Source organism: Spermophilus citellus (genome assembly GCF_964194105.1).
Source record: "Spermophilus citellus genome assembly, chromosome: 1".
Lineage (NCBI taxonomy): Eukaryota > Metazoa > Chordata > Mammalia > Rodentia > Sciuridae > Spermophilus > Spermophilus citellus.
Genome location: NC_138182.1, coordinates 145,696,729 through 145,768,817, shown reverse-complemented (window position 1 = coordinate 145,768,817; position 72,089 = coordinate 145,696,729). Strand labels below are relative to the sequence as shown.

General features: G+C 38.0%; 1 protein-coding gene across 4 annotated transcripts; it reads left to right on the top strand.

The window, feature by feature from the left end:
* The first annotated feature begins 39,145 nt into the window (after nt 1-39,145).
* PPP2CA (protein phosphatase 2 catalytic subunit alpha) lies at nt 39,146-64,761 on the top strand. 4 transcript variants are annotated; one of them, XM_081303466.1, is made up of 8 exons: nt 39,148-39,696; nt 40,117-40,429; nt 55,528-55,737; nt 58,897-59,070; nt 59,655-59,744; nt 60,543-60,704; nt 62,213-62,331; nt 63,218-64,761. In XM_081303466.1, the coding sequence occupies exons 2-8, from the start codon at nt 40,328-40,330 to the stop codon at nt 63,288-63,290; spliced, it is 930 nt and encodes a 309-aa protein (XP_081159592.1). In that variant the 5' UTR covers nt 39,148-39,696; nt 40,117-40,327; the 3' UTR covers nt 63,291-64,761. The 4 variants fall into 4 exon arrangements, with proteins under 4 accessions (XP_081159593.1, XP_081159592.1, XP_081159591.1 ...); XM_081303465.1 differs by having other exon boundaries at nt 40,101-40,429; XM_081303464.1 differs by having other exon boundaries at nt 39,975-40,429.
* Nucleotides 64,762-72,089: the final 7,328 nt, after the last annotated feature.

The window sequence follows — 72,089 nt, the reverse complement described above, 5'->3', positions numbered from 1 at the left end:
ATGGACTAAGGATTGCCTGTTAATATTTTAAAGAGGTACTGCTTTAAGAACTCACAACCTGGGTTAATTTAAGATAATGTGTTGCAAGGAGTTATCACTTACAGGATAGAGAGATAGGTACTAAAGCCAAGTACTCTTAATACAAGGCTGTTAACTTATTTGCTAGATGTTTAAGATTAAGTTTTAAAATTAAAAATTTGGCTCTTGCCCTCTGAGTCAGTCTGAATCAGGGAATAGGGGACTTCTTCAAAGGGCTCTGCAACTCTAGGCCACATAACCTCCCGATCAGGGAGATTAATGAGACCAGTGGAGGACAGGAAGCCAGTCAGTGCATTTGCTGTGAAGAGGAGGGTCATCAGAAAAGGGAGACATCCCTGATGCTTCCGAAGGAAGCCACATGGTCAAGCAAGGCCTGGACCCATCCTAGCGCAAATGGCACTAGCAGAACTGAGAGGCTGCTGTGAAGTTCCTGAGGACTCCCAGCGTAACTCAACTGACTGTTAACAATAAATTGAAACAAAAGTCAGTTTGACTTGCTTCATCTTAAACACTTAGCAAAGACAGTCTAAGCCAAAACACAGCTATTCCTAGACATTTCAATAATAATGATAGTTAAATATAACTTCCATAAATAAGTAAACTGGAGGCTACAAAAGAGATTCTCAGACAGGAATGCCTGATAACTATCAAAAGAAACTGCCAGAGTAGTTTTTAGTTTAAGGCCCACAGATATTCCTAACCTACACAGGTAGGCTTGGTGTTTGCTAGCATGAGTATCCAGCCCTAGGTAACAGAATTAAAGATTTCTATTAGACACAGGTCATACTAGTAAAAGGATTTTGCAGGATCAGATGGCATTAGATTACTAGACTATATCTTAAGCAAAAGGACATCTGTAACCCTAAATGTTAGTTGTTGTGTTGACATCCCTGACATTTCTGACAATGTGACAAATATCCTTAAAGATTTACATGCTCAGATGGAAGCCATGTCCTCAACAATTTTGTCGTGAAAACAATATCTTAGCTCCTAGTTCTTGGTACTGCCTGAGGGAAAACATTGTTAATCTTTGTCTTGGTCATTATACTCATTGGCATATTCCTGTGCTGTGACATTTATTACTGCATCAATATGGTTCCAGTACTAATGAGTTCTTGTTTCTCTTATAGACCACCTATCATTTGAATGGCCCTCCAGCCTATTGCTTCTCAATTGGACTTTTATCATGGACCACTCGATAGACCCGATATTTTTAAGGGGGACTCCAAACTGCTTGCCCCACGCCGTCCCTTTTCAGCCTGAAGAAGCCAGAAAGATTCTCTTCGTCCCCCTTCCTCACAGCAGTAAGGAGTTCCCAAATTAGGGGGGTTATATACCAACTTTGGTGACACTAATGTTAATAAGTAGAAAAGGAGGTCTTTGTGTGGTTTTAAAAGAACAATGTTGCTTCTATGCAGACCATACAGGGGTGGTCCGCGAAACCATGAAAAAGGTTACTGAAAGGTTGGCAAAAAGGCAGAAAGAATTTGAAGCACAGCAAGGATGGTTTGAACGATGGTTTAATAAGTCCCCATGGCTGACTACTTTGCTATCCACCCTAGTGGGTCCTTTAGTTATTTTACTGTTAATCTTGACACTCGGGCCCTGCATACTTAACAGACTAGTACAGTTCATGAAAGAAAGGCTTTCTATAATTCAAACTATGGTCCTCACTCAACAATATCATCTACACCAACAGCAGACAGGGTCACCCACAAACTTAGTCCAAGAATCTGAACAGGCAGAACAATGGATATAAGATTATATCCATGAAACAGAAAAAGGGGGGAATGAAAGACCCCAGCCCCATAACCTAAGGCCGGATTATGAAAAGTAGAAAGTATGTAGTAAACAGGTGAGCTCACCACATGACCTGTTAGAAAGGGCACCCTGACCACATCACAGGACATGCTTGAGCAAACTGGGATCATAAGCGGGAACAGGGAGGAAACACAATGTAAACCTGTGAGATTTATGAGTTTTTCGGGAACCTATAGTGAAAAACATGTTTATCATAGTGAAAAACAAGTTTATCATAGTGAAAAACAAGTTTACCCTTTAAGTGACGTGTATGCTGGATTCAAAAACACCTGTTACTGTGCTAGGTGGAAAACAACTCCTTTTTCCCTATAAAAGATCTGTACCCCAAAGCCCGGTGTGCCAGTTCACCAAAGCTTCGGCTGAGGTTTTGCTGTGCACCCGCAGGCGCCTGTGTATTAATAAACTTGCCTCTTGCTTTTGCAGCCAGTGTGACGCTAGTTCTTTTGGACGGGGGATTTGAGGGTCCGGGGGGGTCTTTCATTTGTTGATCATTTGTATTTCTTCTTTTGAGAAGTGTCTGTTTAGTTCATTTGTTTATTTATTAATTGTGTTTTTTGATGTAAAGTTTTTTGAGTTCTTTATATATTCTGGATATTAAACCTCTGTCAGAAGACTATCTAGCAAAGATTTTCTACCAGTCTATCAGTTCTCTCTTCACACTCCTAATTGTTTCCTTTGCCGAGACAGCTTTTTAATTTGATGTTGTCCCATTTGTTATCTCTTGGCATTATCTCTTGAGCTTTAGGGGTTCTATTGAGAAAGTCATGGTTTGTGCCTAAAAGCTGAGGTGTTGACCCTGTTTGTTGACCCTGTTTGCTTCTAGGAGTTGCATAGTTTCTGGTCTAATTCCTAGATCTTTAATCCATTTTAAGTTGATTTTTGTGCTGGGTGAGAGATAAGGGTCTAGTTTCATTCTTCTATATATGGATAATTAGTTTTTCCATCACTTTTTGTTTAAAAGACTGTCTTTTCTCCAATGTATGTTTTTTGCACCTCTGTCAAGGATCAGATGACTGTAGATGTGAAGTTAAAGCTTTTTTAAACAGAATTAAAATAGTTGAAAGTGTCCGTGAGAAAGTGAGCAAGAGAGAGATTATCGGTATTTGAAATAAAAGTGGATGTGACTACAGATTCTACAGACATTAAAAGTTAAAGGGATACCATAAATAACTGTGTGATGAATAAATTTGACTGAAATATGAACAAATTCTTTGAAGAAAACAAAATTGACATAAAATTAGAAAATCTGGTGAAGCCAATATCTAAATTATATAAATTCATTCTATTATTAAAAACTTTGCCATGCTTTTTACATATTGTCATATCTCCAAAGTGAATTTGTTAATATTTTGTCTAGAACATTTAGATCTGTGTCATGAATGAAACTGAAGTGTAATAATTTTCCTGTTGTAAAGCCTTTGTCAGATTTTGGATTAAATTTATGCTGACCTACTAAAACTGGTTGGGTAGTGTGCTATGTATTGCTATTCACAAATACTCACTTCTTTTCCCTCTAAAAAGATTATATATACTTGCCTGCTACCATGAGATTTGCAGTGATGCCTGTGAAAGAGGTAATCTACCCACGTTCCACTGATCTGAAATTTGTCTATGTGACTTGCTTTGGCCAGTGATAGGCAAATGGAGGTGATATGTACCATATCTGAGCAGAAAGCACTAAGAGCCATTATACTTTTCTGCCAAATTCTTGTTCTTTATCAAAATGATATTAGAACATGAGAACAGTAAGTCCCAAATAGAAGTGGCTCCTTCAGCTTGGATCCTGAAAAAAGAAGATACATGGAGAAGAGCTATAATAGCATACTCCCAGCCTGGAGAAGAGCTGCAGCTAATTCTCAACCGACCTATGATGATGAAGAAATCTCTGTTGTTTTGAGTCACCAAGATTTGGGGATTATTTGTTTCCACAGCACAATATAGCAAAGTTTAACTAATATTGAAATTATTTCATTTTCCTCTATTTTTTAAAATTCCTTTTACTCAGTTTTGGGCTATTTATTTTCTAACTTAAATCATTGATTAATAGATGTTAATTTATAAGAAATTTTTTAAAAGATATTTTTATTAGTTATTGATGAACTTTTTGATTTATTTGTTTTATAAGTGGTGCTAAGAATCGAACCCAGTACCTCACACATGCTAGGCAAGTGCTCTACCACTGATCTACAATCCTAGCCCACTAAGAAATGTTTTAAAGCTATAAATTTACATCTAAGTACATTGTCTCATACAAATTTTTATGAATAGTATTTTAATTATTATTCAGTGGAAAATATTTCCTAATTTCCACTGTGCTGATTGTCTTAATCCATGATTTATTTAAAAATGTAATTCCCAGGTTCCAAGCACATGGGAATTTTTGAAATTGATAGCATAGAGTATGGTCAGAGAATACACTCTGTAATTTTTCAGTTTTTTTTTATTGACTTGTTTTAAGTACCGTGTAGTGAATTTTTTAATCTTGAAAATAACATTTTTTCCTGTAGTTGTTGGGTACAGTTTCTATAGGTGTCAATTCCAAGAGTATTAATTTTCTTGTTCAAATATTTATGTCATAGACATGTGCCTATACTAACATCTTTGAATTGTTTGTGTTAAAACCTTCAAGTATGATTGTGGATTTGTCTATTTTTCTTTTTAATTCTATTGAATTTTCTTTATATACATTTAAAGCTATATTGTTAGGTGCATAAAATTTAAATGTGTTACATTTTCTTGGTGAATCATATTTCTTTTCATTATAAAATATCTCTCTAGTAATATTTGTTGCCATGAAATCTACTTCACTTGTTGTTGATCTGCTATATTCTTTTTATATGGCGTATGCCTTTACTTTCTTTTATTTTCAGTATTCCTATATATTTATATTCGCAAAATGGCTCTTTTATTAGCACGATTCGGCTGGATTTTAAATTTTCAATTCAGTCTGATCATGTGTGTCTTTTATTTGAAGCCATTTATATATTTTTTAAATTTTTAAAATTTATTTGTTCTAATCAGTTATACATGACATCAGAATGCTCTTTGATTTGTTGTACACAAATGGAGCACAATTTCTCACTTCTCTGGTTGTACACAAAGTACCCTTCATGCAATCATACATGTACCTAGGGTAATGATGTCCATCTCATTCAACTATCTTTCCTATCCCCACGCCCCTTTCCCTCTCCTCCCTCCCATTTGGCCAATCCAAAGCTCCTCCACTCATTCCATGTCCCTCGCCATTATGGATTAGCATCCACTTATCAGAGAAAACATTTGGCCTTTGGTTTTCTGGGATTGGAAGCCATTTATATTTAATGTAGTTTACTATGTTTGCTTTGAAATCTTCAATCTATTTCCTATTTGTTCTGTGTATTCTGTTTTCCTCTCTACTTTAGTGCTTTTTTTGATTAATTGAGCATTTTATGCTTCAATATTTATATTTTAGGGCTGGGGTTGTTGCTCGGCGGTAGAGCACTTGCCTACCACGTGTGAGGCCCTGGGTTCAATCCTTAGCTACAACTTAAAAATAAATATTTTTAAAAATTTATCTTATCAATTTGTTAATTATATATTCTTTTATGATTGTCTGCAGATTTTTATCACATATACCTTTAACTTACCAGAATTTAATAAAGTTTGTATTTTTACCTAAAAGAAAAGGACCTTAGAATAATTTAATCCCATTCATTTTTCTCCTTACTTATGTGCTAGTGATGTCATGTACATTAATTATATCAGTTTTATATGTATTTAACCATACAATGCATTATTATTATTTTAGACAGTTAGTATTTACTCTTTGTTAATATTTATTCTTCCCTTCATCTCCAAGCTTGCATCTCAGGTCATTTTTCTCTGCCTGAAAAATATTCTTTAGTATTTCCTATAGTGCAGACTGTATGGTGATAAAGCTACTCATTTGTGTTTTTCTGAAAATCTTTTTCATATTAAGGAATTTAAAAAAAATTTTGACACATAATAATTGTACATATTTATGGGGTACAGCATGATCATTTAATACATTTTACAATATGTAATGATTAAATGAAGGTAATTAGTATTTTATCTCCTTGAACATTTATCATTTCTTTGTGTTAGGAGCCTTTAAACTCCTCTCTGCCAGTTCTTTATAAAATATATAATGAATTGTATTAAATTATAGATACTCTAGTGTGCTGTAGAGCACTAGAAGTTATTTCTCTCATTTAACTATATGTTGGTACTTATTACCCAGTTCTCCCTCTATCTCCCCTACCCTCTACTCTTCCTAGCTTTAAGTAATCACTATTCTATTCTCTTATTCTGTGAAGGTATTTGTCTTTCTATACCTAGTATATTTCACTTCACATAACATCTTTCAGTTCTCTCCAGTTTGTTGCAAATTGCCGCAGTCTGGCTGGGCACAGAATCACGAGCCACTCAAGCAGGAACAAAACTTTATTTTTGAAAATGCCGCCAATACCCCGTACACGTCTGGGAAGAAGCCGGTCCACCCACGCGGTGGTGTTCTACCGGAACCCCAGAAGAAGTTCCTGCCCTGGAATTCCCTCCTACTGTACTTCCCCAACCAATGGGAACTCTCCAGGAGTCCCGCAGCAGGCCAAGGTGAACAGCAGGAGTCCAATATCCATATGAATGCAAATCTTAACATAATCATATCATCTCAATGGCTAGCTGGCATCACCTTACAACCAAAAGTGCCATGCATCATATTACTTGGCTGTGGCTCTTAGCAGCAAATGACAGGATTTCATTCTTTTTCTTGCTGAGTAATATTCTATTGTGTATATATACACCAGATTTTCGTTATCCCTTCATCTGGCAATGGACACCTTGGTTGTTTCTATCATAGCTGTTGTGAATAAAGCTGTGATACACATAGGAGTTGTCCAGCACCAAACAAAATCATACCCGAAAACCATGAGTTTCCAGGTATCACTTCGATATGCTGTTTTTATTCCTTTTGGATATGCACCCAGAAGTGGTATAATTGAATCATATGGTAGGTCTCCTTTTAGTTTTTTATTTTTTAGTTGTAGTTGGTCAATTATTTTATGTGGTGCTGAGGATGAACACAGTGCCTTGCACATGCTAAATGAGCACTCTACTGCTGAGCCACAACCCCAGCCCTTCCTTTTAGTTTTTAAAGGAACCTCTGTAATGTTTTCCACAGTGTATACATAGGTGGGAAATGATGTAGGCATGTCAGAAGGTCACAGAAATCAACCTGAAGGAGCTTTTCTAATGGCCAAATTTGGGACAATAAAAGCAATAAAACAAATAATGATAGTAATGGAATGTAACCCATAAGTATCTATGAATCCATTTACATACAAATGAATAACTGAAAAAAATAGCAAGCAAATGAGAACACACAGATCTCCTTTATAGTAGAATTCCATTTAATAAATATAGAAGGAATTATGGGAAGAAAGTCATCATTTGCCAAAAACCACACTCATAATTGATACAGACAAGAATTGTTGATGGCAAGTACTCTACTGCTGAGTTACTTCCCCCACCCTAAAAAAAATATTTAAAACCTTTGGGTAGAGACCTATTTCTCAAACAAGACAAAAAAGAAAAAGTGATAGTATTCTTCATCATAGAAGAGTAAACAAATGAAAAAGCGAGTCAAAACTGAGAATTTATATAACATACATAACTATACCTAGAATACAGTAAATTCCTAAAATATCAGTTAGAAAAGAGACAGCATACTCAAAAGAAAACTGAACAAAAGATAGAATCAAGCTGGTGCTGTAGCACTGCCTGTAATTCCAGTGACGGGGGAGGCTGAGGCAGGATGATCACAAATTCAAGGCCAGCCTCAGCAACTTAGTGAGGCCCTGTGTCAAAATAAAACATAAAAATGTCTGGGGATATAGCTCAGTGGTAGAGTGTATACATACACACACACACACACACACACACACACACACACACACACAGATTTGCAAAAGCAAAATGAATGGCCAAGAACATGAAAGGATTTTATTAGCAAGCAGGAAAATGGAAATTAAGTCCACAGGTTCCACTTTTCATTCTCACCCACTGGCAAAAACTGTCAACATCAAGTGTTGGTAAGGGCATGGAACAATGGAAACTCTCATACACTGCAGGTTAGAGTGTAACTCAAGACGACCACTCTGAAAAACAATCAGGCATTATGTAGCAAAGATTGGAATTTACCCCAGAGAAAGTCTTGCACATGGACTTTAGGACATAAATATAAGGATACCCCCACCAGTATTTTTGTTATACTAACATATGGAAATAGTTCAAAAGTCCACCAATGACAGACAATATAAATAAATTATCATGTATTATTTAAAGATATACAGTGAAAATGAATGAACAATAATTCTATGAATCAACAAATCTCACAAACATTTTTTCATTAAAAAGCAAGTCACATTAGGATTCTACTTATGTAAGTTAAATATGTGCAAAACTGAATATATTTTATTTTAATTCATTTAAATTTTTTGAGCTGAGGTTTTGCTATGTTGCTCTAGTTGGACTCAAACTCCTGGGCTCAAGTGATCCTTCTATCTCAGCCTCCCAAGTAGCTGGGACTACAGGTGTGTACCACTGTACCCAGTTACTAAATATATTTTTTTTAAAAAAGCACACAATAATTAAATTATAAAGAAAGGCAAGGAAAAACAACCACATAATTTGGGATAACAGCTTTTCTGCTGGAAATGTGATCAGAGAGCACACCTGGAATTTTAAGGTCCTAGTAATGTTACCTTTCTTGAGTTAAGGTCTCAAGGAATTTTGTTTTATTATGATTCTCTAAATATGTTAATTATATTTCTGTCAGTATAGTATTTTTCATAATAAATTTTGGGAGGTACCAGGGATTGAACCCAGGGGCCACTGAGGCCACTGAGCCACATCCCCAGTCCTATTTTGTATTTTATTTAAAGACAGGGTCTCACTGAGTTGCCTGCCTCTCTTTTGCTGAGACTGGTTTTGAACTCGAGATCCTCCTGTCTCAGCCTCTCGAGCCGCTGGGATTACAGGTGTGGGCCACCATGCCTAGCTCATAATAAAATATTTTAACAAAAAACCAAGCTGAGAAGGAGTGGGAAAGATGGACGTAGTTCTTATAAGTCAGTGCAAGAAATGCAGGACTCTTCTAGCACATCTCTACAGATGATTGTCCTCATTTTTTAAATTTGATATTTTTGTAGTGCTGGGGATTGAATCCAGGGCCTTGGACATACTAGGCAAGTGCTCTATTGCTGAGCTATACCCCTAAACCCAAATTTTTAGTTTTTATGCATATTTTTACGCAATATTTCTGAAATACAAAAAGAAAAAAAGAAAGAAAGAAAAGAAAGTGGAGCATGTGCTTAGCACATGTGAGGACTTGGGTTCTATCCCCAGCACTGAAGAAAAAAAGAAAGGAAAAGAAATGGAAAGAAAAACAAAAATGTATAGAGGGTAATACAACAATTACCTATATGTCCACCACCGAATTTAAGATGTAAAACTACAAAAATGTGGAAACTCCTTGTACAGCCCTCTTCAATTTCATTTCCCTTCCTGCATGCCCAGTAACCACAGTCCTGAAATTTGAAGCTGTCATTTCTATGCTGTGTTCCTAATTTTGCCTACATATATCTGTACCCTTATAAGTTAGTATAAGTTTTTTTTGGTTGTAGTTGGACATTTATTTATTTATTTTATGTGGTGCTGAGCCTCAGCACCACATAAAATAAATAAATAAATGTCAGTATGATTAGCTTCTAAGTACAGGGTTATAATTTGTTACATTTATCTCTTTTCTCTCAATATTTTTGGTATGTGTTTATTCACTTGATGTAACAGAAGTCTTTGAATCCAGTTTTAATTTAGGCTCCCAATCCTCTAAGATTTTGAGATTATTTTTTATAGGAAATTTCAAACATACTCGAGAGTAAACAGAATCTCATAACAATTTCCCACGTACTCATCAACCAACATAATGATTATGATCAATTTTGTTTCCTCTATTCTCTCCCCGACCCTACCCTCCACCTTGTATTATTTTGAAGCAAATTCTAGATCTCATATAATTTGTCCCTAAATATTTCAATATGTATGTCTAAAAGCTAAGGGCTCCTTGTTTTCAAAGGTATAATTAATTACTTATCACACTTACAAATTGTTAACCAGTCAGCATTCCTAGTCTCAAATTTCTTATGTATTACTTTTTACATGCTGTTTGAATCAAGTCTCTGCTTTAATTTTTTTTTTAATTACTACCATGCAAGACACTGAGTGAAGTGCTGTCGAGCATACATGAGAGTGAAGCTCTCTGAATGAAGGACAGCTTGCTTATCCAGTTGTTGCAGTGAGAATCAAGGCTCCAGGTTGCTTATGGAAGCCAACAGACATTTCCTCAGATGCCTGGTTTGTATATCATGGATACCCATTAACTCTGTGAGATTGGTTTTTAAATTATTTATTTATTTAACTTTCTGTGGTCCTGTGTAAAGAGATCCTTTGTCTTTTTTTCCTAACATCTCATTAGAGGGTTATCCAGCTACTTAGTACTTACCATACAAAGTAAGATAAATAATACTGTTCACTAATTAGTTCATGCTAAGTAAACACTGATTTCCATAAGCTCCCATCCTTGTTCTTTCTTGTGACTAAAGAAGGGTGTGAGACGAGATGAAAGAGTTAGGCAATGACCAAATGAGATCATGTAGATATAAGTAAATTATAACACATAAAATGCTATACAGAGTTTAGTTTTAATAGAACGTGCAGACCTCTTCTCTCACCTAGTTTTGTTTTGTTTGGGTAGCATGAGCAGCTGCTTTTTGCTGTTCTATCTTCAGGCTTTTATCCATCATTTGGGCTGTTGCAGTGTGACATCCTCTGCCAGGCCCCTGGTACAGCCTTGCTAGAGTTGATCTCACTGTTGGCATGGTGGTATTTTCATGACAATTTGAATTCTTTTTTTCTTTTCTTTCTTTTCTTTGGTAAAAATTAAAATGGAAAAATGAGGCTGCTGCTGATACTAGTGATTAGAAGCATCACTCTCACACATGTGATACCATTAAGTCAAAGATGAACTCCTTACAGGTTCTGAGAGCAATGAATCTTTAACCTCATCTGAACTCTTAGTCACATAGCAGTGTACATGTATTCAGGATAAAAAAGATGAAAGAATATCTACAAATGCTAAAAATACATTGTTTGATATTGTGACTAAAATGTGAGATGTAATCAGGGATTTTAAAATGCTTTTAGCTTTCTGAGAACAAACTGTCATTAACACACATTCATTTTTCGACTTTTGTGCAGTTGACGTTTGAATATGTTTCAGAACACATTATATTCAGAACTATGAAACTGCCAATAATTGAATAAAGTTTCTTCTCCCAGCATTACCCACAGAGCTGGAACTCTGGAGCCAGAGTGAGGAAGCCAGCCTAGTCGTGTCACAAGGTCAAAGTGCTTAGCCAGCCTAGAGTGGAGGGCAGCAGGAGAGAGGGGATGGACAGCTGAGCTCAGAAGTGCAAGCCACTTCTCTTTCTTTCTCTGGCATCCCAGGATAATCAATTCATGAGAAGCCACCTTGATGACATGAATCCTGTTCACATGATCAAAAAATGCTGTCCAGCTGCATTGTTCCCTCTTGTGGTTGTAGGTGCATTTTCTGGTATTTGGGTGAGGTAGGAGCCTGAATAGCTTCACTTGAAGTCTCAGTGACATTGAGATCCTGGCAGTGACTTAACATATCATTTAGTACAAGACAAATGACTCCTTTAGCAGTTAGGATTGCTGGCTTTCTGCAGCTGAAGCCCAAGGTAGTCCTTTACCTCCTGGCCTTGACTGTAGATTAGAGGAGGCAGCACAGGTGTGAAGCCTTCACCATTCTGCTTTGAATCATGAATATGCCAACAATGCACATCATAACTGCATCATTAGGAAGAGAAACATAGGAGAGATTTTAGCCTTCTGTCATATTTTAGGTTCAACACTCTGTGTATTTATTTTGGCAAAAATTTTGGGAGTAGAGAAAGTCAGAGTTTGATTTTTTTTTCCCAGTACTGGGATTGAACCCAGGGAAGCTCTTCTGCTGAACATCATTACCAGCCCTTTTTATTTTTTTATTTTGAGTCATGTCCTTGCTAAGTTACTGAGATTGGACTTGAACTTGCAATCCTCCTGCCTCAGCCTCCCAAGTTGCTGGGATTACAGGCATGTGCCACTGCACCTGGCTGATGGTGTCATTTGAATCTGACATCAACAACATTATTTTGCCATTAATAGCCCACTAAATTCAGTGATGTTCGATTGTCTTTCACTGTATTTGCTCTCAAGAGGTAAATTCTGCTTGATAGTAGGGTTAAAATCTATCTTATACTTTCAGATTCTACTATAAAAGAGAAGTCCAGGGAAACATGGGCTTGATGATGATGAACCATAACTTTATTAAAAAAATACAGGTGAATTGTTTGAGTTGCCAACATCTGTTTGCCAACCAGATTGTGTATGGCAGAGAACCAAGTTTCTTCATCTTTTATTCCAAATAGGACATAGTACATGACAGAAATTCAGTAAAGTTGTGTATGTAAATAGTTATAATGCAATGCAGAAAGTAGTTAGGCTGAGAAAGAAATATGAATGAGCCATGAGATCCTGGAGGATGGTGGAACTGGGGAGGCTTGATGGAGTGGATCTTGACAGGTAGATTGACCTTACCTGACTGAGATGTAGGAGATAAGAGTTATCATAGATTAGATGTGGGCTGGGGTTGTGCCTCAAAAGTAGAGTACTCGCCTACCATGCATGAGGCACTGGGTTCTATCCTTAGCACCACATAAAAATAAAATATAACTAAAAAATAAATATAAAAAATAAAGAAAAATTTAAAAATAGATGAGATGTTTATTAAGTACTGTGCCAGACACTGCTGAGCATTTTGTATGCCTAATCCAAATCCTCCAAGCAACTCAATGAGAACATACTTTCATCATCCCATTTTAGAACTGAGGAATTTGTGGTGGATTAAGTGATTTTCCCAAAGTAACACACCAGGTAGGTGACAGAGGCAAGATTCAGCCCAGTCTCACATAAAGAGTAGCTTTTAAACTCTGCCTATCCTGTTCCTTAAGCAAGAAGTGATTCAGAGTTTGGGAAGACGTAAACTATGTTCTAAAAACATGTTCTATTGATTGGCTGGAGTACAGAATATGTGGAGGGTAGAGCAGTGGGAAATGAGGTGGTTCCAATTGCTTAGGGACAGGTTATAAAGAAGTTTGAATACTGTGCCAAGAAACTGGGAGGTTTTGGGAAGGTGATGGAAGCATGAAATATGCCTATTAATGAAGTGGCAGGGCCAGATATGTGCTTTAGGAAGACAGCTCAGTGTAAAGGGGCGGGATAAGAGGTATAAAAACCAGTTAGGTGGCTATTGCAGTAATGGCGCTGGAGAGGAAAGGAATGCATAGCTCCAAGAATATGTGATTTCCTCCTGTAAGCCTACTTGAGATTGTTTCATTTTAAGAAAAAAAAATCTAGGCTCCATAAGTTAGGGAATAATTATGAAATTTGAAAAATGTGCCCTATTTTAAGGTTTTTAAAACAGGATTTGGTTAACAGAATTTTTTGCATGAGGATGTTTAACAACTTTCTAAACCTATGTTTATATGACATTCCTTAAAGGCGCATTCACAAACCAATCATTATAAAAGATTATGGAGAATATGTATACAACCTGATAACTAACCCACTTTTTCATGTGACTTCATTTTTTTCTCTAACTCTTGTGAATGACACTAGATATATTATTTATTACATGTCAAATTCCTAAAAGAGGTCTAAAGACCCAGAAACCAATAGATTTAGACATTGGCAAACTCTCATAGACTGTTGCTTCTGGGCTGTGCTCTGGAGCTAAGAATAATTCTCTTACCCACTGTGCTCTCTCTCACACATTCCTGAGCTGTGTGTATCACTCTGAGGCAAAGTTGACACCATGACATTGGCTCATTACATTTGTCCAAAGAGAATTGCTCCTGAGTGTGTAGGTTCTCTGGTGTTCCTTTCATGGGGAGTTTATTTCCATGTTTTCCCACGCTGAAATGTAGAATAAATAGTAACAGTTAGATTTGCTGTGAGACTTTGTCACCACCTCTGAGATCTTTTTTTTTTTAATATTTATTTTTTAGTATTTGGCGGACACAACATCTTTGTATGTGGTGCTGAGGATCGAACCCGGGCCTCACGCATGCCAGGCAAGCGCGCTACCACTTGAGCCACATCCCCAGCCCCCTCTGAGATCTTAATAGCCACATGGGATTGGCAGAACATGTTGAACAACCCTAATCCAAAAAACTCCCAAATTTAAAATGCTCCAAAGTCTGAAATAAAATTAGAGCTGTTTGAATTTGGGATTTTCAGATTAGGAATGCAAGTCTATGCAAATATTCCATAATCTGAGAACGATGATATCTGAAATGCTTCTGGTTCCATGAATTTCAGATAAGAGATATTTGACCTGTTTTACAGGTCTACATTGGTCAAAATTTCTCATTTGCTGCCTAAAACACGATCACCTGGATATTATGAAGTTATTAACTTTTAAGAATAGGAATGAAATGTTGAAATGAGTTTTTATCTTTTAGAGATACACATTAAACATTTACAATTGAAATTATGATGCCTGGGATTTCCTTCAAAATAGCACAGGATAAAGGAAGTCCGTGAAGCTGCAGATGAAATAATAATGGCCTTGAGCTGATGATGCTGGAGCCAGATAATGAGGATGCGGAAGGTGGGGAGAGTCATTACACTAATCACTATAAATTAGTGAATAATTATTAGCTTTACAGGAGATTTACTTTTGTGTATGTTTGAAATTATATATATTACACATGTATAATTATATAGTATACATATATACATGTTATATATGTTTGAAAATATACATAATTCAAAAATGATAACCCTTTAGGCAGAGAGCAGAGTGGGGAACATTTGGATTTTGGATTGAGTAGTGCTATGAAAAAAGGCAGAAATATTGATGGAATTTTCTAGAAAAATGTGAATGCCTTGTAATTCCTCTTGTTAATGTATAATATACTACTCTGCCCAGCAAATATCTGCAGGCTATGTCTGTAAAGCTGTGATTAGCAGTGTATGAATTTGCCTGTCTTATGTGTTCTTAGAATTTTTTACCTCTGGTTTGTCTCTGCCACTAACTTAGTAAACTCATCTTGGCAGAACTTTCCGTTTAACCAGCCTTCACCCCATGACTCTGAATACTACAATGTCTCAGGAATTATGAAATAAAAAGTTAAGAGCAAAATATGAGATCAAACAGTGTGAGTTGATATTTTCCAAAAGGCTGGCAAGGCATGACGGTTATCTACAAGTTGGTTTAGGTGTCAGAACATCTGAGGTCTATTAGTCACTGACATTAATTCCCTCTGGCACTGGGGGAACACAGCATAGTTTTTTTTTCCTTAAAAGAAAAATAATCTAGTTTCAGAGTGGAGAAGGGAGAGGAGGGGAATAGGAGGGAAATAGGGATAAAGATGGCAGCTGTGTTCTCCAGTGACCCAGTTATTCCCAAGTGGTGAGGACTACTATGTATGGATGCTCAGTTGGCTATGCCCATAACCCTGGGTCTGGGCCTTATTGGTGTGGCTCCTACACAACTCTAAATCTTCTGAGTGGATTAACTTGCTGCCATAAGTCTTCTGTACCAGTTGCAGCCCCCTTTCCTCTTTAAGCAAAAACTTATAAAAATTTTTATTGCTGAAAAAGATCATAGCATTATTTTAAAGATTCAAAGACTCTTAATATTCAGGGACTTGCTTATGATCATCTAGTTATGCAGCAAGGCCCACACTAGAAGCCAATCTCCTCAATAGTTCAGTACTGTCAGCCAACTCTACACCCCAAGTCCTAAAGATAAATTTTGGGGGTTTTTTGAAGAATTTTTTGGCTGATGGGACTCAAAACATAGATTAATAAAGTGCCCCATTTGAGAACTATAATTTCTAGTTTTGGCTTTCGAAAGGAAGATTAGGGCGGGTGACTTATCTCTTAAGGAAGCTGCTAAGGTGACCAAGTGAATTGCTGTGCAGAATGGCTGATGTTGTCACTGTTTCTGGGTTCACACCGAAACTGAACTGTGCTGGTAATAAGGAAGTAGGAAGTGAAGCAGAATCATCATTGCTTAAGGAGTCTGGTATGCGGAGCTAGGATTCCTTACCTATTGGCTGAGGCTTCAGAGAAAAACTTTCTCATTCAAGGGCTGGGCCCCAGCAGAGAAGGGGGAGAACTGAGGGGCGTTGGGATGGACCTGTTCACCTGTGTGCTCTGAGAAGCTCATGGGAACTGTAGAGACGTCAGGTTTTCTTTGTCTGGCTTTGTTCAATACCTCCAGGAAGTTTCCATTAGGAAATGGACATTAACACTTAAGATTTCTGCTTCCCTGACTCCTGAAAGTAGTTAAGAAAATTAGCAGTGAACAGAGCCACATTCTAGGAGGCACAGACATGTCAGATTACTTGAGCTCTTGGAATCCTAGGCTCTCGGCCCTTCTTGTTCCAGTAGGAATAGGTACTTTTTCACTTGTTAAGAGAAAAAAAATTATAGCTTGCCAATACAATTTTATCCATCCCTCTAAAGTGTCACGGGGTCTAAAAGGAGCCCTGGCTTCTCCCTGCCTATAGACAGATAAGTGTCCAGTCTAGACTATGTGATTTCCTGCTCTGCCCACCCCTTGAAGGACTCCAGAAATGAGATGAAGTTCTCACCCTTGTGTCCATGGCCTAATCCAACCTGCGTTTTCTATTTTGTCACATACTTCCTCAGTACCCAACTCTAATCTCTTATGCCTTAATTTGGAACCATTCCTTCTTGATTACTCATTCAGTGACAATAACTTCTTGATTGTTATTAGGTAATAATAAGCTGCTCCTTAAATTTTTATATGAGCTTTGAGTCTCTCAGAAGAAAGATACTTTTAACTTTAACAAATGGATACATAAATAAATAATCATGGCATACCTTAGACTTGGAATCCATAGAAAGGAGGGTAGAAAGGACAACCTGAGAATCTAAACCCGACATGAGACCTCACAGTGAGCTGAAGGAGTCAATTGTGGTTCACATTATTCTTAATGGTGAAAGAGCAGAGATCTGGGCTCACACAGTAAGGAAAGAGGCTGCCACTGGATTCACATGCAGTAAAACCCAACACAACCCTCTTTAAAGGCAACATCAACAAGTCAGTGACACGAGTTAGTGATTTCCAGGAGAGAGAGATAGGAATCTAAGAAGGAGACACTGCAGGAACAGGCAGTCTCTATGACCCTGAGGAGCAGTGCATTTCTAGCAGGAGGAATGTAAAGGAGTAGCTCTTCAAATAGGATGTCAGGCCTCACTGGACGGTGGCTATCCCAGCCAGATCATTTCTGAATTTCCCAATCTTTCTTGTCATGTGGTAACCATCCTTCTGAACGTCAAGTTTATGTTATGCTCTTTATGTCATAGGCCTGCTCAGTGGTGAATATTTTCTGGACCCTGGTTGTTTATGGACACACTGATTTGCATTTTTTCTTCCTCTGTTCCTTTGCATTCTTTTTCAAAGCCTGCCTCCTCACTTACTTACATTATCATGGCACATGATAATGACAGTGACTACTACGGTATTCAGCAGAGTTCATGTCCTTGTATAATGGGCTTTTAGCCAGGCTTGTTATAAGTATTTAGAAGTGTAATTCTAAATTCACAAGCACAATTCAGTAATATACTAATAGTCTGATTCTGGGATCGCCTTTTTTTTTCAGAAATTTCTTGAAAAATTCATTGATTTTTTTCCTCTGAAAACAACATGAATTGAGTATTGTCTCCTTACAGAATTTCTCATTGTGATTATCCTCATCTGACCAATGAGAAAGGATCAGCATGAAAGTAAGTAACAACTTTCCTTATAACTTAGGTGTTAATTTCCTCCAAACATTGTTATTTTAAGAGGTCTTAAGTATCTCTACATGGTCACTAAGAATTTCTGATGGCTTTTAACCCTGGTCACTTTTAAAAAGCTATTCTGAATGGCTGAATCCAACATTTCCTGGTGTCCTTGAGAGGGAACCACTCTTCTTTGTTTCTGTCACAAGATGCTCAGCAAGGAGCAAAGGCTGAATAACTCAGATCTCTATCACTTATGGTAAAGCTGCTCAGAGGGGCTGCTCTGTGGATGATTCCAGCCAATTTGCTTGTGTCCACCACTTAGAGGACAGCAGTTTAAAAACTGAGAAAAGTTGCTTCTCTACCATCGACAGGAGAAAATGAGCAAGCATAGTACTTAGGGCCCTGGCCTTGGCCTCAGGCACCTGGGGTGTCCATTGATGGGGAGCAGAGGTGCCAAATGTGGTGTGTGCAGACTATGAAGTTTACCCTATAGTAGTCAGTATAATGGGTTAGGTGTGCATGCACATAGCAACATGGATAAGTCTTATAAACAAGGTAAGGAGAAAAGAAGAAGAAGAAGAGGAAGAAGAACAGGAAGAACTGGAGGAGGAAAAGGAAGAGGAAGAAGAAGACCGCTGCATATGGTGGCGCATGCCCATAATCTCAACAACTTGGGAGGTTAAAGCAGAAGGATCACAAGTTTGAAGCCAGCCTTGGCAACTTAGTGAGACTAAAATGAACACACATAAAGTTCTGGTGATGTAGCTCAGTGGTAAAACCACCTCTGGGTTCAATCCCCAGTATCTCACACACACACAAAAAAAAAAAAAAAAGAAAGAAAGAAAGAAATACAGAATGATAAGATATAAAACACAATAGTATTGGTATAAATTAAAATATATATGCAAACCAAACAACATGCACTTTACATGAACACATGCAAGTCAGCAATATAACTAAATTTAATTGTTTTCTATGGGGGAAGGACAGAGGAGGAGAGAAGAATAGAAATACACACATACATACACAAAAGAGGGGCCTCATATGGACTGATTATAGTATGTCATGAAATGAAAAGTGTAATCACGTTAACACTCTAGACCTAATGAATTTTTTAAAAAATTAAATGCCCTGAGCCATGCTATTTGAGTATTTCCTCCACCCAGCTATTGATACCAGTGACTTTAACAGCATGATCACAACATTTTAGTAATCTCATTGACAGAAATTTAAATCTGGTTGCCATGAGGTATCTTAAAAACATGTCTGTCCTTATCAGACTTGGAGTTGCATGATGCTATCCTGCTCTTTAAAACATTTGGCAATTACCTTGCTTTACTTATATTATTTTATTTTATTTTCTGATAACCATAAATAGAAATGTAAGCATTTATTCTGTTGGGGATTTAATTCAAACATAATATTAAAATTATGTTAATTATTAAATAAATAATAATTAAATATTATTTATTATTTATATAATGGGGACCACCATATTAAATAAATATATATAAAAAAAAGAGGAAAGAGAGAGGAGAAAAGAAAACCTTTAATTATAAAAAGGCGGGGCTGGGGATGTGGCTCAAGCAGTAGCGCGTTCGCCTGGCATGCGTGTAGCCCTGGTTCGATCCTCAGCACCACATACAAACAAAGATATTGTGTCCGCCGAAAACTAAAAAAATAAAAATAAATAAATAATTATTTTAAAAAAATTATAAAGAGGCCTTGTTTTCTAGAAATTCTGTGCTTATTTTTTGCATCCAGCCATGGCTTGCAGCAGATGGGTCAGGCTGCCTTGGATATAGGGACAATGCCTCAGTTTCTTCAAAGATAGGTCTAGAACATTCTAAGACTAACACAATGAGAGTACCATGTATTAAAAAACAATATTTGAGTAATCTTGGCCGATATGTGGGTATAGTTTAAACCAAAACAAGGCCTCATAATCTTCAAAAGAGCGAATGTTCAACAGATGTCCAATATGTATAAATTAGATTAAATGGCCTGTTAAAATCCATTAGGTACCTCTTGCCCATATGATATCTTTTGTATATCAGAAAAGATGCTTCTTTTTCTTGGATATGCAGCCTCACTCAAAGACTCAGGTGGGGCAAGTGGAACTGAATTTCAGCTCAGCTCAACCCATCAGTTGTTCAGGGCATAATGTGTACATCTGTAGGATATACCCTTGCAAACAAACTCCCTCCTTTTTCTCTTTCACCGTGTTTCCTTGTTTGCGACATCTTTCCTGTTCAGGGTAGGAAAGGCAGGCTCTACTGACCATCCTTATCTGCAAGTGGGTCATCCCACATGCTCTTTTGGAAGGTGGCTACCCCAAAGATATAGTTTGATTGCACTCTCCTTGAGATAAGATGGGCTTGGAACTTGTATCCAATGGAGCACAGCAGAACTGACACTGTGATTTCTGAGGCTAGGTCATAAAAAGTGATATAACAGCCACCTTGTTTCCTGGAACACTTGCATTTATAGCCCTAAGCTGCAATGTAAGAAGTCTGACTGGGGCTGGAGATGTAATTCAGTGGTAGATCATTTGCTTTGCATGTGTGAGTTCCAGGGTTGGATTCCTGGCACTGTCAAAAAACAAAACAAAACAAAAACAAACCAACAACAACAACAAAAACTGAGTATCCTGAGACAGCTGCACTGTGAGAAGGCCAAAACACAGAGAGAGGTCATGTGCATGTAAAGTGCTTTGGTCAGCAGTCTTAGTCTTGGGGTGCTTCAGGCCCAAGCACCAGATATCTGAGTAAATAAGACTTCAGATGCTTCTATCTCTCATTGTGATATCATTATGAACTGAATCTTTCCAGTCAAGGCCCCAGAATGCTTGGAGCACAGAGAAGTCATCCCCAATGTGCCTTTTCTGAATTTCTGACCCACAGAATCCAGTGTGCACAATAAATTGGTTGTTGTTTTATACCATTGAGTTTGGAGTGGTTTGTTACACAGAATAGAAAGACCCATTATCTTCAACAACACCAGAAAGTAGGGCAATTAAAAAAGGGAGAACTGGGCCCGCCATGATGGTGCGTGCCTGTAATCCCAGTGACTTGAAAGGCAGAGGTAGGAGGATTGTGAGTTCAAAACCAGCCTCAGCAATTTGCCAGGTGCTAAGCACCTCAATGAGACCCTGTCTCAAAATAAAATTTAAAATAGGGCTGGGGATGTGACTTAGTGATTGAGTGCCCCTGAATTTAATCCTGGGTATCCCCCCTCCCCCCAAAAAAGAGAGAACTTTTAGAAATTTAGAATTGGGCTGGGGTTATGGTTTAGCCGCAGAGCATTTGCTTAACATGCATTGAGTCCTGGGTTTGATCTTCAGCTTCACAACAAAGAATAACAAAGCCATAAATTATGAACTAAAAGTGACTCAACTATAAACTCATGCTTCAGCCTGCTCTCTGCTTGGTTTTGGCTATGAGATATACCAACAAATGCATATGATATTGTTTTGCTCCAATTAGACTAAACTATTGCAGGAAGACATTTAGAAAAGTCAAATCAGTTTGACTTTCGAGTGGATACTAGATGACCTTAAGGGATTATTATTATTATTTGTTTATATGTAATATACTGGTTATTAAAATCCCTTATTACAGATACATATGGAATATGTAAATATTTTATCAATACAGATAGAGTATTTAAATATTTAATATAAAATAGTTGAAATTTGCTTTAAAATGGAGATGAAGGAGGAGTGGGGTGTGGTATAAATCAAACAAGATTGCCACATATAGACTATTGTTGAAGCCAGGCATATATAATGGGAGAAGAGGTTATGTATTATCTCTACTTTTTTTTTTTTTGCAGTGCTGGGGATTGAACCCAGGGCCTTGCACATGCTAGGCAAGTGTTCTACATCCCCAGCCCTTATCTCTACTTTTGTGCATGTTTGAAACTTCTCACAAGAGAAAGTTTAATGAAAGAGAGATGATTGGTCTTACTATTCTCTGTTCTATTCTTTCAGGGCCCCTTCCAGAGGTTTGTGTTACTTGATGCAGGTGAGGCTTCTGGACAGCCAGGACCCACCCCAACATGGGAGATTTCTCACATAAAAAGAAACTTGCTGGGAAATTCACATTCTTCGGCATATTCTTAAGAGTCTTAGGGAACTTCTCAAATCCGTATCATTTCTGGTCAGCATAAATCCCCCTGAAGACAGAATTATCTTCCCTAGACCAATGCTGGGTACAAGGGTGTGAGGTGGGCTGCATCAGAAAATTCTTGGCAAATTGATTTGCATTAAGAAACCTGATAGTTCAGATTGATTTATCAGCTTACTCTGAAGGTTGGGCAATGTTCAGTTTTCAGCCTTGAAATATATCTGTCAGCAGAAAGATAGGCAAATGGGCTGCTTGTTGCTATGCAGTATGACGCATTCTGGAAGCTCCTTCTGTTTGCTTGTGGATCCTCTCTCCCTTAAGAAAAACTATTAACCGGTGCTGCAGCCTGCTGCTCTCTGCTCCATTCTGGCTATGTCACCAAGCCCAAAATAGAAAGTTCTATTACTGCAGAGCAGGAAAGGAGTTTTAAATTTATCAATTCAAATAACAAAGGGTAGCATTATACTGGCTTTTCTAGGATGGTGTGAGTAGGGAGATAATGCCTGTTTCATTAGAAGAAGGAGTGATCTGACACTGGCAGGGGCTGGAAACAGGAGACAAGCTTTCACTGTGGTAAGCTGGGCTTGTTTCCCATCCTGGCTCCCCTCACTCCTTCCTTCTAACAGTGTCACCTCTTTTAGGACATGGAAAAGCAGCTGAGCCACCAGGGAATTAGTTCCAGAAATGTCACTGAAGTCATCAGATTGGGAACAATTCTCAGAGCCAAAACCCTTATCTCAGCTTTTGGAGGAGTTAGTACCTTGCCAAAAAAGTTCAACAACAGGGAGATATTAATTTTCTCCTATCACATGGAAAGAGTTTGGGGAAATAGACATTCTCAGACATTGCTGGAGGAGAGGTAAACTGATCTAATCATCTAGAGCAACCTGACAACAGGGATCCCAGACCAGAGAAACATGAATACCAAATGATGTAGATACAGAGCATCTCCCATCTCTGGTAGTAGATGTTTAAATTGATTTCCTGGAGAAATACTTGCACTTGTACAAGCGAAGACATTTATAACATTGTTAGAGTAACAACAGGCACATGCGCAAAATCCTGGGAACAATGCAACTGCCCATCAATGGGAGATTGACCGATAAACCATGGTATATTTATGCTTTGGATTATTTTACATCCGTCCAAAGGAATGAACTATAGCAAAATGCAATGATATAAATGAAAGTGCTAAAAAAGATTACATACAGCACGTTATCCTTTTTTAAAAACTATGCTTAATTTTTAAGTTATTCTTTAGCAAAATATACAGATACATTACAAATATAGAAAAGAAAGCAAGGAAATGAGCATAGCATTCAGGATGATATCCTTGGGTGGGGAGCAAAGGAAGGTGGAAGGGGGTTATGGCTAGGTACTGTTTATTGTCATGGTCCTAGATTTTTTAGGTTGTGGATTCACAGGTGCTGATTGCATTATTAAATTAATAAATTTACCACCTAAATTTATAATACCAACTCTGAGAGTATATCATGAACCAAGGATTTGGGTTAATCCAATTCTGGGTACTTGATGTACACAAAATGAAAACAGCATTTAGCCTTTGCTGCAGTTATTCTGCTCCAAAGCATTTATCTTGAGGAAGTAAGCAGAGACCACACAAAAATTTATGAACAAGGACATTCATCACAGTATTCTATATAAAAATAGGAAACAATCTAAGTACCAGAACTAATAGTTGTATATTTTGGGTTTGTCAATATGCTAGAAAATTAGGTAGTATTTGAAAAATATTTTCCAATAGTAATTAAGTATGTAGGAAAATGTTCTTGTCAGTTGATATGTGTGTGTGTGTGTGTGTGTGTGTACATATATATATGTATATACACATATACACACATATCACCAAAAGCTGAGGACTACACATCAAAATGATAACAGTCAGGCAGAGTGGCACACCCCTATGCCTGTAATCTCAGCAACTCAGGAGGCTGAGGCAGAAGGATGGTAAGTTCAAGGCCAGCCTGGATAACTTAGTGAGATTCTGTGTCAAACTAAAAAAAAAGTGGGGATGTGGTTCAGTGGCAAAGAGCTTACTTAGCATGTGCAAGGCCCTAAGTTCAGTATCCAGTACTCTACCAACATAATAATAATAATAATAATAATAATAATAATAATGGCACTTATCTATGGATAAGTTTCTTCCTTGTACTTAAAGAAGTTTACAAATTTTCTACAGTGAAATTATTTTATAATATTTTATAATCACAAATAATTTTATTATAAAATTATTGTAATAACAGCTGATGTAGCTGGAGTACTTGTTATACACTAAGAGCTTTACATGGGTTATTTAAAGCTTAAAACAACCCTACGTGGATGGTACTATTATAGCCCTCACGTTACAAATGAAAATACTGAGATTTAAGGAGTTAAGTAACTTGCATAAGAATTCAAAGGTCATAAGAAATGGTGCCTTATATGAGATTTCAGGGTCTCTTCAAAGTGTGGGTTGCCCTGTGATAGTCTTGGTATCCCAGACTCAGAGATGGCTGGCTACACCAGAGAGAATGATTTTCCTGCGAACAGTACTGGGAACTGAACAGCCTGAAGAGGAACCTGAAATTCACACAGAGAAAGAGGTACCCTAGGGGTTTGAGTCAGAACCCACATAAGTGGTGGGGGGGTCTAATAAGCCCTGTGGAAAAGGAGATCCCAGTGATTGGTGAGGTGAGATGTTTTACTCATTGAGCAGCCATTGTAGGATTGGCTTCCAGAATCTTGGGTGGAGAGAAGGAGGGTGCTGTAGGAATGGGATAAAGCCAGGGACTTGGCTGCGGTCTCTTCTCATCACTCATGCTTTAAATATAAGCTCTGATGTGATCAAGGCACCAGAGATAAAATGCCTTTCTCAAGCTAAGTAGGCAGGATCTGGTATCCAATTTGGACAAGATAGTGGAAAATAGACTCAAGGGGAAAAAATCTCTTGGCCTCAGAACCTGCACACAGGAGTTGAAGAATTTGACACCTTGACATTGTAGGATAAACAAATGTAGGCATGGTTTCCTATGTTTTCTCCAAAACATCTAGAGTAGATATATTTTAAGAGGGGATGGTTTTAACAGTTAATTCTTTTCTTCTCAACTGAAGTATTCTGTATTATCCTTCAAGACGTAGCTCAAGCATCAGCTTCTATGGAAAGATTTTTCCAGCTCCTGCCAAGCAAAAAGACATCACTTTTTTGTAGATGATTAATAAGTGATTTACCTGTTTAACTGTCTGTCTCCCTGCTTGAGCAAAAGCTCAATGGACTCTGGGTTTCCCTCTTTTCCTTGTACCTCTCCCCAATGCCTCTCTTCCACATGTACCCCCATGCCTACCATACTTAGGTAAACTCTAATTAAATGTTGATTTTGGAACAGAGAGCTATACAGGTTACAGGTATGGTCTTCTAGAATTCCCAGAGCTGGGAATCAGACCTCTTTTTGGATCGCCGATACTTGAGAGAATGTGATGAAAGCTAAGAACCTTTCTCTAGAAAAAAAAATAAAAGAAAGTATATGCAAAGAAAACTCCCAGTTGTATAGCACTATATACACATTCACACATACACAAAAACTAAGGAAATCTAAATAAGATAGATGGATTGACTATTAGTATCTGTGTTGTGATGTTGTACAATAGATGTTAGTTACCACTGGGAAACTGGGATCTGTCCATATTATTTCTTGTAACTGCTTCTGAATATAAAACTTATCTTGATGAAGCTTTCAATAAAAAAAAAATTCTCAAACATCATCTTTTGGGAGTTGATAGACACCTCCAGATAAACCTATTCATGAATAGAGAACTAAGTTAAGAACTCTCCAATGTAGTCCTGTTTCTACATTGTTGGATGGATAAGTCCAAAGTCATTGAGATTAATGGTGGCAGAAGTGGGATGAGCCCAGCTATTTTTTCTTGACACCACAACTAGTTCCTGGGAGGAAGAGAGTGCTGTTCACATTGTGCCATTTACGTGTTTTAAAGACAAGACAGATGTTGGACCTGGTGGTGCACACCTGTAATCCCAGTGACTCAGGAGGTTGAGATAGGAGGATCCCAAGTTTGAGGTTAGCCTCAGCAACTTAGTGAGACCATGTTTCAAAAAAAGGGGGGGTGCTGGGGATGTGACTCAGTGGTAAAATGCCACTGGGTTTAATCCCCAGTGCCAAAAAAAAAAAAAAAAAGGAAAAAGAAAAAGAAAAAGAAAGAAAAGCAAGATGGGCCAATTATCAGGATAACTGAAATTTTCAAATGTGGAGAGAGTACTGAGACTAGGTAAGGCAATATGTTTTCAGCCTTGTTTAATCTTTTTTTTTCCTCCTTCTCACTGCTTCCCAGACTGCTTGTACTCAGTCTGTAGACTGAAATGGTTTCATTTGCAGGCAAGGTAACTTGGAAATCCATACCTCAGAGGCCAGCAGCGTTTTGATTGTGCCAAAAGAGGAGACAAACAGTGCCTCTGGGTTACCTCAGTGGGCTGGACATGTGGAGAAACAGGATAGAAAGAAATTAAGAAGAAAAAGGGTATATCAGGAAAAAAGACAGCAAAAGAGCATGCCATGGGGAGAGGACTATGGAGTGGGGGATGAGTGTATTTAGGTGTATTGGGTGTTAAATGTTCATAAGTTGTGAAGGATAAATGAACTAATAATACATGCAAACCCTTAGAAGAGTACATGACATATTGTAAGAGCTTTAATAATTGCTGGCCTTTAGTATTGTTACTACATGACAGAGAGAGACTCATTTCCTTTTTCCCATTGCTCCAAAGATAGAGGAACCTAATTAGCATTCTTCCCCTAAGAAGCAAGCATCAACTTGTAAGCATTAAACAGACCATCACTTCTTTCTGTACACACTCTCTGTTCCTTCTTTTGTTTTGGGACCCAACTTCATTACTATCTTCCAAATCAGGATTTAAAGATGAACACATAAGCACCTGGTAATTGAGGAACCTTCCTGCCTGGTGTTCCCTCTTTTGTCCCTCCTGTGAAGGGATAGTTTCTTTCCATCAGATAGGTGAACAATATGGACCTGTATTTCTAGTTGTGCAAATGAATTTCACGTTGCTGTCCAGATGCTTATATACCTGCAAATTCACCTGTTTAGGGGAATCTAATTTCTACATCTTGCCTGGAGTCAAGCTAGAGCACTGGTAAACTGCTCAGTCTGGAAAATAAAGGACAAAATGTGAACAGATTTCCCCTCTGGCTCCATGCAATGTGCTCTTTGCAATGTGCTCCTTCACAGTGTTTATGGGAGTCTTTAGGGAATATCCCATATGGGCTCACCAGCAAATCCTCCTTCATTCACACCCCTCTACTCTAACAGATACCTGATTTGTGTGCTGTTCTTCAATCTCTGGGGGTCTCCTTCTAATCTAGTAGGCACCCCCAATCAAGAGATATAGCATCATGTTGGACTCATATAGATACAAGAGGACAATCCTGGGAACAAGAACAGGGTGAGCTGAGGATGGAATTAGGGTAAGTATGACATTGGTTCTAAAGGGACTGGCTGAGCTGAGGGGAGGAGCTTGTTGTAAGAGGGAAGGCCGGAGAAAAGGCTATTGGAAATGCTTTGTGAGGAGGCTATGGGAAGAGGGAGAAGGTCTTGAGAGAGTCAAGACTCCTTTCCATAAGAAAGTGGGGGCCATTGAGTAATATTCCAGGGTGTGGGGAGCCATTCTGACACGTGATTGGGTGACTCCCGTTAAGGGCCTGAGGCACTCTGGCTGTGTCGGAGTTATCCCGACCCTTTCCTGATGAGAGAGCCCATCCGTGTGGGGGTGTGCGTAACCACTGACCCTGGAGACCCAATCACTGACCCTGACCTTGGAGTACAGCCCCCCCTCAACCTTCATTGGATGGAATTCTCCCCTGAATCTCTTGTTTCCCCCAAATAAAAGGCTGATCCCCGGCGTGTTCGCTCTCTCTCTCTCCTGCTAGCCCAGAGTAATCCTCGCTGCCCTGCTGAGCGGCTGGAGGCAGGGAAACAGGGAGACCGAGCCGTCTCGGACCTAGCATTAAAATAAGGTACTGTCTGTGTGTTTTATTTTGATCTCTTCTAACTAACTGAATGCCAGAACCTCATTAATGAAACCACTGCGCAGGCCGCGTGGTAGAATTGGCGCCCAAGAGGGGGGCATTCTGAATTAGTTAGATTGAGTGGGAGCGCGCGCTAAAAAGATTAAGGAAATAGAAATAAAGAAATAAAGAGAAAATAGAGGAAATAAGGAAGATAAAGAAATAAGAGAAAGGAAGAAGTGACATTTGGGTCACAAAAGTAATAAAGAGAATAAAGAAAATAAGAAATAAGAGAAAGGAAGAAGTGACAATTGAGTCACAAAAGTACCAGGAAATATTGAAGGAAAGAGACGTTAATTTACTTAAAATGGGAAATTCTACTTCTTCGGATAAGGAAATGTATCTAACTATTTTAGACAGTATAATTAATCAGAAAGGAAAACAGATAAAGAAAACTCAGTTATTGCAATTCTTAAAGATTGTAGGTGAATATTGTCCTTGGTTTTGTGACCAAGAGTCTCCAAATTTACTTACTTGGGAGAAATTAGGAAGAAAGTTACAGAGAGTTTGTCTTTCTACTGAAATACCTGGAGGCATAGAGAATATACAGAAAACTTGGACGGCCCTAGAAATTTGTCTCTTTGAATACATGGACCAGAGTCCGTGGCCACCAGAAGAGCTTCTGAGAGGTATTCAAAGAGCCATTAAGTCTATTCAAATGGAAAATCAGCCTGAGGCTAAGTTAATTTCCTTTCCTTTGAGCCGTTTTAAAACAAAAGCGCTAGGAGCTAAAACAAAGGTTAAAAATGTGCAAGCTAGCCCGCAGACAGATTATACAGAACAGCATGATAAAGAAGAAGCATCTCTAATCTTGGAGAGCCCTCCAGAAGTGGTAACCAATCTTCCTGGAGAGGAAAATACAAAGGAAACTCCTAGCGGGGCTCAGGTTTCTTCTCAGCCACGTGAGTTAGAAACCCAAATTCCAAATGGCGATAGTACAGAGTCTGATAGCAGCTCGCAGTCTGAGGAAGAAGAATTAGACATAGAAACTCAGGACTTAGAGAGAAATTTTAATAGATTGCATTTAGCACCACCTACCCAAGCCTTTAAAATTCAGCCAATACCTGCTAGGAGAACCAAATTTAACAGGTGTGCTAAATTAAAGATGACTTTTCTTACCCCAGTTCAGCAAGGTATTAAGAAGGCTCAAGAAATGGGGGAGGATACTACTGGTTTTCACCTCTTTCCAGTTTTTGAGCAAACTGATGAGCAAAATCAGAGAGTTAGAATTCATGCTGTAATTCCATTTAAAACTATCAAGGAATTAAAAAATGCATGTGAAACGTACGGCCCAAATTCGCCTTTTGTTCAGAGTCTGATAGAAAATATCTGCTCACAACCCCTTCCTCCTAGTGACTGGGTTTTTTTAGCCAGATCTTGTTTGAGCGGGGGAAATTACTTACTTTGGAAAACTTACTGGACTGATTTTTGTAATGAACAGGCAGAAAGAAACAGAAGACAGGGCATAGAAACGCCAGTAGCGATGTTTTTAGGGACTGAAGATTTTGCTGATTTAGAAAGACAGTTAAATTATGATTTTGTAGTGTACAATCAAATAACTGATTGTGCAAAACGTGCCTGGAGGCAAATTGTCCCCAAGGACCAGTCCAATTTAGTTCTTACCAAAATCAGACAAGGTGCCAGTGAGACTTATTCAGATTTCGTAGCCCGACTATATCAGGCTGCGAACAGGTCCATCGGAGACCCAGGAGCTAGCGAATTTATTGTTAGACAATTGGCTTTTGAGAACGCAAACAAAATTTGCCAAGATGTTCTCCGCCCCCATCGTAAGAAAGGAACAATTTCTGAGTATATTCGCTTGTGTTCTGACTTAGATTCCACTCAGTTGCAAACGGTAGCCTTAGCAACAGTATTAAAGGAAACTTTGGGGCCACAAAATTCAGTTCAGAAGTCCCGCAGCAAGTGTTACGTTTGCGGAAAACCCGGTCATTTCGCCTACGAATGTCGCCAACGCAAATTTAGGTTTAGGGCTCCATCTACTGGCGATAATAGATATTGCAGGACTCGGCGCCACGTGGTTGATTCGGGTGGCGCGGATGAGCCCGCCTTCTCGCCACAAGTATTTCCTCCTAGCGAGGGGACAAAAAACTTCCGTTCGGCCCCTCCCCGGGCCCAGAAACAATATGGGGAGACGTCGCACAGTGTGACGTCACTAGCGGCGCCGACCAGGACAGTCCGCGATTTTTACCGGAGCAGAGACATGGATCACAGACAGTTTTCTTAGGACCTTCAGAGACAGTTGAATTAGATCCTGAAACGGGACCAACACAAATCCCTACTGGGATTTTCGGGCCACTTCCTGAAAATACTGTAGGTTTAATTTTGGGGCGTAATAATTTAAAGGGAGCTATTGAAGTAATACCTGGTGTGATAGATTCAGAATTTAAAGGACAATTATATGTTACTGTAAGATCCAATTATGCCCTAAGACTCACCCCAAAGGATATTTTTGCTCAATTAATATTATTGCCTTGTGTCTCAGAAAGGCACCTGCCGGCAGATTCAGTTTCTAAACCGCCGGACAGAGTATATTGGTCCCAGTTAGTGCGACAAGAACGCCCTTTATTAAAACTTAGAATTAATAATAAAAATTTCCTAGGAATAATTGACACAGGGGCTGATAGCTCCGTGTTGTCCAGCCGGTTTTGGCCCAGGACATGGCCTCTACATACAGCCTCAGCTAATCTAGAAGGAATAGGAAAAATTTCACAGCCTGCTCAAAGTGCCAACTATCTCCGTTGGGAAGATTCTGATGGAAACAGTGGAATATTTAAGCCTTATGTGTTAGAGTCTTTACCAGCTAATCTATGGGGAAGAGATATACTAGCCAAAATGGGACTGCTACTAGTCACCCCAAATTCTATAAGGTCAGTTGAAGAAATTAATCAGAGGTATTTTCCTGGAGATGATAGGGAAAACTTTCAGGAAGAATATCTGTTTACAAGCCAGTCTCCACGGCAAGGATTAGTAAATACTTCAGGACAAAATTTTTATTAGGGGCACTGAGTACTTCCCCGATCCTTAAAACAGCTGAAAAAATTACGTGGCTCACAGAAGAGCCTATTTGGATTTCTCAGTGGCCCATCTCAGGGGAAAAGCTTAAAATAATTCATAGATTAGTTGAGGAACAACTTCAAGCTGGTCATATTGAACCAACACTTAGCCCTTGGAATACACCTATTTTTGTTATTAAGAAAAAGTCAGGAAATTGGAGATTATTACAGGATTTAAGGGCAATAAACCAGGCAATTCGGCCTATGGGATCATTACAGCCAGGACTTCCCTCCCCCACAGCCATTCCTTTAGATTATAACTTGATGGTAATAGATTTAAAAGACTGTTTTTTCTCTATAAGGTTACATCCTGAAGATTGTGAAAAATTTGCTTTCACTGTCCCAGCAGTTAATTTTAAGGAACCTGTTAAAAGATACTGCTGGAAAGTCCTTCCTCAGGGAATGCGTAATAGCCCTACCCTGTGTCAAAAATATGTTGATCAGGCAATAGATCCCATTAGAAATAGCTTCCCTGATGCATACATTATTCATTTTATGGATGATATATTATTGGCCCATGCTAATTCAGAAGTACTTTCAGAAATTTTTACTCAGTTAGAGACCTCACTTACAATTATGGGTTTAAGTGTAGCTCCTCAAAAAATTCAAAAGGTATCTCCTTTTCAATATCTAGGTCAGATAATTCAAGGGAGTACAATCCGTCCTCAAAATCTTCAGATAAGAGTTAAGGAGTTACGTACCCTTAATGATTTTCAAAAACTATTAGGAGATATTAACTGGCTAAGACCATCCTTAAAGTTAACTACTTCTGAGTTAAGTCCTTTATTTCAGATATTACAAGGAAATCCTTCTCCAACCTCTCCACGTCAACTAACTTTGGAGGCCAAAGCAGCCTTAAGGAAAGTGGAAATTGCAATTAAAAATGCACAGCTTACTAGAATAGATCCTAAAGAAATAATATATTTATTAATATTTCCAACTGAACATACCCCAACAGGAGCCATATGGCAAAAATTAGGAGTTATTGAATGGATTTACTTATCTCATTCCCCTCAAAAGACATTAACACTTTTTCATGATTCTACAGCTCAATTAGTGATTAAGGGTAGAACTAGGATTTTACAATTAATTGGATCTGAGCCTGATATCATAATTATTCCATTTTCTGTTCAACAGACTAATTGGCTTTTTCAAACTTCTAGTTCATGGCAGATAGCTTTTGCAGATTTCCCTGGCCAGATAGATAGCCATTATCCTCGTGATAAGATTGTACAATTTGCATCATTAACATCACTTATTTTTCCAAAGATTGTACTTTCCCATCCAATAGAGGGAGCTTTATCGGTGTTCACAGATGGTTCCAGCTCTGGTAAGGCAGGTTTCTTCAGCCGTGTTCACACAGAGGTAATACAAACTTCTTATACTTCAGCTCAAAGGGCAGAACTTCAAGCCCTGATTTTGGCCTTAGATTATTTTTCAAATGAGCCTATTAATATCTATTCTGACAGCTTATATGCAGTCAGAGTTACCAAAAATATTGAAACCTCAGTTATTGGGTTTACTTCATCACAGGAGTTATTTGAATTATTTCATAATTTACAAAAGACAGTGCTAATGAGGAAGTACCCATATTTTATTGGACATATCCGAGCACATTCTAGCCTCCCTGGACCTTTGGTTGCAGGTAATGATAATATTGATAAATTAGTAGCTTTTTGTCAACAGATGTCTTCATATGACTGTGCCCTAGCTTCCCATTCCTTGCATCATCAAAATGCTTCTAGCTTACGTAAAAAATTTAGTATTACCAGAGAACAGGCTCGTCAGATTGTAAGCCAATGTCCTAAGTGTGTTATTTACACTCCATCTCTGCCATCAGGGGTAAATCCCCGTGGTTTAAAACCAAATCAAATATGGCAAATGGATGTAACTCATATTCCTCAATTTGGTAAGCAATGTTATGTGCATGTCATAGTGGACACTTATTCTAGATTTATTTTTGCCACAGCACGTACTAAGGAAAATACTCAACATGTAATTTCTCATTGCTTAGCAGCTTTTTCTGTTTTAGGGTGTCCTATGCAGATTAAAACAGATAATGCTCCAGCTTATGTAAGCTCTGCTTTTCAACAATTTTGCCAAGAGTTTCAAATTAATCATAAAACAGGAATTCCTTATAACCCCCAAGGTCAAGCCATTGTAGAACGAGCTCATTTATCTATTAAACTTCAATTACAAAAATTAAAAAGGGGGAATAAGATAATAACTCCCCAAAATAGCCTTAATCATGCCTTATTTGTTTTAAATTTTTTAAACTGTGACACAGAAGGTCACACTGCTGCTGAGAGGCAAATGTCTCCCTCGGTGACAGGCCCTTTAGGCAGAGTTCTATGGAAAGATTTACAGACTGGTCAGTGGAAGGGCCCAGATCCGGTAATATCATGGGGCCGAGGGCATGCTTGTGTTTTTCCAGAAGGTGCTTTCCGTCCCATCTGGGTGCCTGAACGTGCCATCAGACATGGAGGAAATAGAACCCAGACTCAAGCGACTGAGGATAGACACGGAGGAGCCACAACCCAGAAGGAGGAGATACCGGAAAAAGATGAAGAAAGACCAGATTGAACCAGCTGAGAAGCTGATTTCATGGAAAGATGTGAAGAAATTGACAACCCAGGCTTCCCAAATACTTCGACGCCTAGGAAAGAACAGGACACCAGTCTTGATGGTAGCGACAGTAATTGCCCTACTGGGCTGTCAGGTAAAAGGGAATCAAATAGACACTTATTGGACATATTTCCCAGATCCACCCCTGGTACACCCAGCTGTGTGGACTGGAGAATCTATTCCAGTATTTACTAATGACTCATTCATGATGGGAGGATTTACAGATACTCATATTACTCCCAGTCATGTGACTAGATTTAATTATTCTGGCTACAGTGCCCAATTACCTTTATGTTGGTCACATGATAAACATGCTGGCTGTCTAAAAGTATCATTTGAAGAAAAGACAGCGATTGGTAAACCTAGACTGACAAATAATTCTATTTATGGAGACTTAAAACCTAATACTAGATCAGTAATTAAGATGGGACTTTCCCATAACAAGCCAGTCATTTCTGCAAAACCTCCACCGGTACCCCACTGTCCAAATAGTTCTATAATTGAAGTTGGCACCTTTCCTAAATGGATGGATTGTGTAAATACCTTTCCTGTACAACATAAGGTGTCTAAAACTAGTGGGTATATTTTAGACTGGTCTCCAAAAATTGATAAGAGACAATTACGAAGAAATTCTGCTATGACACCTGCAGGATTTGTTAGTAATATTTTGACTTATAGTGAAGGAGGCATTCAAAGAGATATTTGGCGTTTAATTGCTGCCTCAGAGTATTTACATTTTTCAGACAAACCTTTACCAAAATTTGTCGGCAAGAACTGTAAAGAGGGATCTTGCTATGGCCTAAGAGCCTGTGTCCAATCTCCTTATGTTTTAATTATTGGAAATGTAAAAGTTAGATGGATAGATGATAGATATTTTGTTACTTGTAATAAGTGCAATCTAACCAATTGTATTTCTAGGTATAATGGAGGAAAAGGAGTGCTGATACTTCATCAGCCCTCTTTTGTTTTATTACCTGCTAATATTTCAGAGCCATGGTATGCTGATGCTGGTTTACAAGTTTTACAGCAAATTCATGCCCAGCTAACAAGACCTAAACGTGCTATTGGAGTCATAATTGTTGGTGCCTTAGCACTGGTCTCATTTATTGCCTCAACCGTCTCTGCATCTCTGACATTGTCTCAAAATATTCAGCATGCAAAAATTCTTAATAATTTAGCTCAAAATACTTCCAAGACTCTGCGTAATCAAGTAAATATTGATGAAAGGATTGAGACTAAATTAAACGCCTTAGAGGCGACTGTTATTAACATTGGTAATGAACTTTCAGCCTTAAAATTTAAGGAAAGGCTTAAATGCCATGCTAATTATAAGTATGTATGTGTTACAGCTGCCAAGTACAATGCTTCTCTCTGGGATTGGGAGAAGGTTAAAAACCATTTATTAGGCATTTGGCAAAATAGTAATAATAGCTTGGATATTCTGGAACTTCATCACCATATCCAAGACATTCAGAATAATAGAGCTGATTTTTCAGATCCTTCTTCTTTGGCTAACCAAATATTGAAGGAGTTAAATGGATTCAACCCTGGAAATATTCTTAAACACTCCGCTTGGTACATTATTGGATTATTCTCTTTGCTGTTAATTCTCTTTTGTATTGTAACTATAGGATGGCGAGTCCTCCAATCAAGAATCCGGGGACTCCAGAGAGTGAACCGCCGCCTCATTGTTAAGAATAAAAAGGGGGAATATGTGGGGAGCCATTCTGACACGTGATTGGGTGACTCCCGTTAAGGGCCTGAGGCACTCTGGCTGTGTCGGAGTTATCCCGACCCTTTCCTGATGAGAGAGCCCATCCGTGTGGGGGTGTGCGTAACCACTGACCCTGGAGACCCAATCACTGACCCTGACCTTGGAGTACAGCCCCCCCTCAACCTTCATTGGATGGAATTCTCCCCTGAATCTCTTGTTTCCCCCAAATAAAAGGCTGATCCCCGGCGTGTTCGCTCTCTCTCTCTCCTGCTAGCCCAGAGTAATCCTCGCTGCCCTGCTGAGCGGCTGGAGGCAGGGAAACAGGGAGACCGAGCCGTCTCGGACCTAGCATTAAAATAAGGTACTGTCTGTGTGTTTTATTTTGATCTCTTCTAACTAACTGAATGCCAGAACCTCATTAATGAAACCACTGCGCAGGCCGCGTGGTAGACCAGGGCACAGAGGAGTCTTTAGCAGAACCATTGGCCACATGTTCTTTGGGCCTGTTATTCTCCCAAGTGATGCTTTGTCATGTTTACTTAGATATTCTGGACATTTTCTTTTCACACTTATAAAAGCAACATGTACTTATTACAGAAGACTCAAGCAGAAAGAAGAAAAGGCCCCACTCACCAGAAGCAACCGCAAGTACCTCATTATATAGCTTTCTAAAGTCTCTTGTAAACATATACTTACAACATGTTTAATACAAGTGGGGCAATATCACATACACTGTTTTATAAGGTACTTTTTAAACTTAATGTGTTGTGAATAATATTTCATATCAATAAACAGACTTCTGTGATAGGATTTTTAAGAGCTGCCAAGTTGGTTACAGTATTCATAAGCCTTACCCCACATTTTGAAGTGTTAAACTTTGCCTTCCATTTCAGAAAGTTTTTTTTTTTCTTTCCCTGTAACAGAAAAACATTTCCTCTGTAACCGAGAATGCTATCTGGACGTCATGGGTATCACCCTGGAACATTATCATTTCTCTCTCTTTTTTCTTTAGCCAAACCTCAGGAGCCGGGAAAAAGGTCTGTAATGTATCTATGGCAAAGTTCCTAGCCACAAAACTTTGGACACATCTATAAAATTATAATTTCAGGTGAAGGGGTATCATATGCTTTATTTCTCTGAAAACTACAAAGGAGAGGACTAGAAATATCAATAAGTTGCACATAGCACTGGGTATGCTGAGTGTAGAAATCTGGTAGTTAGGCAGGCCCAGTTGGCCAGAGCATGGCAGGCTTTTCATGGGCAGAGCTACATGTTGACTGTTCAGAACTTTATTTGGGGGTTTCTGAGACACAGAAGGCCTAGATGAAAAGAATATATTTTCCTTTTCATGTATCGCACCCTTTTTAGGTAAGGATTCTGCACTGAAGGGAGCGAGAAACTGACCAAACCACAATGACTTTATTCCTAAGTGACTATCTCTCTATACAACAAGCCTTCTGAATGTCTACTGGTGGCAAGGGAAGAGAGGGAATTTTCTTTTCATTCCATCTCTACCTCTCCTTCCTTGAACTTATCCCCCATCTCCACTTCTTGCTATGGCTTTATCTCTACATGATGGTTTTGATATCCCTACATTCTCTGTTCTACCTGAACACTATGTATTTCATGGCAAGCACTGACAAACTCCAAATCACATTAGAGGATATTTTAAATCAAAGTCCACTTAGAAACTATAATAAAAATAATATCTAACACTTATTGAATATTTATTACATGCTGCATTACATTTACACTTTCATTTAATTCTCAGAAGAATATTATTTGCTGTTACAATTATTTCCACTTTATAGATAAGAAAACTGAGAGTCAGAAAAGTTAAGAGAACTTGCCAAACTTCACTCAGCTAGGCATTTGGAGTATGAAAAGTCAAAACCAGGTCCATATGGATCCAGAGTCATTTGTTACACTTTCTGAGTAAGGAAAAAAAAAAGATGGAACAAAAGCAAAATAAACGTAATGTAAGGCCAAGAGAATTGCTGACAGACATATCTCATTCCTTCCCCATGTTTAATGTCAATTTTTATATCTTGGCTAAGAGTGTCTTTATAAAGCTATTTGCTCAAGGTTATCCTCCTCCTACCCCACCCCCAACATCAGATGATTTTTATTTATAGCCAGGTTTAAACATCATGGGCAACACTCAGGCATGCTACATACTGAATTTGCCATCTGAGCAAAGATTCTTTCCCTAAGCAGATTTGCTTTATTAACTGTCTTTTTTTCCCCCTTTTGGTCAGGAAATTAAAAGGTCAATTTTTGGTTTGCTTTTTAATTTTTGTTCCAAGTATCCTTCAGCTTTAGAATTGAGTTGGTCAGGTCAAATTGGTTAAAACCAGATTAATCAAACTTAACTTTTTTTTTTCTACAGAGTAAGAAAACATTCTGGATTTCTTTTAAAGATAAAGATACCCTGATTAACATAGTTCTATGTTGTTTATAATCATGTGTGCTTTATTTCACTGCTTGAATGCTAATAAAAGCTTCCTAGAATTCATTCCTTAAGAAGTTAAGTCATTGCATCTAATTATTTGGCAGGAAGTTTTAAGTACATATAATTATATCTTCCTTCCATTTTGTGATGGTGTTGAGCCAAGTAATCTGCATCAAGAGAAAATAAATAGCACCTGCATTAATGCTACCAACAAGGAGCTTATAGTATATGGGAAAAACCCTATCATTATAATCTTAGCACATGGTGGGTGTTCAATACTTCTTAATCTGCCAAACTAACATCACCACTATTTTTGCAGGTAAGAGAACTTAGGCAAAGGAAAATTATATTGACCCTGTTCCATATTTTAGTCCTTGGAAGTTGACCGTGTGACTGGCTGCGACTTTTGGAGTACCGATGTTTTAAATCCTGACCACTACCTTGGACAAGTCCCTTCTCTGAGTGCCGTGGTTTACTTTTTTCCCTACCAGACAGGGCCAGTTCTCACACAGGTATATGGCAATGGTGAAGAAGAACATGAGCTGGCACCCTCGGCTACAATAGGCACGACTGGGCATGAGATGGATTTCACTCATTCCACCTGGTCCTAACTCTTATTCCTTTATTATTTGGGGATGTTAATGGCAAAACAGGATCAGAATGGGACAAAAGAACTTTTTCCCAGACTGGTAAATTATGTGGTAGCCTCCTGGAGTACATCTGAAGTACTTTCTTCTGGGCCCACTAATAGGAGGTACAAAGGGAAAACAGAATTGCAATTTCCAGCGTGGGGAGGCAGAGCCAGTCGGCCTTGCCAAGCAGGTTATCTTGGATGAAGGAAGATTTTCAGTCCCGCCATTGACTTGATGCCCTCAGAGCTGCAGAATGAGAACTCTCCTGGCAGAACGCTTGGGTGTGGCGAGGTTGACTGTGATTGAAGGTAAGGACTTGGAAGACGCTGACTAGCTCTGCCTTGTCCTTTCATGGTTAAATATCCTTTGGAAAGCTTCGATACCTCTTAAATGCTGGGGGCATCATAATCTCTCTCTGTCCATTCCAAATGTTTCCAGTATTGTTAGGAGAATACAAGCCCCACCAGGGCAGGAACCTTTGTTTGTTTGGATGACCCTGCTATTCTCGGGGAATGGAATCTGGGAAACAGCTAGCACACTGTGGAGCCAAATATTTCTGTAAATGAAGGAGCAGTGTGATGTTAAAACGTTTCGCAAACACCAAGGTCCACCCCTTAGGGTACCAGAGCTTTCTTTAAAGAGCAGATCATAGCCGCTTCTACCACGCCCGGAAACGGTCAAGAAGCGTGCGCCCAGGTCCTTCGGGATTCTACTCCAGAAAGTAGGCCGGGGCGGGCAGGGTTGGTATGTCCTTATTCTCAGTAGGAACCCGACTTGGAGGAAAGTGCACACCAGAGGTGCGGAAGACGACCTCAAGCTAGGCTGCGTGGGACTAGTAGAAGCGAGGCAGGGCCGAAATTGGGAGAAGAGGCCAAGCCTCGGCCCAGCCATCGCCCCTGACAAGGTGTGTGCCGAGAACAGGTGTGTGCTGGGGGAGTCAGGTACGCGGCGCGGCACTTCCCTGGCAGGTACACTCCCTTTCGCCTACGAGTGACCCAATTACAAGGTGCAGGCAGCGCCCAGAGGGGGTGGCAGTCACTCCAACTGGGCTGCGACATATCACCCGTTCCTGTCCCAAAAGATGCACTAATCCTATGCAATTCCAGCGCTGTTGGATTACAGAAGAGTCACAGGGTCGCAGTTCTAGTTTCCGTTACCAGGCTGCCAAGCCCCAGGTAAAGCGCTAGGGATTGTTACCCAACCTGCTTCCCAAGGGAGCAGGTCTCAGAAAGTCAGGGTCCTCCACCAAAACTGCGCTTGCGCGGGACCAGCGACGGCGCCTCACGAGGTTTAGAGCTCGTGGATTAGCCGGGTTGGCCGTTTCGAGCACTGCGCTTGCTTGGACTCTGTTCTTCCCCTCCCCCATAACCCCTCCTTTCTGGGGGACCACGCCCCAAAAGCGAAGGCGCTTCAGTCACCAGCCCACTACAGTGCGCCTGCGCCTTGGCCCTAGTGTGCGCCCTGGCCCCAGCTGTGCGTCGGACCGCGGCCGGCTCTGCAGTTGCGCAGCTCGTCTCCCGGCCCGTTTCCCCTCCATTCCCTGCCGCCTCCTGACGCCGGCGTGACGTCACCACGCCAGGCGGCCGCCATTACAGAGAGTCGAGCTCCCGAGCCAAGGCGATCGGAGAAGGAGACGCAGCGGCCGGTGGCCGAGTACTGCGGAGAGAGCCATCGGGCCGGCGCCCAGCAGCTGCCAGGGGCCACAGAAGTACCCCGGGAATCGGCGGCGGCGTGTGCGTGTGGCCCGTGTGCGGGCGGCGGCGCGGGAGTAGCGCGGAGCGGCAGTCAGTTCGGGCGGGTGGCATCATGGACGAGAAGGTGTTCACGAAGGAACTGGACCAATGGATCGAGCAGCTGAACGAGTGCAAGCAGCTGTCCGAGTCCCAGGTTAAGAGCCTCTGCGAGAAGGTGGGTTACTCTTGTTATGAGGGACCCGCCGCGGGCCGGGCAGCCAAGGAGAATGCTGTGGGGAGGGTGCAATATGGCGGAGTCGCGGGCTGGGCCCCCCGAGCCTCGACGACCCGCGCCGCGCCGGGCCGGGCCGGCGGCGGCGACCCGGCGACCCGGCGCCCCCTGCCTCCCGCGCGGGGATTGGTTGTTGCCGCCGCCTAAAATGGCGCCGTTCACCCGACTCCGGGGCTTTGGAGCCTCGGGTCTGTGCCGGGCAGAGTGGCAAGGGGGATCCGAGACCTGGAGGGTGAGGGACGGGGGCGGGTTGAGATCTCTGTGAAATGAAGCTTGACTTCGGACGCCGGGATAGGGCCCGGTCCACCGCGGTGAGGTGGGTGAGAGGCATTTCATTAGTGCTCAGGCCTAATTCTCGGGCCAAAGCTAACGCGAGGATCCCCCAAACATAAACTTATAGGCCAGATTTCAGGACCTATGTAAAGATCACACAGCTTTAGTCCTGCCCTTGGTGGTTTGTATAATGCTCACCAAGCAAGTCTTCAGAGACCTGTTTAAAGGGCGTCTTTAAAAATCAGAAGAATTCGGTAACCTAATTTCAGCGAAGGTCATGGTGGTAGTTACAAGGGAATAGTATAACTTTATTTTTCATAGTTGGAAGAAATGGAGAATACGGTGAGTCATACTACATAAGGAGCTTTTGGATTGGAAATCAAATGCCAGTTTAATCTGATTTATATGCTGACTCAAATTGGGTAGTGTGAAACCCTTCTCTAAGCTTAACATACTTGGCATTTTGCCATTTATTTTTAGAATGAGCAACAAATTGGAAGAGCGTCAAAATTGGTATTCTCGCTCTTTGTCGAAAAAGTTACTTGATTTTATTTTTCTGGCTACCAGTAGTAGTTACTGGATTCCGGACTTTGTGCTTAATGTTTAAATGATGTCTCACAGATGTTGAAAATGGATTGTTGTCCACTTAATAACACTGAAGTATTTTCTATTACCTGATTCCGCTTTGTTTTTCCTTAGGGGTTGGGGAAACAGCCTGTTGGCTATCGGCTGTGTTGTATTTTTAAAGTTTTGTAACTGTTTTCTAAAGTATGTAGAATGTTCATTTCCACTATGAACATTTTAACTTTCCTTTTCACAATTAACTTTGTAGCGGTTCATTTTAGTATAGAATTGTGGGATGCTGTATTTTGTATTAATGGAAGAGTTTTTGGAGAGCTATTCGTGCTGACTCGCTTGTGTTTGAGTTGAAAATTAGGATCATAGGTTTGATGTGTATGTTCAGACTTTTCCAAAAACTGTGCTAAGAACAATTAGAAATTAAGTTTAATTTAGATTTATTTATTCCAAGCCTGGTCAAAACTCCACCACTAGTTGATGAAGTGAGTGGCACATCTCTTGGAATTTAATTTAATTCTAGCAATGCATTACGTCTCCTATTTCTTTACTTTTCTTTCTCTCACAGGAGGTTGGTATTTAGAAGTTTAGAAATAGGCCTTTAAAAATTACTAAATGTATATTGTTAGGTCTTAATTTTTAGTTACTATAAATGATGGTTTTACTGACTTTTGGGGTTCAGTACTTATAAAGTTTTTAGTCTATAGTTAATTAGGTGACTAATTATTTATGAAGAAAACATTAGAGAGGGAATAATGATGTCATTCTAAGGCCAGTCACCAGATGACTAGTGAGTTCTAAACACTAGTCCACATGAATAACTGACCGGCTTTGGGGCAACCACTTCACTTAGTTCTTGTTTTATTGTCTGTAAAATAGTTAAAATACATTCTGAGATCACTTTTAATCTCCTGAGATATGCTTTTGTTTTAAATTAATATTTTGTGTTTAAATATCGAAACCTATTGAATATTCAAGATCACATACTTTTATGATGGACACGAAAAGCAGTGAATAATCTTGCGTATTTTCAAGAAGCTTTGAATCTGGTTGGAAAAACTTAGCATGGTGTGGATGTAAGTAGGAGGCGAACCATGGAAATATAGGGTTTGCTTGGAGACTTATTATAGAAGATCACATTGGATGCTGAGGTGGAGAGGCTGAAGCTTAATGAATTCAGTGTTATTTTCCATATCTTTGTAAAACTAAGATGTAGTGAGGCTAATCAGCTATCTTCATTGCTCACTCAGAGTGTATAGATTTTAGTTCTGAGAGCCAAAAGGGTAAAAATAATAATTGAAGGTAGGTGTTAACCTAAGAGGTAACCGTGGAATAGGTCCTTTTTTTGATACCATCACACAGCCTTTTTAATATTTTTAACTCCTAAGTATGCCAACTTTTGGAACTATATTAACTTCTCAAACCAAGTTAATTTGAAGACTGCTTTTTAGATATATGGGGTGCATGCTTGATATCATTCATACAAGTTCTAGTAAAACAAGTTTTCATGGTGAATATTTGAATAAGCCGGTTGGCATCTCTGGGTCAAAACCACATGTACTCTGATGTAATTGTCTTCTAAATAGTAATTTTGAAAATACTGAGTTAAAGTTTTTCATTAGTATATAAGTAGGTTTTTTAAAAGATACTTTATAGACAAGGGCCAACATTATTGACTAGCTAAAATATTTCAGATGTGATTAAGGTTTATATTTATTGTATGTACAGTATATCTTTTCATTTTAGGGGATCCTAATTTGTTTTAAAATTTGGTGTGTGAGTGTAGTTTTGTCTTGGATACAGTTCTATAGTCAGTAGCCTAACTACATCTGTGTAATTGACTAACGATACTCAACAGGTTTTATTATATGAGGTCAGTAGTGACCTAACTTAGGTATGATTTTTTACTTTATCTTCAAGCTTTCAAACACGTGGAGAATGTTGTTTGATAGCTAGTTTCTCCCCAGTGGAATTCTTCACCTAAGTATGCATTTTCCTTTGCTCTACAAGCACTATAAATAAAATGCAGTCATTATGACTTCATTTACTTTTACATTGTTATATGAAATGAGTAATGTACTTGTGTGAATGTGTTTGTTTAATTTAAAAGGCTGTTGGGCACATTTCCATAGAAGTGATTTGAAAAAAAAAATGAAAAAAGAAGCAGTTTGAATATTGAGAACAAACAGGTGGGAGAAGCATGTTACATAATATTATTTTCATCATACTTTCATGTACAATTTTTATTCTATAATACATATAGACAAATGCTCAGAAAAATAAAATGACTTGACTATAGGGGCTAAAGCTGAGATTGCCTGGGTTTATGGATTCTAATCCTAATGTTCTAGTGTTGCTTTATAGATCCTCTTTTCTTTTGTGGGGTAGTGTTAATGAAGGATGCAGCCATGCCTGATGGTGCACACCTGTCTGTATTCCCAGTGACTTGGGAGGCTGAGGCAGGAGGGTGGCAAGTTTGAGGGCAGCCATAGCAATTTAGTAAGACCCTGTCTCAAAAAATTGTAAGGTGGGGGGGGTGGGGGGTGGAAGGTTGATAGTGGAGGTTTTAGGGGTACCGATGAATCTGCCCAAACCGAATTGTGAATCAACAATTTTGTAAAATGAAGCATTATTATTATTATTATTTAATATCTTGAAAGCTTGTATTCACGTCATATACTGTTGTCTTACTTTATCCTGGAAACAGTAGTTATTCATCCATTTTGTATGTGGCCAACTACATTTGCCTCTCAAATAAGAGTAGTGAGATGAAAACCCTAGGTCATTGTCTGTGACTTGTCTGAAATTATGACCCAGAAATTGAGTTGTAAAATATTCTAATAAAATGTAATTGACTATAAAAGTCAGTCATTGCGGCTTATGAAATGCCCTTTTTTTTCATCCTTAGCTTCTACAGTCAAATGTGTGTATGTTTGTTTCATGATCTGTCAGTGTGAGATTGAAATGCAGTTTTGTATTAGCTTAATGGAGGAAACAAACCATTTCTATTCCCATATACAGGTATCAGTCCTTCTGTTTTTTCTATCCAAGGCTAAAAGTTATGTGTCTTCAGAAATGGGATATAAGGTGAAACTCATACTTCAGAAAGAATGATGAGTTTTCCTAGAGGAGTAAATGGAATAATATATCTCAGTCTTGGTGTTCTTCTGTTTTTTGTATTTTTTGTGATGCTGGGGATTTTAACCCAAGGGTGCTTTTTCACTGAGCTATTTTTATGTGGTGCTAAGGATCAACCCAGGATCTCACAAGCAAGGCGAGCAATCCACCGCTGAGACACAACCCCAGCCCTCCTTTTTAGTCTTATTTTGAGACAGTCTTGCTAAGTTGCTGTGGCTGGCCTCAAACTTGCAATATTCCTGAGTAGCTGGGATTACAGGCATGCAGGTGGTGCCTGGATGGTGTTTTCCTGTTTTATGGCAGAAAATGTTTTCCCTATCTCATTGTAAATTAAGTGTGTCAGAGTTTATTCTTTGTTTTATTTGGAGGTAAAAACCAGGAGACACTGAATTTGGGTGGAGATGGTGGTGAGTTCTTTTTTGAGAGTGTTGAGAATTAAGTTGGACTAGAAAATATTCTTTTCTTTCTACTTTGATCCATTTCTCTTAATTCAACTTTTCCCCCCTTATTCATTTTTTTCATTTTCATTCTTGTCTGAAAAAGCCCTCTTGTACCCAAGCAAGTTCTGAATTGGACTGGGACTAGAAACAGGAAGATTTTTGTTAAATAACTATTTTTTTGGTTTAGCAGAATAGGCTGAAGAAGGGAGAGGTTTTTAGCTGTCAGTAAATGACTTGGGAGGTGGGATCTGAAAGAATATAGAGAACAGTCTGGGATTAACTGCTTAATTTATGCACAACACATTATTGTCTGTATGTTTTAGTATTATGGATTGTGATTTGGAATGGATGAAAAAGGAGAGATGTGTATGTATCTAAATCTAAAGGAGCTGGCCAGTTGCTCCTGTACTCACTGTTCTCACCTCTACCTTAGTCATTGTAGTTACTATTACAGATGGTAACTTTTTTTTTAATATTTATTTTTTAGTTGTAGTTGGACACAACACCTTTATTTCACTTGTTTATTTTTTTATGTGGTGCTGAGGATTGAACCCATGGTTTGCTGAGCCACAACCCCAGCCCCAATGATAACATTTTTTGAAAAGAATTCTTATGTTCATTGAATTTATTATTTCACAGATGATAGTTCTTACCTTTGTGATGCTGGGACAGAAAGACTATTGCAAATCTTTGTTCTAATTTCCCCCTAGGGGACAAAACAGAATTTGTTCACCTGCTACATAAAGTGTTGTTCACAGATTATTGATTGTCATTGGTACTATTAGCTGTGTGAGTGTACATTTATTTTTGGAATTCATTCAACCAGTATTAATCCGTCATGTGCATCAGTATCATTATTTAGCTTTGTCTGTATAGCATTATCTTATTGTAGTGCACAGAGATTTGTTTGGTTTTTGCTCTGATTGACTTTGTAATTAACCTTTTTTTTTTTTTTTTTGGCAGTGCCTGGGGATCAGACTCAGGACCTTGCTCATGCTTCACCTTTCACTGAGCTGCATTCCAAATCCTTTTTCAATTTGAAATAGGATCTCACTAAATTGCCGAGGCTGGTCTTAACTTTCATCTTTTGCCCCAGCTTCCCACGTAGGTGGGATTACAAGCATGCTAATGGTGATCAGTAACTGATTTCACTACCAGCTGTCATTTGTACACTAGCAGTAATGCCTACTCTATTTATGTTGGGTGACTTTGACTTAATAAAGACTTCCAACTAGGTGTGGTGGTGGTACATACCTGTAACCCCAGCAGTTTGGGTGGCTGAGGCAAGAGGATCACAGGTTCAAGGCCAGCTTCAATGATTTAGGACGACTCTTAGCAATTTAGTAGGATGTTGTCTCAAAAAATGGAAAGGACTAAGGATATTGCTCAGTAGTAAAGCACCACTGAGTTCATTTTGCAGTACCAAACAAATAGATAAACAAATAAATAAAACAGGCTTCAAGTGTGCTGGGGCCATAGCTCAGTGGTAGAGTGCTTTCTTAGCAAGCATTGAGTTCCTGGTTCCATATCTCCAGCACTGAAAAACAAACAAAACAAAACAAAAATACTCTAGGTTGGCGTAGAATTTTAATGTTAGCCTGCATTAAAAACTATGCAGGCTAAATCATATTTTTACAGATGAGCAAAGAAATCAAGACCCAGAGTAGTTAAATCTTATTTACTTGGATTATTGTGAAAATGTTTAAATAATTACACATGTAGTGACATTTTTAATTTATTCCCTGTATGCAGAAATGATTTGAAATGCTTAATACATACATATATATAAGTTGGTAATGAGTGAGGTCATCCTATTGCACAAGATATATGGCTTTAAAGAAAATGGTTGTTACTTTTGGTTAGAAGCTAATGTGATTATATGATGCAAACAGACAACACATAATTTTGGAATTAGAATCATCCTTTATTCCTGATGTTTTCCTTTTTAAAGTTAGACCTTAACCTATGAGGCCAAGTAGAAAGAAGTAGTTCCTAGAACATTACACAGAGGAATATATACACATATGAATATTTCTCTCTTTGTTTCTTTTATTTATTTATTTATTTATTTATTTATTTATTTATTTATTTATTTTTGGTAGTACTGGAGATTGCAGGGCTTCAAGCACTTTATCACTGAGCTGTATCTCTAACCCTTTTTATTTTTATTTTGAGACACAGTCTCACCGAGTTGCCCAGGATGACTTCAATTTTGGCAATACTCTTGCCTCAGCCTCCCAAGTAGTTGGGATTACAGGGATGTGCCACCATGCCTGGTTTATACTATTAAAGTGTAACTATACAAATTTTAATCAAAGAGGATTAAAGTATTTCATAAAATGTTAGAGGCATCTGTTCAGTGTAATTAATGAAAGTAGTATGGAGAAAGTTTTTATAGTTGAAGGTGTAATTAAGATTCATTTGCTTCTGGGACTAGCAGTTTGTCCAACTTTATGTACCACCCACAACTCAAATCTAGTCTTATATACTAATTTATCACAAACCTCAATTGTTTTTACATTTATGAAAATAACATTATCAAAGGAGTGTACCTTTTATCTTCCATAAAAGCTATATGAAGACTAGTACAGTGGCCCATGCCTGTAATCCCAGTGGCTTGGGAGACTGAGACAAGGAGGATTTCGAGTTCAAGTCAGCCTCAACAATAATGAAGTGCTAAGGAACTCATTGAGATCCTTTCCCTAAGTAAAATACAAAATAAGGCTGGGGATGTGCCTCAGTGATAAAATACTTGCCTAGTATGTGTGAGGCACTGGGTTCGATTCTGAGCACTGCATATAAACAAATGAATTTTTTAAAAAGGTCCATCAACATCTAAACAATTTTTTTTTAAGATATATGGGCTCAGGATGTGGCTCAAGTGGTAGCGCACTTGCCTGGCATGTGTGAGGCACAGGGTTCGATCCTCAGCGCCACATTTTAAAAAAAAAAAAAGAAAGATATCGTGTCCACCTAAAACTAAAATAAAAAAGATTTTAAAAAGCTATATGAAGCAAAATGAAATTCTTAGGATATTGAAAAAATGTTATTTTTGACAGAGTTTTACTTTTTTAAAGAAGTCTTTAAATGACTTCAAAATTGAAAAGCAAAGCAAAACTTAAAAATTAATTGCATTTTTTTCCAGCTTACCTTCTCTATATCTTGTATTGGTAGATGTGTATTAAGAAATATCCAGGGCTGGGGATGTGGCTCAAGCGGTAGCGCGCTCGCCTGGCATGTGTGCGGCCCGGGTTCGATCCTCAGCACCATATACCAACAAAGATGTTGTGTCTGCCGAGAACTAAAAAATAAATATTAAAAAATTCTCTCTCTCTCTCTCTCTCTCTCCTCCCCCTCTCTCACTCTCTCTTTAAAGAAAAAAAAGAAATATCCAGTTTATTTGAACTAGAATTCCAATAAACATTAGAATTAATCAGATTTTTTAAAAAAATGTTTTTTGTTGTCTATGGATCTTTATTTACTTATTTATGGTGCTGAGAATCAAACCCAGTGTCTCTCACATGCTAGGCAAGCACTCTTCCAGTGAACTACAACCCCAGCCCAGAATTAATCAGATTTTTAATAGTACAATGACTTTTTTAAAAAAATGAGGATTCCTTTGTATTCCTTAGTATTACTAAGATTGTGAAGAGCTAATTTGTGTTGACTTTGAGTTTGATCCCAGAGGAGACACAAGACCACCATTGGCTTCTTCTTTACCTAAAAAGGATTGCTGTTTGGTGTATTCTTATATATATAATGACCTTTTCACCAAGGGCAGAATTTGTAATACAAAAAATGGATTTCTTTAGTTAAGCACAGGTCATTAATTATCTGATCAGCCTAAACACATTTTCCTTAATATAGACCTTGAGATTCTTCTGTTTGACTTATATAGAACTTGCTTTTGTAGGAGTACTTTTTATTATTTATTTATTTTAAGGAGGCCACATTTAGTAAATATCTTTCAAGAAAGTGCTTCTAGTTATATCCCTTTCAAGTAGTTGACACCAAAAATGAATATTAAGTCTGGGCACACTGGCACACGCCTGTAATCCCAGCAGCTCCAGAAGTGGTAGGAAGATCTTAAGTTCAAAGCCAGCCAGCAAGGCCCTGTGTCTAAAGTAAAATACCAAAAATGGGCTGGGGGTGGTGCTCAGTGGTTAGTGCCTCTGGGTTCAATCCGCGTCCTTGATTAAGTGATTTTTTGTTTCAGATACAACTCCTTGTTTAATTATTCACTATTTAAAATGTATATAATAAAAGTATCTACTGTACCCAATTGTATAGATGAGAAGAACAATTATGGTGCAGACTCCTAATTACTATGTATGATTGTTTTTGAGACTAACAAAAATATTGCTGGAGATCCTGATGAAGGTATTGAATATTTGCCCTTGGGTGTTACCTGGAGTGATAGCCAGTGTTTTGTTAAACAAAGCCACTTGCTGCTCTCCTATGGCCTTGCTGTAGAATGGCATGATCTGATTTGCCAAGTCCTGATGTTTTGAAGGAGAAGAGCTACTACTTTACTCTCATTTTCTGTGAGAAAGCACAATGTCATTATGTTTTAAATGTTATTCAGATTTAAAGAATTGATATAAGAAGCTAAAGTAGTTGTCATGTAATCCTAGATTAAAGTATAAAACAAAAACTATTAAAAAATGGCAAGGAGGGGGTTGGGTATATAGCTTAGTGATGGAGTACTTGCCTAGAATGTGTGAGGTTCTGGGGTTCAGTGCCTAGTACTGCAGAAGAAAAAATAAAGGAAGAAGAAAATAGAAAGGAAGTGAAAAAGAAAATAGCAAGGTTGTGGATTTTCTTTTTAACAGTTATAGAAGAAAAATCACAAAGTGAAAATGGACATGGAGATTTGGGGGCCGTATATTTAAAAATAAGAGAAACAATGTCAATAATTAAAATAACAAGTTAAAACATAGTTTGTATAAATAAACAAGAACATTATCTGCTACTTTTTTTTTTTTTCCTGCCTCTGGATTTATTAGTACAAATAACACAGGAGGACACTAGTCCCCTGTACACAGGGGCTCCAGGGTCATACCAATCCTTCTGTCCTCACATTCAGACAGAGGCTTTCACTGTGAAGTCTTCGCAGGGACCTGGGCACCCTTGAGAGAAGGAGCTAGAGCTGCAGCCTGAGTCTTGGCGTGGGCTTGGGCTTTGGCCTTGCCTTCAACCCCTGGCCATGTGGGCATGAGCACACTTCCCAAGCTTGGGGCAGGCAAGGAAGGCCTCTTGGGCTTAATCTCCTTGGGCTTTACCAGGACCTTGATAACCTCGGCAGGTGCATTAGGGACCTTGGCATTGTTTGCTGCATCTTTTTCAGGCCTTTCTTGTTGTGCTTCTTGGCAAAACACATATTTCTCAGGAACTTGGGGTTTATTCCCCTAAGAGATTCATATCTTTGTGATCAGGGTTTCTTGATGCCATTTCTGTGCCATTTTCAGGACTGATTGTCCATGTTGTGGTTCTTGGACTTGGCCAAGTCTGCACTGTAAGCCACAGATACGTTGAGACCAGAAGAGGAAGAACCAGTGTCTACTTCTTAATGATTAGATGCTCAAAGAACACTGGTGGACAATTTGTTGAGGAGAAATAACATATAGTAAATAAACATGGAATGAAAAAGTTGAACCCAGAAGTGAAAAATTGCCTATTAAACCAGTGAGATGACATTTTATATGTGAGAATGGGTGCATTCTTTCTGTTATTGTGTAACAATTTGGCGTAATCCAATTTTGTAATGCCTGTGAACAACAAACAGGTTTTACTATTTTGCTGTGTGGTCCCACAATTGAAAATTTCCTGAAGAAAAATTCAAATAAACAATAAAGATATATAGATCTTCAGGGGGGTGTTACATAGTAGTTTTAAATGATCATGACAATGTCACATGAAATTAAGTTCTTTTTTTTTTTTTTTAGAGAGAGAGAGAGAGAGAGAATTTTTTTTTTTTTAGAGAGAGTGAGAGAGGGGGGAGAGAGAGAGAGAGAGAGAGAGAGAGAGAATTTTTAATATTTATTTTTTTTTTAGTTCTCGGCGGACACAACATCTTTGTTGGTATGTGGTGCTGAGGATCGAACCCGGGCTGCACGCATGCCAGGCGAGCGCGCTACCGCTGAGCCACATCCCCAGCCCGAGAGAGAGAATTTTAATATTTATTTTTTAGTTATCGGCAGACACAACATCTCTGTTTGTATGTGGTGCTGAGAATCGAACCCGGGCCGCACGCATGCCAGGCGAGCGCGCTACCGCTTGAGCCACATCCCCAGCCCCGAAATTAAGTTCATGAATACAAAATGGGACATCGGTCAGTCTTTTTTTTTTAAAGAGGTCTTTGTGAGTACAAACAGCAAGTTCTAAGAAAGAGTAGTTTTTGTTGGTAGAAATAGACAGATAGCCATGTATTACAGGTTCACAACTGAAAAATGAACCATAACCCAACATTTTAATGTTTTTCAGTCTTTTATTCAGAGGATTTTTGTCACAGTTGTAATTATTTTGTGCTTCTAAATGTTTACTTGGTTGAATATAGAAATACATAATATGCAGCTTTTTTTCCGAATAGGTTAATGAGTCTGTTGTTGTTAGTTCCATGTTTTTTTTCTCTTTTAATAAATTATCTTCCTTTAAAAATCTTGGCATAGATGATCTGTGAGGTCTAGTTTAAGCCTACCTTCATTTTATGATATGGTGTTTTAGGACGGCCCATAATAAAAAATGTCCAGGTGGCTAGGGGTATAGCTCAGTTGGTATAGTGCTTACCTTGCATGCACAAGGCCCTGGGTTCAATCCCCTCTACCGTTAAAAAAAACAAAAAAACAATTGTTTACTGTATAGGTGATTGTTTTATATAGGTTAGAAATAATTTTGAGATGTCTGAATCCAAACCAGAATGCTGAGAGGATTTTGATAATAAATTAATACCGTCACAGATTGCTTTCAAGTTAGTCTCCACAAATTCTTCAGATTCTAGGACACCGAAAAAATTTTAACTTCCCACAATTACTTGTAATAAGATTCTATTAAGAGTAGCCTATTTCCAGTTTTAACCTTGTTCTAGGAAGTTTATATATCAAATCTCTCTTTTTTTAAATTCATTTATTTTAGTTCTGTGCCATTTGAATTTCAGAAGGGGTTTTGCTGAATCAAATCTATATGGCACTGATTACATTATTTTAAAAGACTTAATCCTTTTCCTCAAATGTTAATTCTATCAGCTAACAAATTTGAAAGCCTTGCAAAAAAATGTTTTTAGGAGAAGCAGAAAAATTTAGTATGCATGTGTTTTTTTTTCTTCTGCTTCGTACCATAATTCAATTGCCATGATCCTTTAAATACAGAAGTCAAAATGTTAGAGTGAAAAAAAAATGGTTATTTAAACACACACACCAAGTCTCTAATGTTAATTAAATTACCTTAAGAAACCTGCTTCTGGGGTTAGAGCTGTAGCTCAGTGGTAAAGTGCTTGCCTCGCGTGTGTGAGGCACTGGGTTCGATCCTCAGTACCATAAAAAATAAATATGCTATGTGTTTATCTACAAATAAATAATTTTTTAAAAAAGAAACCTTCTCTTTTGAGTATTGAACTAGCGAGTTGAGATTATGTAGCCATCTTTGAAGCTAATGATTGATGAGGGCCTGGAAGCTCTAGGGTGACCCCTAGAGAGAGAGGTTCTTCAGGCCTGACTTCTGGTTATAACACAGCTTTCCTCAAACATCTTTTTTTTTTTCCTTTTCTAATATTTTCCTGAATGTAAAATAATCTTTAGTGTAGACATCTTCAGCTTTTAATGTTCTAGCATTCCAAATAGTATATTTTGGTCAGTAATTATGTAAGAATAATTATGTTAAAGTTGGTAAATTGAGACAAAAACCTAAAAAGCATATTTGCAAGCGCTCCCCCCACCTTGCAGTACTGGGGATTGAACCCAGGGCCTCACACATGCTAGCACTCTGCAGCTGGTTCCCAGCCCTTCATTTTTGTTGTTAAAGTATTTTTTTTTTTAGTAGTTGCCTTGATGATTACAATATTAATATTTGCTCCAATATTTAGTTATTATGAATTCTTTTCTGTGAAATTTGGTAGGAGGGACAGAAAGAGCTTTGGTTGGCTTTCCCAGATTTAGAAGTTGAAGTTTTCACTTAATGATTATAGTGTCCTTTCCATTTGGGAAGATGAATTGATAGTGTAAGCATTGAAAATACAAACTACTAAATTATACCAGGAAGTCCGCTTCATAGTGTTTTAGGAAATATGTTGCATATGTCTACAAGGGAGCAAATTACTAGGATATACATTGCTGTATTTTTACACATATCACTCCTCCAATTGTAATCTGTCAGGGACTATTCTGCATCCACTAAGAATTAAAAGGTCTTTATGTGTGTGTTATGAACTCTGAGATGTATTTTCAGAAATGCAGGCTGTTGAACAGTGTTCTAATTTTAAAACACAGGGGGAAACTATTATGTTTCTCACAGGCATACAGTTCATATGTAAACATTTTTAACAAGGTTTGAAAGAACAGACTAAACTGCCATTGATGGTTTCCTTGCCCTAGGGAAGTAGGAGTTCTGGAATGGAGCTCAAGGGTCATTCTGTTTCAGCTGAGTCAATTTTTTCTTTGACAAGAAAATTTTTTCTTTGCACAACTTGAATGTTTATCATTGTGATTTGCCTAAATTGACATAGAAAAAACAAGTAGCATTTAGGCTTAATATTTCTTTCACAAAAATTAAGGAATTTTTCGACAGTCCTGAATACAACTTTTTAACCATTCATTTTAAATAATAGCCTTTTAGGTAATCAAGTGTGTAGAAGTATATTTTGAAATTTAGCTTCTGATAGAATTAAATATAAAAGTTACATCTTGTTGAGACTTACATGGTATATGACTATTAGTCTTTGTTTTTAAAACATTTGAATAATTTTTTCAGTCTTCTCTGAGGTAGGATCTGTTATTTTATTCTCAGCTATTTGCATTAGTATTTGCCAGGTGCTATTAAAAACATTAGGCATGTGTTAATACCAGAAGACTTAATAATGGATTATATCTACTGAGCAGCTAGCTGCTTTTTAGTAATGATAAATCAACAGATAGGAATTATCCTAGAAATTTCTCAAAATATAGTAAGACAGTGGATTAGCTGTATTTCTTAATAATGTCTTGAAATGAATTTCTTTTAATTTGTTCTAATTAGTGGACATGACAGTGGAGTATACTTTGAAATGATTTTTTTTCTAAACTTCCTAAAAAATGTTGGATCAAATTATTGTTTTGGGGATGTTAGTGGTTGTTGAGAATCTGGAAATAGGTGCCTCAAAATGTTTGAAGAATAGAAAACTGTGGTTCAAAAACTTGGTTGTACCTATAAAAGTACCAGCACCTGAAGAGACACTTAAAAAAGTGTTTGGATCCCACTTAATTGGGGAAGGAAAACCTGGGGATTGGGATGTTTAATGTGCAACTAAGGTTGCACACCACTGTCTTAAACTTGTTGTCCTTTGTTGTATTCCTAAATGTAATGAGCATTTGGCTCATTAGCAACAATTTTTTTTATTGCATTTTGTTATTCTATCTAATTTAAAAAGCGGTTTTCCTCAGTTAACCTCTTTTCCTTCATGACATTACATAGTGTACTTTTTTGCTTGGTTACTTGTAGCCTTTCTTTCCCTGCAGTAGGAGTAATCTGCTTGTACATTACAGAACTCCAGTGGCCAGTACAGGGCTTGGCACATGTTGTCATTCTGATGGTTGAGCAAATTATTGTCTTCCAGTGTTTGTAGCATATAATAAGTAATCGGTAAATGTTTATTGAATAAATAAATGATAACATGGATTTCTACTGTGTGAAATGTTTGCCATTAAAAGTAAAGTTTGAATTTGTGATTTTTCTTCCTTTTTTTTTTTTTTTTTAATTTACAGTTGTAGATGGACAGCATGCCTTTATTTGTTTATTTTTTTACATGGTGCTAAGGATCAAACCCAGTGCCTCACACATGGCTAGGCAAGTGCTCTGCCATGGGCTATAGCTTCAGTCCCCTGAATTTGTGATTTTATTGGGGGAATAATGTATATGCCACCAAATGATTTTCTAAAAGCAACATAAAAAGCCTATACATTGAAAAACTATTCATTGTAAAAGAACTTTGTATTTGGGTATAAAGAAATATGCTAAAAGACCAAATTTTAATGTCTTCCAAAAATTAGAAGAAATAAAGCCTGACTAAGAAACCCTCTTACAGCCTGAAATCCCCAGAGTGGCAGCATTATAGTTGGTCTTTTGTGGCAGCTAATGGTCTCAGTAGTCTTTAGTTAGATGGCAATTTGATAGGCTTAATAACTCCTGATATTGATAAGAGTGGGGCTATGTATGTACCATGCTACACATTTTTTTCTCCTAGATATCAGGGGTGAGATAGCCAATGAATGGAATCTAGCTGTATCTTATTTTAATGGGATTATACATGTCTGCAGTTTCATCTTACCAAGTTTGCCTATTTGGGTACATCAAGTGTGAGTAAATGTATCTTCATTAATGTTGTTTAAAGCCAAATGATTGCTTCATTTTTTTCTTTACCCTCTGTAGGCTAAAGAAATCCTGACAAAAGAATCCAATGTGCAAGAGGTTCGATGTCCAGTCACTGTCTGTGGAGATGTACATGGGCAATTTCATGATCTCATGGAACTGTTTAGAATTGGTGGCAAATCACCAGATACAAATTACTTGTTTATGGGAGATTATGTTGACAGAGGATATTATTCAGTTGAAACAGTCACACTGCTTGTAGCTCTTAAGGTAATTTCAGTTCTATGTTTTGGGCCTTTTAAACTGGGTTAAGACAGTCCTCTTGTTCGCATGATTTGTGATTTTCTCCTTATGAATGTTAAGTTTTAGAAGAAAATTCCACATTTAGAAATGCAAATAATTTGGACTTTAGAATTATAATTATAGGTGCCTACATTCTGACTAAGAGGATGGCACAGAATAAAAACAAAAGAGAATATCTTAATCAGCTTATTTGAAAAATGTTAGGATTGGTGAGATAGGAATTTTAGTTTAGTACATTGATTATGGAGAGGTAGTATAATGATAAACATAACAAGTGTTGGAGTATTTATATTCTCTGACAATAATCCTATAATTAGAATTTTACTAAGGAAGAATTTCAAGAGGAAAAGAGCATTATTCTTATAAACATTACAGCATTATCTTTATCAGAAAATTTGATCTAAATATCTCAACAGTGAGTGGATACTTAAATTCCAGTTTGCAGCTGTTAGCATGACAAAATCTAGAATATTAGAAATGGTCATTTCCTGTAATCCCAGCTACTTGGAACAAGGCCCTAAGCAATTTAGTGAGACCCTGTCTCAGAATAGAAAGGGCTAGGATGTGGTTCAGTGTCAAAATGCCTCAGGTTCAATCTCCAGTAACCAATCCCAAACCCCATATGCGTGTGGGTACCCATACCCACACTGGTTTTAGCTTTGTGAGATAAACAGGTGAAGATTTGAAGGTGAAATACAAAATGGTATACTTCTTTCTGCTTTCCCTTTTTTTTAAATTGGAGATTGATCCCGGGAGTGCTTAACCATCCAGCCACATTCCCAGCCCTTTTTATTTTAATATAGGAGCTCGAAAAGTTGCTGAGGTTGGCTTTGAAACTTGTGACCCTCCTTCCTCAGCCTCCCTAGATGCTGGAATTACAGGCGTGCGCCATGCCACCTAGCTAGGGAAGCTAAATAGGGTATTTTTAAAAAAATATTCTTTGAATTTACTTTTTTGGGGAAGAAGGTCCCCCCCCCCCCCCCGCTAGCTTTCTTAGGTAACAGTTATTTTTATTATTAAAGAATATTCAGAATGATAAAATGGCTGTTGTAGAGATGTGATTTCAGCAAGAGTCAGAATTTAATTTTAGGTGATTAATATTTGAATTGTGTAAAATGGTCCAGAACTTTATTGTTGGCCATTATGTTCTGCATTTTAAAAATGAAAGTGTTGGATTAGATGGAGGAACTGTTCTGTTGTGACTCCAGGTGCTGTAAAAGAAATTGTCCAGCTACTACTACCATGTACGTATCAATCCCAGCATGCAAAAAAGCAAATATATTACCTTTAAGAATTCATGCAGGAGGGTGAATGAATTATGTCTGCTTAAATTTCATATGTTGAAGTCCTAACCCCTATACCTCAGAATGTGACTATATTTGGAACTATAGCCTTTACAGAGGTAATTAAGGTAAAATGAAAAGAGATTAAGGCACAGATAAGGGGAGAGGATGGAAAGACATGGAGAACATGTCTATATAAATCAGGGAGAGGCCTTCAAAAGAAATAAACTCTGTTTACACCTTGATCTTGGACTTCAGCCTCCAGAACTATGCGGAAATAAGTTTCTGTTGTTTAAATATTTAGTCCATGGTATTTTGTCATGGTAGTCTTGGAAATTGAATATTGTTGGAAAGGATGACCCTTTCAGCAAATGGATCATGGGCTTAAAATGCAAAACTTCTAGAATAAAACTTAGGAAAAAATCTTTGTGATACTGGTTATATTAGAAGATTTGTTAACAGAAATATCCATCACAAATAGAAAAATTTGGCTTCATCATAATTGACCTTTTTATTCTTAAAAGACTTCGGAGAAGAAAAAGTATGTGTATTTGAATTTTCAGATATTTATTATTTATTGGTGCTGGGATTGAACTCGGGCCTAATACATACTAAGCACAGGCTTTACCACTGGGCTACACCCTCAGGATCAAAATTTAAAAAAAAAAAACTTAATAAAACATAATTTTAAAATGGGCAAAACATTTGAGTAGATACTTCATCCAAGAAGATATGTTGGTCAGGAAGCATATGAAAAGAAGCTTTAACATTATTAGTCATCAAGGGAATACAGGTAAAGTCAGATAACCCTTTACATCCATTAGAATGACCTTATGCTTTGCTGGTGGGAATGTGAAATGGTCCAGCTACTGATCTGTGCTACAATGTGGATAAGCCTCAAAAATATTTCAAGTAATATTTAGCACAAAATACTATGTTATTGTATTAATCTGTTTCTAAGTAATTTCTAGAAGAGGCAGTCTCAAGAGCCAGAAAGTAAATTAGCGGTTGCCAGGGAGTGAGAATAGGAGCGGGAGTGAGGAGTGACTGCAAACAGGCATGAGGGTCTTTTGTGGGTGATGATTATTGCAAAACTATAAATTTACTAAAAATCATTGAACTGAAAAATCATGTATGAGGTTTTATATCATGATTATGCTTGATATAAAAAAGTCAGTAGTAAAGGGAGTTTTGATTTTATTTATTTATTTAAATTTAAATTTTATTCATTTAACTTATTTGGTACTGGGGATTGAACCCAGGAGCATTTTACCACTAAGCCACATCCTCAGTCCTTCTTAAATTTCAAGATAGTCTTGCGAAGTTGATGAGGCTGGCCTGGAACTTGCAACGGTCCTCCTGCCTTAGCCTCCCAGGTTCCTGGGATTACAGTATGTGCTGCACTGCACGCAGCTCCCATGGGCATATAAAAATGTTCATCAGGGCTGGGGATGTGGCTCAAGCGTTCAATCTTCGGCACCACATACAAACAAAGATGTTGTGTCCGCCGAAAACTGAAAAAAAATATTAAAATTCTATTTTTTATCTTTTTAAAAGAGAAAATTTTTTTTAATTTTTTAGTTTTTTTTTTTTTTTTCCGGCATACACAACATCTTTGTTTGTGGTGCTGAGAATCGAACCCAGGCCGCACGCATGCCAGGCGAGCGCTTGAGCCACATTCCCAGCCCCCCCCCCAAAAAAAAATGTTCATCATGGATTTGTGATTTCATTTCACTGTAATCAAGGGATATGTGCTGTTTTTTTTTTTTCAATATAATTGGAACTCTGAATTATCATTTGAATTTTCAAAGAGTTTTTTATGTTTTCCATTTTATTATTTTAGGTTCGTTACCGGGAACGCATCACCATTCTTCGGGGGAATCACGAGAGCAGGCAGATTACACAAGTTTATGGTTTCTATGATGAGTGTTTAAGAAAATATGGAAATGCAAATGTTTGGAAATATTTTACAGATCTTTTTGACTATCTTCCTCTCACTGCCTTGGTGGATGGGCAGGTTTGTGCACTCATATTGCTAATTATTCTTAGGGACCTCCTTCCTTAATGTTTATGTGCCTTTAACTTTTTTTCCATCCTCACATCCTTTTTAGGGATTTTTTTTTTCAAATATTAATAGCATTCACTTAAAACTTTTAAAAATGCTCTCTTTGTATGAGGTGGGATAACAGGGATGGAAGACATAGACCATCTAGCCTGTTAGTCTGTTTTGGGAGAAGTCTAGGAGATGTATTGTACTTGTTACTGGTCCAGGTAGAGATGTACACAGAACTTACAAGTAAGAGAATTCTGAATATGAAGATATTATACTAGTCTCTGGCAAGGGATGGGAGAATTAGACATTTTCTTGAAGGAGTTGACTGAGGTAGACGAAGTAGTGATGGTTTACCAGGAAATAATAAAGGGTATTCAGTAGTTTAGTGTTGCCTGGAACAAAAATGGATCCTTCAGGGAAAAATCTCATTTAGGCAGAGCCCAGAAATATCAGTGAGGCCAGTGACAGGGTCTACTGCCTAAAGCTTAGTCCAGAATATTTACAGTTTGTTTAAATGAAGGTAACATATTAAACCAATCTTTCTTCAGATCTTCTGTCTACATGGTGGCCTCTCACCATCCATAGACACACTGGATCATATCAGAGCACTTGATCGTCTACAAGAAGTTCCCCATGAGGTAAGACTTTTATTTAGTAATAAATTCTTTTCAGAAAACTTTCTAGGGAGATGAGAAATTTAATTGTAATTGGTTCATTATATGTATTCATTTAATCCTCAAAAACAATTTCACAAGGTATAAGCACTCTTGTCAACCCCATTGTTCAGAAGCCAGGATACCTGCTAAAATAATAATAGCTGTGGGACTAGGCTTAAAAAGAACCTACTTCGTTTAAAAAATCTTTGCCTTACCCAGGCATAGTGGTGTGTACCTGTAATTCCAGTGACTAGAGGCTTGAGACAAGAGGATCCCTCATTCAAGGCCAGCCTGGGCAACCTATTGAGACCCTGATTGAAAACAAAAAGGCCTAGAAGTGTATTTCAGTGGTAGATTGCCTGCCCCCCTGATTTAATATCCAATACCTTACACACTAGCCAATACTGCCTAGTACTGAAATTTGCTTACTACAGGGAGATTAGGACATGTTGCTTTTAGGACCCAGTGATATCTGTTCCTCATAAAGCTGGAAAACATGTCTTTTTTAATATTTATTTTTTTTTAGTTGTAATTGGACACAATACCTTTATTTTTATGTGGTGCTGAGGATCAAACCCAGGGCCTCTCACATGCTAGGCAAGCTCTGTACTGCTGAGCCACAACCCCAGCCCCTGGATGTTTTAACTGTAAAATCTGTTACTGTTTTCAGCAAATCCCACTAAAATGTATGACTTAGTACTGTGCTGTTTCTGATGAATTACTCAAATTATGCATTTGCCATTTTTGTAAAGCTGTTTGTAATGTGAATATGCTTTTTAGGGTCCAATGTGTGACTTACTGTGGTCAGATCCAGATGATCGTGGTGGTTGGGGTATATCTCCTCGAGGAGCTGGTTACACATTTGGACAAGATATTTCTGAGACATTTAATCATGCCAATGGCCTCACGTTGGTGTCTAGAGCTCACCAGCTGGTGATGGAGGTATGTTTTATTCTTGGAAACATGATTTGCTTTTTAGTAAACTAAAACAAAAAAGGATATAGAAAAGAAGTGGCATTCACATTAATGCTTTAATGACCCAGTCCATGTATTTCTTCTGGTAAGTTTGCCATTATAGCCTGAATCTTTTCAGTAGATGTACATTAGAATTAAAACCAAACTTTTGATGATAATGAAATACATATTTAATACAATTTCACAAAATTCTTAATGGCAGGGAAATAAACTTGAGATTTAAGGGTGGGAAAGTACAATGCTGGGAGGGATACATTTTATGATCCCATTTTTGTTTATTTCATATATTTAGCATATATATATATGTAGGAGAGAAGGAAGAAACAAATGTTAAGTGGTCCTTTAGATGGTAGGATTACAGGAGATTTGAATGAAAAAAATTGCACAGAACATTTAATTAGTATACTTTCAGGGTACTATTTAAATTAATACTAATGTATCTTTGTGATTATTATAATAAAATCTTACTTGGTTAAAGATAGGGAAAGAGCTTTGTGAACACAACTAAACACAAAAAGTGTCAGAAGTAGCTCATTTATTCAGGTGGGCTTTGTGAAGCTAAAAGATCCTAAGTGGGTATCTCATTTGTACCTCCCTGGTAATTGACCGGCTTAGGGATCTTCACTTATGACTGAGGAACAAACAAGATTCTGGTGTCCAGGAGTAGGTATATTAATCAGCTTTTTGTCGATGAAACAAAATACTCAACATAAGCTATTTGTGAAGTAGAGAGGTTTATTTTGCCCCATAGGTTTTGTCAGAGGGTGACACATGGCAGGACCCTATGTCAAAGCAGATGGTAACCTCTTTAGCCAAGAAGCAGAGGAGACAGAGCATCCCCCCCCCCCCCCCCCCAATGACCTAAGGATCTATTTCACTAGGCTTTACCTTCTAAAGGTTTCACTGCCTCCCAATAGCTGCCCCCTGGACACCACATCTTTTTTTTTTTTTTTTTTTTTTTTTTTTTTTTTTTTTAGAATTTTAATATTTATTTTTTAGTTTTTGGCGGACACAACATCTTTGTATATGGTGCTGAGGATCGAACCCGGGACGCGCGCATGCCAGGCGAGCGTGCTACTTACTGCTTGAGCCACATCCCTAGCCCTGGACACCACATCTTTAACATGTGGGCCTTTAAAGGATATTAGGCATCTGCCTCTAAAAGGAATGGGCTGTTTAAGGTCTTTGCCAGAAGAGAGGGTGATGAGACACTGTCAATGAAAGAAGGGCAGATAGATAAGCAGTTTATTCTTTAGTGATTAGTGCTATTTTTTTTAAAGTTTTATAATAAAATAATTTTGTAATTTGGGGAAAAGTGCGTATATTTGTGTTTTATAAGTTGTGCAAAATACAGAAAATTTTTAGGTTGTTTAGAAAGTATTATATTTCTTAAGCCTTTGTGCGGGGGAGGGATGTCACATTTAGTTGTATAGGAAAGGAATAAGTAAACTTTAATTCCTTTCTTCTCCTTGTAGGGATATAACTGGTGCCATGATCGGAATGTAGTAACAATTTTCAGTGCTCCAAACTATTGTTATCGTTGCGGTAACCAAGCTGCAATCATGGAACTTGATGATACTCTAAAATATTCTTTGTAAGTATTTACACTTGAACATTTGGTTGTTATACCTGAATATTTAATTTTAATAGTGTTTATAAACTTAGCTAAGCCAGATTCCAACTTGGCAAGTCTCTGAAATGGACCAGTGATATGTTGAAACACATCAATAGAAGCTAACTCATCGTGCATAGATTCTAATATGAATTATTAGATTTTTGGACTTTTAAACCATGTTTTTGTTCTCTGGATGAGAGATCAGATACAATATGTTAGATATTTTAAAATTTGCTTATTAGCCACCCACGCATGTAATCCCTGTGGTTCTAGAGGCTAAGGCAAAAGGATTACCAGTTCAAAGCCAGCCTCACCAATATAGTGAGGCCCTAAGCAATACAGTGAGACCCTGTCTCTAAATAAAAATATAAAAAAGGGCTGGGGATGTGGCTCAGTTGTTAGCCTGGGTTCAATCCCTGATACCAGTGCTTATTAACCAGATGTGCTTAAAAGAGCCTGTAGTTCTAGCTACTAAAGAGGCAGAGACAGGAGGATTGTGAGTTTGAGGCCTCCCTGGACAACATAACAAGTCCCGGTCTCCTCTTTTATTTATTTTTTTTATTTAGTAGAACCCTTTCTTTTGACTCCCCCTTAATTACTGTTAAAACCCTTCTTTTCAAACAGTCTTAGAGGGACCCCATTGTGTAAAAGCATAACTTCTCTGACTAAAGTTGCTTTGGATTTTTCAAGGGGAGGACAATTAGAAAAGTAAATGCATGATTCAGCTGCAATTATGGCTCTGTTTCATTAAGAGAAGTTAAACTTAGATAGGAAAGAAACGTGTAAATTTGACAACTGGAGTTCTTAATTTTGATTGTTCCCAAGACATTCATTGATTGATCATGCATCTTGTCTGGTTTTGCAGCTTGCAGTTTGATCCAGCACCTCGTAGAGGCGAACCACATGTTACTCGTCGTACCCCAGACTACTTCCTGTAATGAAATTTTAAACTTGTACAGTATTGCCATGAACCATATATTGACCTAATGGAAATGGGAAGAGCAACAGTAACTCCAAAGTGTCAGAAAATAGTTAACATTCAAAAAACTTGTTTTCACATGGACCAAAAGATGTGCCATATAAAAATACAAAGCCTCTTGTCATCAACAGCCGTGACCACTTTAGAATGAACCAGTTCATTGCATGCTGAAGCGACATTGTTGGTCAAGAAACCAGTTTCTGGCATAGCGCTATTTGTAGTTACTTTTGCTTTCTCTGAGAGACTGCAGATAATAAGATGTAAACATTAACACCTCGTGAATACAATTTAACTTCCATTTAGCTATAGCTTTACTCAGCATGACTGTAGATAAGGATAGCAGCAAACAATCATTGGAGCTTAATGAACATTTTTAAAAATAAGTACCAAGGCCTCCCCTCTACTTGTGAGTTTTGAAATCGTTTTGTTTATTTTCAGGGAAACCATTTAATTTAATTGTATGATTTGTCTGCACTCAGTTTATTCCCTTCTCAAATCTCAGCCCCATGTTGTTCTTTGTTATTGTCAGAACCTGGTGAGTTGTTTTGAACAGAACTGTTTTTCCCCCTCCTGTAAGACGATGTTACTGCACAAGAGCACTGCAGTGTTTTTCATAATAAACTTGTGAACTAAGAACTGAGAAAGTCAAATTTTAATTGTATCTATGAACAAGACTGGTGCTGTTTATTTAAAAAGATTAATCAATTGATAAATTTTAGAATTTGTAGAATTCTAGGTAAAGAAAAATAAAAAAATCAAGGCCACTACATAATCTCTCGAACTCCTTGACATTCTTGACATGAATTTGAGGATTTATTTATATTGCATAGAGTAAATTTGTCAGATTGTTGGTCTGCTCTTTACTTGTTTGTAAGAAAGGAAATCTATGCTGCTTCAATAAGATCTGCTTGTGAAACTATATTTATAATTTGTGAGTTAAGTTTTTAGGGTTTTATTTTAATAAGATGGCATGTTTTTAGGTAGAACTTAAATGATGTGTCTATTTAGCACTAAATAGATGTGCTTCTGGTTATAAATTTATATTGCTATGTACATTACATGAATTCTTTAAATGATTGACAAATTGGTAAGTTCTTAACAATTTGTACATTATTTGTCAAGTCATGTTAAGAAAGCAGTGAAAACATTAGCCTGTGTTAGTCTATAAGTGATAGTGAAGTGAAATGGAAAAATATTGTTGGATCATGGTTTAGTATTATGTGCATTGACCACAAGAGGTAAGTGGCACTTGAAGTGCCAGTGTTCAACATTTAATGAAAATTTCCCCCTTTTTATCCTTTGAATGGAATTAGAAGCTAAAACAGTTCTCTGAGAACTAACATTTCATTTGCTATTTTAAGCTACTGGGATAAACTTTAGGACACTTAATCATTACTTGTGGTGCAGTAAATAAATGTTTCCTTACTTTGTACTGTGTTGAATTTGGAAAAAAAGGGAAAATGCTGTAATTTTTCTATAAAAAGTACATGGACACAAAGGATAGTATATCTGGTATATGGGGTTAATTGTCCAGAGCAAAAAGCCCTTAATATTTCTGCATATTTCAATTTAATTTTTTTATAACAAATATTATTCTTTTTTTTTTTTCTTTATCACTTTATACCTTAACTGGACACGCAGCCCATCTATATGTAGTGGTTTTAATGCAATGCCCAAGTGATTTGGAACCAAGTAGCTGTTTCTCAGGTCCTATAAGAATTGACTCTACAGAAATACAAATCTTGTAGTTGATGTGGTACTGTTAATGTTTGGATGGGAATCACTTCAGTTGGGTGATATTGTCGATTTCTTTAGATTAGAAACAGATGAGAATAGGATTTTCATAACAAACTTTTAAAAAGCTGCTTGTATTCTAAGAACAAAGGCCTGTTGAGAAGACTTTTCTAAAAAAATGAATGAATGTTCTGGACTGGGGTTGTAACTAAGCAGCAGAGTGCTTACCTAGCATGCAAGAGGTCTTGTATTTGATCCCTGGCACTGCAAAACAAAGTTTTAAATGAATGTTGCAAGCACTCTGTACTAAGGGCTTGCAGCAGTTTGCTTTTGCAACTGAATAGATGTGCTTATATCTTGGGTTGAGAGTTTTAAGCAAATGATTTTTTTTTTTTACATTGGGTAATATTTTCTAAACAGATAAAAACATAAGAATTGTACTTATTAATAGGGTACCATGTACTGTTTCGGTACATGTGTACATTATGGGATGTTTAAATTGGTTTTACTCTTGATTCATAGTCCTAGATGTAGATCACCTATAAAAACTTACAGTATATAATTTTATATAAGAATATAATAATTCATATAAGTTCTATGTTATGATTTTGGGCCCATTTTAATGCACCTTTGTCAATTTCATTGAAGTACATACAGAATTGAAAACTTGGGATTTAATGGATCAAGCATATCTGTCTCAAGCATTCATGTCTTTATGGTGAAAACTTTCAAAAACCTTTCTTGTAGATTTTTTATATGGGTGGTGTGTTATTGTTATCCATAGTCTCCCTGTTGTGCAATAGCACATCAGAACTCTTTCCTCCTATCTTGTTCTTAGTGTCAGCCTTTCCTCATCCCTCCCTACCCCCATACAAATGAAAAAAATCCCCTGCCCAAACTGCATATTAAAAGTTAATAGGAGGGCTGGGGATGTGGCTCAAGCTGTAGTGCGCTCGCCTGGCATGCGTGCGGCCCGGGTTCGATCCTCAGCACCACATACCAACAAAGATGTTGTGTCCGCCGAGAACTAAAAAATAAATATTAAAAATTCTCTCTCTCTCTCCTCTCTCACTCTCTCTCTCAAAAAAAAAAAAAAAAGTTAATAGGAAAGGGATAGGTATGTCTGTGGTTCTCAATCTTGATGCCTGTAGAGAGTCCTGATTTAAATTTTTTGGAGGAGTGCCCAGGTGAATCTAAATTATATTTAGTGTTAAGCACCCACTGATTTTTCCCAACTACAAATTTAAGAAAACTGGATTATATTGTAAATGGGTGGTAGTGGTTTATAGGTTTTCATAAATAACTAAAATAGACTATATAACTCAATTTGTTTTAGTAGTGACTTTTACTTGTCTAGTGTAAGTGTTCCCTTTCAATCATAAATGTTTCCCAGAAATGGGCCTACAGTTTCATAATAGACTATATTTTGAGATGAGTCTCTTCCCATGAACTTGTTTTTCGCTAAAGCCTTAACTGTTCTCACACATTCCTTGATTGTTTCTTATCTTTCTAAATTTTTTTAGATATTTTCCTTCACAATTTCACCTGTACTCTAGTAAATAATTTTTATCAAGATTATAGATTTATTTGGGCATTCCTGATGATCTCTATTTCAATTATAGTTTGAGGGTTTTTAAAAATATTCTGAGCTGTACATGGACTCTATTTATTTATTTATTTATTTATTTGGTGCTGGGGATTGAACCCAGTGCCTCATGTGTGTGAGGCAAAGCTCTACCGCTGAGCTACAACCCGAGCCCTAGTGTGAGCTTTTATGTCTTAGGGCTATAAGTACACTTATTTCTGCTCTTTTTTTTTGTATATATTTAATTAATTGCACAAGTTTTGCTGTCTAGACAAAAATGGTATGTTGCTATAGCACTGTTGGCTTGCAACTGTTACTGTCCTGGAAATAGGTTAAAATTTATCAGTTGGAATATAAATTGGAAAGAAGGAAAATGTGGGTTACATTTGACTTTAAAAATTAAACATAAAAAGTGGGGATGTAGCTCAGTGGCAGAGCACTTAGCATGCTCAGGGCCCTAGGTTCAATCCCCACCTTGCACCTTTAAAAAAACAAAATGGTGGCTAATACAGAGATTAATGACAATTAAGTGTGGAATAGGCACAGATCCCAGTTCACTTTTGCAATCTATCATGTCTAGACCAGAATTCCTTACTCTGAGAGGTAGAAGAGGAAATAATCGCTTGTGATACAATGCTGGGAAAAGGCCACATTTGTTTTTAATGACAATTGCAAACTTGTGACTAAAATTAAAAAGTAGTTGGGCTGGGGATGTGGCTCAAGCAGTAGCACACTCACCTGGGGTGCGTGCGGTGCTAGGTTCGATCCTCAGCACCACATAAAAATAAAATAAAGATGTTGTGTCCACCGAAAATAAAAAAATAAATATTTTTTTTAAATTCTCTCCAAAAAAAGTAGTTTGTAACCTTAGGCTTGGCAGAAGAAGCTGGGCTAGTAATAGTTTTCTGTGCAGTGTTGCTAATGCAGCAGACCACTGCTTGTGGTTTGTTTTACTGCTGAATCTTTTCTGGATTGCCTCAGCCATGGTGTACAGTCTCAAGCGTACAGAGTGCTATTGGTGGGAAAGACTTCTTTTGGGGGGGGGGGGTGGTACTGGGGATTAAACCCAGAGGCACTTAACCGCTGAGCAACATTCCCAGTCCTTTTTAATATTTTCTTAGAGATAGGGTCTCACTGAGTTGCTGAGGCTAGGTTTGAACTCAGGATCCTCCTGCCTCAGCCTCCCAAGTGGCTGGGATTACAGGTGCATGCCACCATGCCTGGCTAGGAAATACTTTTTAATAGATAACTACTGTACATCTTCAAAGAGATGAATGATTAGGTCTTTGTTTTGTTTCCCTTTCACTGAGGAGGATCCTGCCTAGTAGATCTTAGTGCAGTGATAGGCTGCAGCCACCAGCAAATGACCTTCCCATTAGTGGAAGTCAGGGTCCAGAATTGTGATAAAAAAGGAAATTAGAGTATTCCTTGCTCTGTTTAACGTTAGGAAGACCAAAGTGAAAGGTCTAATTAAAGCTATTGTTAATGCTCAAAGACTGTTGAGTGCCTTTACCTGGTGACTGATCTGTGAGGAGACTCAGTGGTCTGATTTTGTTGAAGCTTTTGCAGGGATTCCAGAACTACTACAATGTGATAGTGTAACTGGGGGGCTAGTTTAGTGATAAGATTTTGTAGTCCTAGTTAAGTGTGAGCCTTGGTCAAGTAAGTCTCAGGAAAAAACTAAAGTATGGTAAAATATACCAGAATTAGAATCTGTAGGCTATTCCAGCCTTTCCAGCATCAGTAAAGGTGTTGGATATGTGTTGAATGCTGCAGTCATAGGGAGAAGCTGTTTAATATATTTGGTCTTAAGCATTTATTTTCTTTGTCTCCTGGAACCACAGATTTCTTTTTTCTTTTCTTTTTGGCACGGGAGATTGAACCCATGGTCACTTAACCACTGAGCCAGCCCCAGCTCTTTTTTTGTTTGTTTGTTTTTATTTTGAGACAAGGTCTCGCTATGCTAGTCTTTGCTGAGGCTAGTTTTAAACTTGAAATACTCCTATTTCAGCCTCCCAAATTGCTGGAATTACAGGCATGTGCCACTATGCCCAGCAACATGTTGATTTCTAATATGGTATAAATAAAACTACTATTACAATTTTAATTCTTCTAATGATTTGTCACTAAAAGATAGGGCAGGGTTGTGGCTCAGTGGTAGAGTGCTTGCCTAGCACATGTGAGGCTATGTTTTAGAATTTTTTTTTTTTTTTTAGTTAAAGACAAACCCAAGATTTTGCTTGCTGCTTTCCAATAGCTGCGTTAGGACTAATTGTAGAGTAAAAGCATAAATTTTTTTACTCTACAATTTTAAAAGCATAAATTATAGAGTAGGTAATTGAAATATGAGTCAAGGCTGAGGTGGAAGCATCACAAGTATAAGGTCAACCTGGACTTCTTAAGACCCTAAAACTTTTTTTTTTTTTAATATTTATTTTTAGTTTTCGGTGGACACAACATCTTTGTATGTGGTGCTGAGGATCGAACCCGGGCCGCACGCATACCAGGAGAGCGTGCTACCGCTTGAGCCACATCCCCAGCCCAAGACCCTAAAACTTTTTTAAAAAAAGATTTTTGTGGATGGCAGTATAGCTGGTTCTCAAGCTCTGGAGAGGCCAGTGTGCTGTGAGACCTCACATAGCCACTGCCTATTGCTACTGCACCAATTTTGCCCTTCATTTCAGCCCTGGTTTTGGATTTCCTTAAAATATAATCAGTGATTACTTTGTATAGGTTTTGGGGGATTTCCCAACTTCCCTTCAGATCTTAGGAAAAATAATCCTACTCTCAATACCAGGATTTTTATAATTGGGCTGGGAATATGAGTGGATGATTTGTGGATTTTCAAAATGAAATTATTTATGGAAATACCTACCTTTTGGAAACACTTCTGCTGTCAACCTGAGTCTACAGCATTTGATATATTAAAAGAGTGCAGAGCAAGTGATTTGTGGCTTCTGTAAATTTGGTGTTGCAATCCTTGAAGTAATAGTTGGCATATTCTGAGTCAGCTTATATGTTTCCAGCACTCTTAGTGATGAAATAACAATTACTGCAACGGATTGAGTTGAATTTAGAGTGGCCAGGAGAGCGGGAAGTACTGGATATTCAATCTTGAGATGGCAGAAATAATCTAATATTTAGATTAGATACTCATGTCTAGCAATGAGTATTTCCCATGTGCAAGTCTTCATATGGATTATTTTATTGACTTGGGTCAACACAGTTTAGAAAAACAGGGAAGTTTCTAATGTTGACATTCTGATCTGTGTCCCTAACTTGCATAAAGTATCAATACTGTTTTTTTTTTTTATTTTAATATTTATTTATTTATTTTAGTTTTCAGCGGACACAACATCTTTGTTTGTATGTGGTGCTGAGGATCGAACCCGGGCCGCACACATGCCAGGCGATCGCGCTACTGCTTGAGCCACATCCCCAGCCCTCAATACTGTTTTTTTGCTTGAACTTTTATTTAGTATGGTTTAAAGGATGGGCAGGAGCCTACACAGCTTTTGGGTTGAGAAAGTGACCTGGGTTTTTGACTGACAACTGCTTCATGAAGCCAAGTAAATGACAGTCCCTTTGGGAAGCATGGTGAGGAGTGACTTTTTTTTGAGTGTTGGCCTAAGTCACATTTCTTCTGTTCTCAGTTCATGCAGTGACCTAACTGTCTCAGGGGCATTTATTTGAACCAGATTTTTAAAAAGTAGTTGACTGAGGCTGATCCAGAAAATGACTCCGACCACAACCACTTGCTCCTGAAGATAATCGAATGTGCACAGAGAATTGACCAAATATATTAAAAAGGGAGATAAATGGTTTCCTTAAAGAAATACATGTGGAGTGGGGCTCTCCATCTTCAACTTCTAAGAGTACATAGGTGTGAAATAATTCCTCTTTTTTCCACCTAAAAGGTCAATTGTTTGGGGAGTGTTTTTGTAGTTGAAGAAATGACTTAAATTTTTCAAGTCTCTGTGTATAGGACCTTGGGAACTAGTCAACTGTTCAGATTGGGAAGGATAGTAATAAAGAAAGTCTCTTGCTCACTGTTTGTCACCTGACCATCTCACCTACTCTATTGAAGGCAGAAGCCAAGAGCAGATTACTTTCTTGTCTGGTGTCCAGTTCATGGAAGATGACTTCACAAAAACTGCCCATCTCTCTGATCTGTAGATGTGCTCTTGTTTTAAAAATCTTTTCTGTTTTCATTATATATTTGTAAAATCAAGCAGTAGAGGTGTACACAAATATATATATATATACATATATATATATATATATATATCTCCCCAGCTTTACTCTTAATGAGGTGATTACTTTTAATGATTGTGGATACCTTCATAGAGCAGCATATACAAGTGTGCCCATTTGAAGATGGTTGCACTGTTAACTTCCCTTGTGATCATTATGTGTGTGTGCACCAATCAATACAAGTATCAATGTGTTGGTGGAAGTATACTGGGTCCCTGAAGTAGTTACATGTTCAGCAAGGAAGTAAGTTGTAAGTTAATTCACCAGTTTATGTGTGACCACAGGTGATCATATCTCCAATATAGGGTGACCAGTTGTCTTGGTTTTCCTTGGAGCTAGGGATTTAAGCAGAGCTTTCAATTCTCAAACCAGGATGGTTGGTCACCATAAAATGGGGTCTTGTACAAGCACAGAAAGTGTTTCCCACTCTCACCAGCTTGGCAGAATCCAGGTTCTGCTTTGGCTGTCAGTGGGATCCTGGTGGAGTGGAAGTGTTGATTGAATTAATTTACTCAGTCCTGACTTCTAGAGATCCGTCTGTTGTTTTAACTTGATGTCTTTTCATTAATTTTGTGATTCTGGAACTTCCTGATTCCTGACATTCCAAGTCTGGATGCAAAGTTCCGAAATCTTTGGTTTAAAAGGTCTATCAGAGGTAGGAATAAATTGACAGAAATAGAAAAATAGGGAGGGGGTAAACAAGAATGGTGTGTTGAGGGTAAGGGGTATGAGACTAGCAAACAAAAATAAAGCTTAGTTCTCTCAGGCAGGAGTAAGGAGCCACTGCTCCCTGGGGAGCACAGTAAGTGAGTCAGGAAGATGTTACCATGGTGTTTAAGTAACATCCATGGAGTAGTAAGCTGTGACCAGACACCAGCTGAGCTGAGTGGTTTGGTGGCATGGAAAGATACTTTGAATTGGACAAATGACTGGACAGCCTTGAAGTGCCATTTTTACTTCATTGCATCATAGGACCATGGCCTTTTGTCAATTATATTCCTTGCAAAGAAAATGGGGATTTGGTCCCAGGTATGCTGTGTTGGTCATTGTAGCTTTGAGGTTTCTTCATCAGCTGCTTTCTGTTACAAGTCTTAAAATATAACCGCCTTTAATAGGATCAACAGAAAGAAATGGATTCAAGCATTCATCCAGCAACTACTACTTGAGCACTTGGTTGTATGCCAG

Coding starts and splice junctions, on each gene's coding strand:
- PPP2CA (XM_081303466.1), top strand. CDS start 40,328: ATGGACGAGAAGGTGTTCACGAAGGAACTGGACCAATGGATCGAGCAG. Junction 55,738..58,896: donor CACTGCTTGTAGCTCTTAAG/GTAATTTCAGTT, acceptor TTATTATTTTAG/GTTCGTTACCGGGAACGCAT. Junction 62,332..63,217: donor GATACTCTAAAATATTCTTT/GTAAGTATTTAC, acceptor CTGGTTTTGCAG/CTTGCAGTTTGATCCAGCAC.